The sequence below is a fragment of the Moschus berezovskii genome, chromosome 7, assembly GCF_049115385.1.
Source record: "Moschus berezovskii isolate FMDL1 chromosome 7, NW_MosBer_1.0, whole genome shotgun sequence".
In the NCBI taxonomy this organism is placed as follows: domain Eukaryota; kingdom Metazoa; phylum Chordata; class Mammalia; order Artiodactyla; family Moschidae; genus Moschus; species Moschus berezovskii.
In genome coordinates, this window is record NC_142466.1 from 91,126,889 (window position 1) to 91,198,977 (window position 72,089).

Here is a 72,089-nt window from a genome sequence, read left to right on the forward strand (position 1 = left end):
AAGAAATCAAAGATGACACAAATAGATGGAGAAATATACCATGTTCATGGATTGGAAGAATCAATATTGTGAAAATGAGTATATTATCCAAAGCAATCTATAGATTCAATGTAATCCCTATCAAACTACCAATGGTATTTTTCAGAGAACTAGAACAAATAATTTCACAATTTGTATGGAAATACAAAAAATCTCAAATAGCCAAAACAATCTTGAGAAAGAAGAATGGAACTGGGGGAATCAACCTGCCGGACTTCAGGCTCTACTACAAAGCCACAGTCATCAAGAAAGTATGGTAATGGCACAAAGACAGAAGAATAGATCAATGGAACAAAATAGAAAGCCCAGAGATAAGGCCACACACCTATGGACACCTTATCATTGACAAAGGAGGCAAGAATATACAATGGAGAAAAGACAATCTCTTTAACAAGTGGTGCTGGGAAAACAGGTCAACCACTTGTAAAAGAATGAAACTTGAACACTTTCTAACACAATACACAGAAATAAACTCAAAATGGATTAAAGATCTAAATGTAAGACCAGAAACTATAAAACTCCTAGAGGAAAACATAGGCAAAACACTCTCTGACATAAATCACAGCAGGATCCTCCAAGACCCACCTCCCAGAGTAATGGAAATAAAAGCAAAAATAAACAAATGGGACCTAATTAAACTTAAAGCCTTTTGCACAATGAAGAAATCTATAAGCCAGGTGAAAAGACAGCCTTCAGAATGGCAGAAAATAATAACAAATGAAACAACTGATAAAGAATTAATCTCCAAAATATACAAGCAGCTCCTGCAGCTCAATTCCAGAAAAATAAATGACCCAGTCAAAAAATGGGCCAAAGAACTAAACAGACATTTCTCCAAAGAAGACATAAAGATGGCTAACAAACACATGAAAAGATGCTCAACATCACTCATTATCAGAGAAATGCAAACCAAAACCACAATGAGGTATCATCTCACGCGAGTCAGAATGGCTGTTATCAAAATGTCTACAAACAGTAAATGCTGGAGAAAGCGTGGAGAAAAGGGAACCCTCTTACACTGTTGGTGGGAATGCAAACTAGTACAGCCACTATGGAGAGCAGTGTGGAGAATCCTTAAAATACTGGAAATAGAACTGCCATATGACCCTTTAATCCCACTGCTGAGTATACACACTGAGGAAATCAGAATTGAAAGAGACACGTGTACCCCAATGTTCATCGCAGCACTGTTTACAATAGCTAGGACATGGAACAACCTAGATATCCATCGGCAGACGAAAGGATAAGAAAGCTGTGGTACATATACTCAATGGAATATTACTCAGCTATTAAAAAGAATGCATTTGAGTCAGTTCTAATAAGGTGTATGAAACTGGAGCCTAATATACAGAGTGAAGTAAGTCAGAAAGAAAAACACCAATATGACATATTAACACATATATATGAAATTTAGAAAGATGGGAACAATGACCCTATATGTGAGATAGCAAAAGAGACACGGATATAAGAATAGACTTTTGGACTCTGTGGGAGAAGACAAGGGTGGGATGATTTGAGAGAATAGCATTGAAACATGTATATTATCATATGTGAAATAGATCACCAGTCCAGGTTCAATGCATGAGACAGGGTGCTCAGGGCTGGTGCACTGGGATGACCCTGAGGGATGGGATGGGGAGGAAGGTGGGAGGGGGGTTCAGGATGGCGAACACATGTACACCCACGGCTGATTCATGTCAATGTATGGCAAAAACCACTACAATATTGTAAAGTAATTAGCCTCCAATTAAAATAAATTAATAAATAAAAATAAATTTTTTAAAAAGAGAGAGTATAAAACTAATTTCCTGTGGTATTTTATAGAGACTATGTTTAAAGGAAATAGTAATTAGCTTAAGAAATCACCTATTAGGGAAGGATGACAGAACTCCTTACTTTTCTCTGGGGACCTCCAGAAAAGACAGAGTTCTTGCCAGTGTCTATTCTCTGATTCTCCCAGTGAGGCTAGGGGTTCTTGCCATCCTTTTATCTGTGGGAAGTGATGTACTCATCACATGGCAGCTGAGGAGAGGTCTGAAACCTAGATTGGCAGTCATCAAAGCCATGATAGACACTTCAAAATAAATGTCTAGAGGGGTGGTAATTTTAAAAAAAGATTCCATGCAACCAGAGCCCTGAAAAAGCCTTTGAAATCCTGCCTACCAACTGTTAAGATCACTGGCTTTCTCCCTTAAGAGAACTTCAGAAAATTAAGGAGGTATAAGCCACACTAAAATACTTTTGCAGCTTTATTTTCGGAAAAATCAATCTTGCTATAAACTATCATGTTCCATGGGATGATCCAATCAATGATTTAAAAACAACAGTAATAAAAACAGAGCAATAAGCTCTTCTAGAATGTTCAGAATCCAAGGAGTAATGGCATTCTGGCTTTGATGACTTCTGTTCTTGTTTACACAGCAAATGAGACTAGTATTAACAGTCTTTGGTAACATGCCCTTTCATATTTGACACTGATGTCATCTGGCTCAAATATAAATAAAAATCTTTAAGAAAAGTGAGTCTGTCTTCCCTAGAGGCTGTCATTTATTATTTAAACATTGAGATTCCCTTCATTGTCCTGCTGGATCTTTATGTCTTAATTACCCTGGCATATATACAACCCAACTAGTTGCCCTTTTATCAGCCCTTTGGATGGATCCACAGTTGACTCACTTAGAAATGGGATCACCAGGCCTCTCTGGGCCCTGATGTCATTCCCTTCTGGTGCATTTGAATGTCCTTTGCTAAATAGGACTTTGGTAAATGGAGACCAGAGACATCCCTCACCTGCTCACCACTGCCCACATATCTGGTCTCAAAAGCATCCTTGCAGAACACCATATACTGTAAAAATCAACCTAACATCTAAAGTGTGTACATCCTTCAGTGCCTTATATATGCTTTGTGTTTTTCCATTTGAAAAACAAATATTTTCTCAATATCTATTACATAAGGAGGTATTAGTAAATTGAGATTTGCTTGCTAATGACTTGAATCTCCAAGGCAGGACCTTGCAAACGGCAATGGGAAACAGATGTGCTGATATGAATGAAATGATGATGCTGAACTATTTTCATTACTATTATTAGTCTTATGGTGGGTAACGTTTAGGATACTTGCCAAATTATAGAACTGTTTCCTTGTCAGCTTTGTCCCAGTTTTATACCTTGTCACCTGAAGCAGAATTCCTTTTTTTTAAAGACATGTCAAAATTTATTTGACAAGTTTTATATTGATAGATGTTTTGGAGCAGAATTTCTAAAATGTGAAAAAGGTACATCCATGGAGGTGGATGAAGAAACAATTTGTTTGTTCAACCAAATGGCTAAATACACTGTGATCAAGGCTCGCGATCTAAAAATAGTCATTTTTAGAGCAGTCGCTTCAATTTACATCAAAGTAACATCTAAAGTTACATTAAGCCCTTGGCAGCATTGACATCTCTTTTGAGGGCCTGCACTACAACCCTCACCCTTCCCTACCCCCAAGCTATTAGATGCCAATATCTGACCGTGGACTGGCAAGAAGTTTGATGGCTGTGGGGCTGGGTATTGCAGCTCTCGGATTTGCAGGTTGTTACGTATTTCAGATCTGGAAACCTCTAGGACAAGTAATCACAGAAACTGCAAAGAAGATATCAACTCCTAGCTTTTCATCTTACTATAAAGGAGGATTTGAACAGAAAATGAGTAGGTGAGAAGTAAGTCTTATTTTGGGTTGCAAGCCTATCTGCCAGCAAGGCCAAGATTAGAGCAGTTCACAGGAGAAGCATGACTTTGAATCACCCAGATAAAGGTGGATCTCCTTACTTAGCAACCAAAATTAATGAAGCAAAGACTTACTAGAAGCAACCACCAAACACTGATTGATGCTCAAGGACCACTCTGAAGGAGAAAAAGGGGGACTTCATAAAAAATGTCTTTCAAGTTAATCTAAACCATGGCCTTCATAATTTTCATATATATATATGACCACAATCATTTCTTCCACTATTAAAATATATAATAATAAAAGATGAACAATCTTTTTTTGATGAACAATCAAAAAAATTACATTAAGCATGAACACACCTGTTGCAGGAATTAAGAGAACACATAAAAAATGGCAATCCGTTGTCAACATGATGCAGTGAAGTTTGCATGCCCTAAATCTTGGATCAGGTCCTGGGTGCAAATGTTCTAGCCTGGGAGATCTTTGGCAAGTCACTAAATGTCTCTAAATCTCAGTGCCCTCATCTGTTAACCTCACAGGGCTGCTATGAAGAGTAAATGTGACAATGAATTTGGAGACCACTTTGTCAGTGCTATTCCAATGTTCTTATTTTAAACTTTATTGCTTTTAGAGCTATATGTGCTGGGTGCTGAGACACTTAAAAAATCCTTCACCACATATGGTGGGCTTCAGAGAGCCCTGATTCATGTGATGCTAATTTGTAAATGGCAGCCACACCCAGCTTTGGGGTTGTGTGGCAGACTGGCAAGAACTGTCTTCCCCATGAGCTGTAGCTACTGTTGCTGCTTTCCCTCTTCTTTCTTCCATTTCTCCCTAGAATTCCACCACCATCCCCCACCAGTAGCTGTGACAGTAACTTTGGGCACAAGGTAAATCAAATATACTTTTCTAGCTGGCTTATATAGTTAAGTGCCAAACATAATTAAGTTTCCATGTCAGAAAATCTTGCAATTTACAAAGGACTGACAAATACATTTTTGAAGACTGGTATATTTGGAAATTGAGGACTGCTCTGGTAATTTTTTTTTTTTAATGTGTAGACCTGGCATGATTTTTCTCTAAATTAGACAAGGGACATTTGCAGGTAAAGGCAATACTCTGCTGTTGGTGCTGCTGCTAAGTCGCATCAGTCGTGTCTGACTCTGTGCGACCCCATAGATGGCAGCCCACCAGGCTCCCCCGTCCCTGGGATTCTCCAGGCAAGAATACTGGAGTGGGTTGCCATTTCCTTCTCCAATGCATGAAAGTGAAAAGTGAAAGTGAAGTCGCTCAGTCGTGTCCGACTCTTAGCAACCCCATGGACTGTAGCCTACCAGGCTCCTCCATCCATGGGATTCTCCAGGCAAGAGTACTGGAGTGGGGTGCCATTGCCTTCTCCAAAGGCAATACTCTAGCTAATGTTTAATGTTTAGGAGCAAGTAGTGAAGTCATGAGCTCTGATTTTTCTTTAAATGTCTATAGCCAAAACTTAACCAAATTAGGAATGGAGCTTCCTTAATCTGATCAAAATTATCTACAAACCACTTACAGGTGAATATGGTGAAATATTGGGCTTCCCAGGTGGCTCAGACAGTAAAATATCTACCTGCAATGCGAGAGACCTGGGTTCAATCCCTGGAGAAGGGAATGGCTACCCACTCCAGTATTGTTGCCTGGAGAATCCCAGGGACAGAAGAGCCTGGTGGGCTACAGTCCATGGGATCACAAAGAGTCAGACACGACTGAGCAACTAACACTTTACTTTACCTATGGTGAAATACTGAGCATATTCTCCTAAGTTGAGAACAAGACAAGGATGTCCACCCACATCACATCTATTCACCTGGAGGTCCCAAACAGTAGGGAAAATCAAAAGTAAAGGCAAGCTACAAAGATGAGACACAGAGAGCTAGAGGTGTCTTTGTTTGTACATGGTGATTGTGTGCATAGAAAATTCAGTGTAATTCACATAATGAAACTTTCTAAGATGCTGAAAATATTATATATTATACACAACAAAAATCTATATTTTGACCTAGGTGGTGATTACATAGGTATATACTCATGTAAAACTACTCAGCTGTACACTTAAGATTTATGAATTTTAATTTACATAAATTGTACCTCAAAATAAACTATAAAGCTTTAAAATAATTTGCATCTATATATAACCATTAATGATTTTAAAACATGCCTGCAAATTATGACATCTGTCCCTTCAAAATGTACAGCTTAATTCCCATCCCCTTGAATGCAGGCTGGACATAATGACTCATTTCTAATGAATAGAAGTGATGTTATATGATTGTTGAGACTGGGCCATAGATAGGATATAACCTCCACCTCTCTCATCACATTTGCTCTGTGGGAAGCGAGCCATCATGTCATGGAGATATTCAATCAGCTTTTTGGAGAAGCCCATATGGTAGAGAACTGAGGCTCGGTACCAACAACCAGTACCTTCTGCCAGCTACATGAATTGGCCAATATGAGTTGGTTTTCCAGCTCATCAAGCTATCAGATCCTGAAAGCCCTCACCTAATACAACCTTGTGAGAGACAGAGAGTCAAAACCATCCTAAGTTCTTTTACCTCAAATAAACTGTAAGAGATAATAAATATTTATTATTAAGTCAGTAAGTTTTGGAATAATTACATAGTAATAGATAATATATGTGTACAGGGCCAGTGATTATGTTACAGTAGGATACTTCATGATTGTAAATGATTGAAATGTCTGAGATTCTTTATATCTTATATTGTAAATATATTCTAGACTGTAAAACCAGTTTTAAGTGCTATATATAAGGTATTACTTAATATAAATATGACTTTTCATACTGTTGATGAGGTTCTTGAGGCAAGGATACTGGAGTGGTTGCCATTCCATCTCCAGTGGATCACATATTGTCTTTTAGTTGAAAGTTGAGACCACTGAAGTAAGAGATGAAGGAACCCTGGAAAGATTTCTTTTTTAAATAAAAGAGCTTTGGAATACCTAAGATGGAGATAGATAATAAAAGTTTGTGGGATGTGCGCATACATTGCTGAGTGAGTAAAGCTAAATTATTTACATTCTGCTCCAGTTAGATCTCATTTATTTATTTTTGGCTATGCTGGCTCTTCATTGCTGTGTGTGGGCTTCCTGTACTTGCAGCAAGCAGAGTCTACACTTAGCTCTCTCCCATTGTGGAACACAGGCTCTAGGGTGTGGGGCTTCAGTAGTTGTAGCACGTGTGCTCAGTAGTTGTGGCTCCCGGGCTCTAGAACACAGAGTCAGTAATTGTGGCACACAGGCTTACTTGCCACAAGGCATGTGAGATCTTCCCCAGTCAGGGATTGAACCTGCGTCTCCTGCATTGGCAGGTGGATTTTTTACCACTCAGCACTAGGGAAGACCTCCAGTTAGATTTTTGACAGTTGATACTAAAAAACTGAGCTGTGGCCAAGGGGAGAGGAGGTAAGGGCCATAGGGAGCTGCGGGGAACATGTGTCAGAGGTGACAAAAGGCAGATTTATAGATATGAAGAAAGGAAAACCTAACTGGGAGATGGGAAATGCCAGACTGAGGGACATTTTTGGTCACTGGAAACTTTGGCTCAGTGGGGCCAAGTATGAACATGGATGGTGATGGCAAGGGGACAAATGTCCAAAGGTTTTGGTCCGTGACCTCATGACAGGCGCCTCTCTCCCTTTCAACACCTCCTCAGCCAAAAGCCAACAGGGTTATCTAAGCACGCTCTGATCCTGTAGTGGGAGAATTATGCATCTTGTTCTCACTTTGATCCAAGAGATTAGTGTGTTTTTCACCATGTTCTCTATGAAGAGGGTGGGAACAGGCAAGATTTAGAGGAAAACCAGCGGACCCAGCCTATCCAAGGCTGTGCTTGGAGGCAGACGGCATTAAGTGAAACTTTGCAGAATGCCAGGACAGGAAACAGATTCAAGCCTGGCCACAGTGGAACCAGAGCCTGGGGATAACTCATGGACCCAGAATTTTTAGGGTTTTGTGTGTTAACAAGCAGTCTTGATCATCATGTGATACCTCTAGACTTTTGATCAGCCAGTGAATCAAACACACTTATTGAATAACCACAAAGTGTGCAATTAAAGTGGTAAGTTAATTGTTTGAGCACATTGTTGTTCAGTCACTAAGTCATGACTGACTGTGACCCCATGGACTGTAGCATGTCAGGCTTCTCTGTCCTTCACTATCTCTCAGAGTTTGCCCAAACTCATGTCCACTGAGTCAGGGATGCCATCCAATCATCTCATCCTCTGTCACTCCTTTCTCCTCTTGCCCTCAATCTTTCTGAGCATCACGGTCTTTTCCACTGAATCGATTCCTCATTAAAGGGCCTGATGAGCACAGGCCACATTTCTTTCTATTTTCTATGAATTCACCCATGGTGCAGAGTGGCCAGAGGAATTTATTTATACCATTTCTAGGATGTTGTTGGCATTGACCTTGCCTTTGAAAAAAATGTGGTAGTTATTGACATATTGCGCAAAGTAGAGTTAATAAAGCAAGGGTTTAGGCATCAAAACCACATGCGAAATCTGACCTGGCTACCGGCTGAGGGATGTTGGACTAGTTTCTTGACCTCTGAATGTTTTCCCCTCATCTTTAAACTGAGGATGCTGTTGTTGATGTTGTTCCCTAAGAGTTCCTGATGTTATGAACAACCCATAAAGAGGGAAGGTCATGTGCATGTCATCTGTCCTTTCTATAATTCAGGGCTGTCATCCCTGGTCTCATGAAATCTCAAATCTATCCCAGTCTGGCCCATTGCAGGGCTTCTTGAAGTCGAGAATGACAAGTTCTCCATGAACTTGATGGGTGCAAACACCTCAGGTTCCAGGGAAAGCCATCTCCAGACCCCACTATCAACCCCAATGAATGGTGGGGACTTCTCTGCAGATGTGGTGGGGCAGCATCATGATGGGTATCTTTCAGGCTTTGGCAAAATAAGCTATAGTTTACATTAGTTTTTGTAAATTACAAACTCCTTCAGAGGTCTGAGTATAGATTCAATAAGTGTGAAACCTTGATGAATAGAATCAAAGGAAAACCTACTGTTTAAAGACTATCATATGATATTGCTTATATATGGACTCTTAAAAGAAATAGTATAAATGAACTTATTTACAATATGCACACTATTATATACAAAATAGATAACTAATAAGGACCTTCAATATAGCACAGGGAACTCTACTAAATACTCTATAATGACTTATATGGGAAAAAAATCTAAAAGAGTGGATATATGTATATGTATAACTGATTCACTGTGCTGTACAACAGAAATGAATACAACATTGTAAGCCAACTCTACTCCAACAAAAATTTGAAAAAATAAGGATCTCATAGAAAAATGGATACAATTATAAAACAGAAAAATAAATATAAATATTCAATTAATATAAAAAAATAAAGACTATCAGGTATTTTCCTCTTTTATGAGAGCTAAAGTCTGAATTAATAAGTCTTCTCTTTGAGAAAAGGGGAAAAAAACACCCTTCATCAATGATTTTAGTTTTTCAAAAGTCAAGATCCTTCTCTGGAATGGAGTTCAAGGCAAAGTAGAACTACAGAGTTTTCTATAATGTCAAAGATGGTCTTCACTGAAGGTAGAATTGCATTTCTTTGTTTATTCATTTAACTAGGATACACTGAGCTTCCATTGTGTACCTAGCATTCCTTTAGACAATGAGAACTGCCTTTAAGGAGTTCACAGTTTAGTGAGAGAGAACAGACATCAATGGAACAAGCATAAAACTCACGCTGGGTGCTGGGCAGTCAAGGGGATGTATGACTTGTGATGGACCTGGTCTTGGAAGGCTTCCCTGAATAAACACAGGATGAGTCAAACTTTACAGTCAAAAGGGAGAAAGTGCTCACGTCAGCAGCACAGAGACTAAAATTGGAACAATACAATTAGCATGGCCTCTGTTCAAGGATGATATACAAATTTGTGAAGTGTTCTATATGTTTGCATAACAATGTGAAAGTGTTTAATGCTAATAAAGTGTATACTTAAATTGGTTAAAATGGTAAATTTTGTGTTATGTGTATTTTGCCACAATATAAAAAGGGGTATGATGTTATGGCAACCCACTCCAGTACTCTTGCCTGGAAAATTCCATGGATGGAGGAGCCTGGTGGGCTACAGTCCATGGGGTCGCAAAGAGTCGGACACGACCGAGCAACTTCACTTTCACTTCACATGGTGTTGGGATGGTTCCATTGCAGACATAGAGAACAGCAGGTACCAATGTCTTGTGGGAAGAGAGAGCATGGATGAGAGGAAAGCCAGCAGGGCTGGTTTGTCAAGATTTGAGAGATGTTTTATGGCCTGAGATGAGGCCAGGGTCACAGGCAGAGGAAAGGCCATAGAAAATCTGGATATTGATATTTGTCCTGAGATCAGTGGGAGATTTTTGTTGAGCCTTCATCAGGACAGCAACAGAAATATGTTTTTAAAAATTACCATGGATTAGAATGGAAAGTGGGTAGAGGGGCAGTGGATGTGGCTGACCAACTGGGAAATGTAAGGGTTCTTCAGAAGAGAGATGGAAATTGCTTGAACTAGGATGTTGAGGCTGAGTTGGAGAGAAGTGGATATTAATAAATGTGAGAAAAGTCAGAGGGCCAGTGACTGAACTTGTTGAAAGGTTGCTTTGTGGGGTAAGGGGAGAAACCAATCAAGAAAGATCTCCATGTTTCTGGATGGATGGTGGTGCCAGTGCCTCGGGCAGGAACCTCAGATAGAAGGAGTTTGGAGGGGTGATCATAATTCTTGTTTTGGACTTATTGAGTGTATGAGTCTCAGGAAGTTTGTGACTGCCAGTGCAGGGGATCCTACACATGGGGCATTGGTGCAGGGTCAACTGAGGCTCACATTGATTTTTGGGAGAGTTTCTAGTGATACTACCTGGTTCACAGCATGACTTGTTCTCTGAGGCATGTTTGTCATGGGACATGTGAGAACCCATGACCACTCTCAAGAGAGAAAACAGATATAACACCCAGTCTGCTCCACTTGGCAGCTGACAAAAATAACTTTTTCTTCTTCTGAAAGGCCGCTTTGTGAGATAGTCTTGACTAAACCATACATGGTGTGGGTGGTAGATAAAACAGGATTCAGTTCAGTTCAGTCGCTCAGTCGTGTCCGACTCTTTGCGACCCCATGAACCACAGCCCGCCAGGCCTCCCTGTCCATCACCAACTCACGGAGTTCACTCAAACTCACCTCCGTCGAGTCAGTGATGCCATCCAGCCATCTCATTCTCTGTTGTCCCCTTCTCCTCCTGCCCCCAATCCCTCCCAGCATCAGAGTCTTTTCCAGTGAGTCAACTCGATTAGGTGTATATAACTAGGAAAGCATCCATGTCTTCAACTCTAGTCTTTTAGACCCATGGATTACCAGTCTTCAGAGTGCTTCTGAAGCATCAAGTATAAAAGGCAAATACTGTGTGCTAATTCACTGAAGCTAAATGCCATGTTCAGTTACAGTCCTTGAGTCTCTGGAACCGCTGCCTTTTCATTTAATGATTTTGGAAAATCAAAAAACATACACATTTGAGATCCACCCAAGGCAGAGGTAGCATCATATTTTTGAGCTTCTCTGCTCATTGCTTTAAGCTTCTCTGTAATGCCTACCACCATCCCAGTCCCATCTGAGGTAACCTCATTCTTTATTCATACCCCACCAGTGAAAGGCATGTAAAGGCTTCAAGTGAACAATAAAATGTCAAGAAAACACCATTTTAAAAGGTTCTAGCTTGTATAAAGACCAAATTCTGGGGTAAGTTCAAAAATTTATGGCCCTGGAATTGGCTAGTCATAGACTGAGCGGCTTCACTTTCACTTTTCACTTTCATGCCTTGGAGAAGGGAATGGCACCCCACTCCAGTGTTCTTGCCTGGTGAATCCCAGGGACACGGGAGCCTCGTGGGCTGCTGTCTATGGGGTCGCACAGAGTCGGACACGACTGAAGTGACTTAGCAGCAGCAGCAGCAGCAGTCAATTTAAGAGTGGATACAAGTATGAGGTAAACCTGCAGGTTTGATGGTAAATATATATTGAGGGAAACTTGTTAATCTGCAAAGGTCAATCTAGATGACCTTTGAAGTATCCTCAAGAAAATTCAGTACAAATGTGAATGAGGCTACATGTAAACAAATATTACAAGTACATCTAAGGAAAGCATTCCGTCATGAAAATAGAAGGGTAATAGTATACCTGGAGTGAAAGAAAAAGGGTCAAAAAAGGAGAATGTAGAGCAGTTTGTCACTGTTCTGATTCTGTAGTCACCAAGCACCATTCTCTTGTTAATTTGGCCCTGAATGTTAGCTTTGGTCTGCAAGTGGAAGAAGGCACCAAAAAGTTGGTACAATGATTTGAATCACCTAATAAAAACATTCAAATTGCATATTCAAAATATTCTAGTTGCAAAATGCTGTATTGTTATTCAAATTTATATCACCTATTTGATAAATTAGGTTGGTTCTAGTCTGTTTCATAGCCTCCAAACTGCTTTGGTCCCCCTCAGGAACACATAATCTGTGGGGTAGTCAGATGCTTTAGACTTGCCAGTAAACAGTGTGTGTGTTGGGGGTGGGGTGGGTGTGCACAGTCATGTTGGATTCTTTGTGACCACATGGACTGTAACCCACCAGGCCCATCTGTCTGTGGGATTTCCCAGGCAAGAATACTGGAGTGGGCTGCCATTCCCTGCTCAAGGGGATCTTTCTGACCAGGGATCAAACCCATGTCTCCTGCATCTCCTGAATTGGTGGGTGAATTCTTTACCACTGAGCCATCTGGAAAGCCCCCACCAGTAAACAGTATTTTGGTTTCAACAGAACATTTTGGATTTGATCGTTTGGTCTATTTAAAGTTCCACTGCATATCAGGACTGGTTTAAATATTCTCTTATGTATGGCTTTTAGACAACAGCTCAGTCTTTGGGATGTCACCATCTTGTTTTTCCCCTTGGTGTCCCAGAGTACGAAGCTTGTTCCTTATAATAAAGAGTTTGCCTGATCTTTGTCCCTGGCAAGGAGACTAAATCCTAGGAATTTCCTGAGTAATAAGAGTATCTTTGTTATTCATGAGCCTCTGGGATCACACCAGAGTTTCTTCTAACAAGATAACTCAGAATGGAGATTTGTCACCAGAAAGATGAACCATGTAATTAGAGGATTGAGGTTTTGAGCCAGTATGATCTCCTGGGAGGAGAGAGAAGCTGGAGATTAGGTTCAGTCACGTGGCCAATGATTCCACCAATCGTGGCTACACAATAAAATCCCAGTAAAATCTCTGGACATTGAAGCTTGGTTAAGCTTCCTGGCTTGGGAACACATTAATGTCTGAGGAAGGTGATGCACCCTGATTCCATGGGGAAGGGCATGGAAACTTTGTGTTCATAACAGTTTCAGATGTCACCCTATGTATCTCTTCTTTCGTCTCATCTGATTTGAATTCTTTTTAATAAAAATTTATTTATAAGGATAGTGCTTTCTTAAATTCTGTGAGTCATTCAAGTGAATTGTGGAAACTAAGTGGAGTCATGGGGGACTCCTGGACTTGTAACCATTTGGTCAGAAGAATAAGTGGCCTAGGAATCCCTGAACTTGCGGCTGGCATCTCAAAGGGGGATGGTCTTGTGAAGTCTGATGCTAACTCTAGTAGACTGCATCAGAATTGAATTGCATTGCCAAGCACAAAGGTTGAACTCATGGCAGCAGAAGAGCTATATCTGCTCTGTCCTGGTATCCTTGGGATTCCTGCTGGGGCACATTCCCCAGGTAAGTTTGCAGACCTGTGATTAGCTTCCATATCTGCCAACACCAAAATCTATACTCTTAACCTCTTGACTCTACTAATAACAACTTTGTATCTGAGTCTTGGTCACAATCCCAGCGAGCAACACCTGAAAGCTAGACGTGTAGGTTTCTGTTCCCTGTTATTCACTCTCCCAACCACTATTCCATCCAAGAGAGTTGCCCATTAATAGTTGACTGCTAATTATTAAATATTTATTTAAAAATACTATGAATTTAATCCCAGGAAGAGTCTTGGAAGAAAAGTATCATCAGGTCACACTTGGTAAAAAGTTCAGTTCAGTTCAGTCACTCAGTCATGTCTGACTCTTTGCTACCCCATGAACCGCAGCACACCAGGCATCCCTGTTCATCACCAACTCCCAGAGTTTACCCAAACTCATGTCCATTGAGTCTGTGATGCCATCCAACCATCTCATCCTCTGTTGTCCCCTTCTCCTCCTGCCCTCAATCTTTCCCAGCATCAGGGTCTTTTCAAATGAGTTAGTTCTTCGCATCAGGTGGCCAAAGTATTGGAGTTTCAGTTTCAACATCAGTCCTTCCGGTGAACACCCAGGACTGATCTCCTTTAGAATGGACTGGTTGGATCTCCTTGCAGTCCAAGGGACTCTCAAGAGTCTTCTCCAACACCACAGTTCAAAAGCATCAGTTCTTCTGCGCTCAGTTTTCTTTAAAAAGTTAGCCCTAGTTAAACATTCTTATTTTTTTAACCAAGTTTTAACACCCAAATTTTATCACTTGGCATTGTCTTCACACTCATAAGACCTGACAGGGAAAAGATAAAGCATGATAATTCAAGTGGTATCTTCTGGGACTCCTTCATGTCAACTCATCATCACAGGGCCCCTGCCCTGTGCTGTATTTGGGGGCACTCAGTTTACTGTGTGTGCTTTAGTTGGCAGGTAGACAAAACAAGAATGATGTCAGATTTGTGTTGCTTCACCCTATGTTCAATATGTGTCAGACTAGGACAGCAGAAAATAGAGAACTAGAAAAAGAATACCTAGTAAATACCAACTAAGGAAAACTGGGATAGCAATATTAATATTAGAATAAGTCTACGAGCTGACTCCAAAGAGATCCAACCAGTCCATTCTAAAGGAGATCAATCCTGGGTGTTCATTGGAAGGACTGATGCTAAAGCTGAAACTCCAATACTTTGGCCACCTCATGCGACGAGTTGACTCACTGGAGAAGAGTCTGATGCTGGGAGGGATTGGGGGTGGGAGGAGACGGGGACGACAGAGAATGAGATTGCTGGATGGCATCACCGACTCGATGGACATGTGTTTGAGTGAGCTCCGGGAGTTGGTGATGGACAGGGAGCCCTGGCGTGCTGTGGTTCAGGGGGTCACAAAGAGTAGGACACGACTGAGCGACTGAACTGAACTGAAAGTCTGTGATATCTTTGTTGCACATTTCCAACCACTGAGCAGCCACATTATTAGAGGATGAATCCTTGCATTCTATTTTTCAACTAGTCTTATAAGAAAGCTTAAGGTTCTTCTTGGTTGTGATCTGGACATGCTCTTAGTGCAAGGTCGATAAGAAAAGTTCAACTTTGACCTGACCTTGAGGCATCACCATTGATTCTGAAGTCTTGCAGCAAGACTAATTCCTCTGAGACCTGGCTCTGTTTTCAGTTATGTTTATGACCAAATCTTCAGAGTCAGACTTGTGTTTTAAATTAACTTCTGGGAGGAGGAGGGGCACTTATTGGTTGACCAGGAAACAGAGATAGATCAACGTGAAGTTTCCTCCACTGACTAGTACAGGGATCCAGGCAGTGCTGTGGGGCTTCACTCAGCTGGACCCTCCTGGAGACACGAGGTGCTGGTAAGGAAATGGATACTGCAGAAAAGTGCTAAGTATTTGGTCTTAAAAAGTTCAGCCTACTCTGCCTCCCTCTCTTACTTAAGCTAGAGAAAGAGGTGAAAAAGAGTAATTACAGAGGGACAAATAGTAAAGGGAACAAAGAAGGAAGAGAAAGAATCAGTGTTTAAAATGCTGATCTTTGGAGGACGTTTGATCAGTCTCCAGGACTGGGCTTTCCCTGCTCTCGCAGCTCACTCACCTTCCTGTGCTGTGGGAGCTTCTGAGGAAAAGCTCTGTGAGGGAACTTTCCTCAGTATACTGTGAACTTTTATCTTAACCATGGGTATAAGCTGCTATTTTAATTTTTAATACAGTTGACATTTGAATAATGTGGGGGATATGGTCCAGACTCCCTGCAGTTGAAAATCCAACTTTACAGTTGGCCCTCTGTAGCTGTGGTTATGCATGTAGGGATTCAACCAACTGCAGGTCATGTAATGCTACAGTACACATTTACTGAAAAAATCCAAGTATAAGTGGGTCTGACAGTTCAAACCTGTGTTGTTCAAGAATCAGCTGTACACTGAAATAAATGTATCCCTGCCAACACCTATTTAGTGCTCTGGAGTGACCGGGACTTTTCATAGACACGGATCAGATCAGAAAAATAGGGATCTCCTATCCTTGTTTTACACTGGGGAAGGGTCCCAAACCTCCACTGTTCCAACATCACAGACACTGTTCTCACATATCTATGTACCATCTGTCTTGTTATTTGTTTAATATTTTTTTAAAATGTGCTCACTTTCTTTTACTTAAATCAATATATATAAACGTTTATAAATCTCAGCCAGTATTTTCTTTTTTTTACCAATATATACAAATACTCATGGGCTTCTCATGTGGCTCAGTGGTAAAAAAATCTAACACAGAAAATGCAGGAGATGTACCAGCATCATTTATTTTTTAAAAAAGAAAAAAGTTATCCTTCCTTTCAGATGGCTCAGTAATAAAGGACCCTCCTGCCAATGCAGGAAATGTGGGTTCAATCCCTGGGTTGGGAAGATCCCCTTGAGTAGGAAATGACAACTGACTCCAGCATTCTTGACTAGAAAATTCCATGGACAGAGGAACCTGGTGGGTTACAGTCCATGGGGTCACAAAGAGCCAGACATGACTGAATGACTGAACTGAGTGACTGACCATGTACACATGCACATAAATACTTATACACATCTATTAAGCATTTTTAAAAAGCCTTTTACCATCATTTTTCTATCACATAGTAGGAGATACTGGTTGTGAGAAAAGACTGAAAAGACTCATTACCAGTTGGAATCAGGTAAAGGAGTCCTCTTTCATGCAGGGCTTCTCAGGAATGGTACCACCTCCCTGAGGATGGATGGACTTTTAAGGAGCCAACCTGTATTTATTGCACTGGAGTGACAACCTGGGCATCAAGGAAGTATCTGAAGACAAGAGACTGTTCCTTGTGGGAGGAACTATAACATATTTTGGTATCAAGCCAAATAAACAATGTTTAAAATATTGGCCTCATTTCTAATGTACCCTCTCTTGTCACGTCAATGTACCCTGTTCTGTCATGTTCTTCCTCTGGGGAAGGCTTTGCTCCTCACCTGCACTTCAACTGTGCTTCAGTGCTCATGGTGTCTTGTGGGGAGGTGGCCCAGTGTTACAAACAATCCTTTGACTTATCCAAAGGTCACTGGGTTCATCTTATCCGAATGTGTAGGACAGTAAATCTTTTTAAGCAGTGTCCACTCCCCACTCCATTCCCATCCACCATGTCTCCGGTAGCAAAGCCTTTAAGTTCCATGTTGTCTACTGGCTGGACGTGTATTTCAGTTAGTCTGCACCAAAAAACAGTCAGTCTGAGGGCTTTAGCACTGATCTGGATGTTGACAGCTCTTCACAATTTTACGACTTAATTGCTTTGTGAAAAGAGATAACTTCTGCTTTCTTCTGTCACTGATACTGGATTGTTTGTCCAAAGACAAAAAGACTTTTTTATAGCTACTTATCAATCATAAATGAAGCTGTGGTTTACGTTCAGTAAAGCCTTTTTGAGTGGTGTTCCTCTCTGCTGCTGCTGCTGCTAAGTCACTTCAGTCGTGTCCGACTCTGTGTGACCCCATAGACGGCAGCCCACCAGGCTCCCCTGTCCCTGGGATTCTCCAGGCAAGAACACTGGAGTGGGTTGCCATTTCCTTCTCCAATGTGTGAAAGTGAAAAGTGAAAGTGAAGTCGCTCAGTCGTGTCCGACCCTTAGCGACCCCACGGACTGCAGCCTACCAGGCTCCTCCAGCAATGGGATTTTCTAGGCAAGAGTACTCTCTAATCTGGTGCAATTCAAGATTTTACCGTTTTCAGTTTATGTTTCACATAACACATCACACGACACAGCGTAATTAAAGGAAATGTGCTAATTAATTTTGAAATAAAAAGCTGGATGTTTAAAGGCATTTGTTTTAAGTCAAAGCATAAGGCAAATTAGTCATGTTTTGGTCTCTATAGTTCATCACTTGAGATCACATTCTTACTTGTACTTTCACTCACCTTGAATGAAGTGGAGATCTCATAAAGGGTACATTTTCCAAATCAAATTATTTGGATAAACATAGTTTTAATAAAGACAATCCCTAGCATCTGTAGAGTGCACTTTCCACACCACTGCCAGGATTGTTTTATTAGTCACTAAGACAAGTTCTTAGCAAGTTACTACCCTGCTCAAAAACCTTTGATGAGTCTCCATTGCCACTGGAGACTCATCAACTTTGGAGACTCATCAGCTCCTTAGCCAGCATTTTAAGGGCCTCCTCATTTAACCCCAGTGCATCTCTCCAGCTAAAATCTCAGCTCATTCCTCAGGAATGTTGCTCCCCATCCTTGAAGGCCTGATCTTGACCTCTCTGTGAGACCTCCATGCCTCTTTCAAACTGGATGCTTATGCCTTTCTTATGGCCTTACCGTGCTGACTCAGTTTCCATCCCTCTTTCCTGAAATAAAGTTGACAAATTACATATATTTAAGATACACAACAAAATGATTTGATACATATGTATTTTGTGAAATGATTATCACAGCCAAGCTAATTAACATTTCCATCATCTCACTTAGTTACCTTATTTTATACGTGCATGTATGCTGAGAACACTCAAAGTCTACACTTTTAGCAAATTTCAGATACACAATACACTATTATTAACCACAGTGGTTGCCAGGCGCTGGAGCCTGGAGGAAATGGAAAGATGGCACAAAGCTTCAGTTGTTCAGGATGACTAAGTATTAGAGATCTAGTGTACACCTTGGTGACTGATTCAGTTTTGTTTGTCTTTCTCCATTCAATCCTGTGCCCTTGGGAGAAGCCATTCCCAAGTCTGGCTAAGCATCAGAATCTCCTGGGTAGCTCAAATGAAAATGCAATAATTCCTGAGTGCCATGCTAGACCAACAAAATTAGAATCTCTAAGGGTGGAGTCCAGGGATCCATTAAACTTTAACAAAAGTTTTCTAGATGATTCTGACTGAGGCAGAAGGTAGATGCATCCCTCAGTATGAGCAATTGGAGTTCATTCCCTGTGGACAGGAACTCCAAAATATCAATTGCAGGACAAATCTAGAGAGGAAGCTGTGCCTGCCAAGATAAGAAGTCAGGGAGATCTTCTGACTAGAAAACTACTTGGAAATAAAAAGGGGAGTGATGCCAAGCTACCTATAGTCCTCTTCCCTGGAATCCATCCTGGCTGAGAGATGTGAGTGCACACATAGAAAGATCCTGAGATATATCAAATGCAGACTCAGAACCAGTCTGCAGAATGACTGGCCAAAGGAAACCTGGAAGAAATGACTCATGTAAATGACAAACTATCACAAGGGCATGACTCTCTCTTTGAGGCTACCTATGTGTCTACCTACATGTACTGTACTCTTTTTTTCTCTTCCTGATGAGGAACAGAGTACATCATGAGAAACCCTGGGCTGGATGAAGCACAGCTGAAATCAAGTTTGCCAGGAGAAATATCAATAACCTCAGTTATGCAGATGACACCACCCTTATGGCAGAAAGTGAAGAAGAACTAAAAGCCTCTTGATGAAAGTGAAAGAGGAGGGTGAAAAAGTTGGCTTAAAGCTCAACATTCAGAAAACTAAGATCATGGCATCTGGTCCCATCACTTCATGGCAAATAGATGGGGAAACAGTGGAAACAGTGGCTGATTTTATTTTTCTGGGCTCCCAAATCACTGCAGATGGTGATTGCAGCCGTGAAATTAAAAGACGCTTACTCCTTGGAAGGAAAGTTATGACCAACCTAGACAGCATATTTAAAAGCAGAGACATTACTTTGCCAACAAAGGTCCATCTAGTCAGTTCAGTTCAGTCACTCAGTCGTGTCTCACTCTTTGCAACCCCACGAACCGCAGCACGCCAGGCCTCCCTGTCCATCATCAACTCCTGGAGTCCACCCAAACCCATGTCCATCGAGTCAATGATGCCATCCAACCATCTCATCCTCTGTTGTTCCCTTCTCTTCCCGCCCTCAATTTTTCCCAGCATCAGGGTCTTTTCCAATGAGTCAAGGCTATGGTTTTTCCAGTAGTCATGTATGGATGTGAGAGCTGGACTATAAAGAAAGCTGAACACAGAAGAATTGATGTTTTTGAACTGTGGTGTTGGAGAAGACTCTTGAGAGTCCCTTGGACTGCAAGGAGATCCAACCAGTCCATCCTAAAGGAGATCAGTCCTGGGTGTTCATTGGAAGGACTGATGCTGAAGCTGAAACTCCAATACTTTGGCCACCTCATGGGAAGAGCTGACTCGTTTGCAAAGACCCTGATGCTGGGAAAGATTGAGGGCAGAAGGAGAAGGGGACGACAGAAGATGAGATGGTTGGATGGCATCACCAACTCAATGGACATGGGTTTGGGTGGACTCCAGGAGCTGGTGATGGACTGGGAGCCCTGGCGTGCTGCAGTTCATGGGGTTGCAGAGTTGGACACGACTGAGCGACTGAACTGAACTGATGAGGAAATTAAACCAATAAACAAATGGAAAGAAATCCTCAACCACTAATGGTCAAAGAAGCAACATGATGTCACTCAACACTCCTCAGATTAAAAAAAAATTGAAAACAGCTATGATACATATTGGGAGAAGGCAATGGCACCCCACTCCAGTACTCTTGCCTGGAAAATCCCATGGACAGTGGAGCCTTGTGGGCTGCAGTCCATGGGGTCGCAAATAGTTGGACATGACTGAGAGACTTCACTTTCACTTTTCACTTTCATGCATTGGAGAAGGAAATGGCAATCCACTCCAGTATTCTTGCCTGGAGAATCCAAGGGACGGGGGAGCCTGGTGGGCTACCGTCTATGGGGTCGCACAGAGTCGGAGACAACTGAAGTGACAGCAGCAGCAGCAGCATGATACATATTACCGGCAGCAATTTAGAAAGAGGGTACTCTTATAGACTGGTGGTTCACAGGGGAGTTTCACCAGCCTTTTGGGGAAGTGTTCTAGTAACATTTTTAAAGTAGAAACTGCAGTAATGTTTGCTTTAATTTCCCATTCCTCAAAATCAACTTACTTTCCAGTTCAAAACCACTAGAATAAAGGACCTGTATTTACTGCTGCATTGTTCAAATGGCAAAAACCTGGATGTAGCATGACTGTCGGAGAAGGCAATGGCAAGCCACTCCAGTACTCTTGCCTAGAAAATCCCATGGATGGAGGAGCCTGGTAGGCTGCAGTCCATGGGGTCACTAAGGGTCGGACATGACTGAGAGACTTCACTTTCATTTTTCACTTTCACACATTGGAGAAGGAAATGGCAACCCACTCCAGTGTTCTTGCCTGGAGAATCCCAGGGATGGGGGATTCTGGTGGGCTTCTGTCTATGGGGTCACACAGAGTCAGACACGACTGAAGTGACTTAGCAGCAGCAGCAGCAGCAGCATGACTGTTCCACCTCTAAAGAAACTGTTGATTTTATTATGGTGCATCTGCACCATAATATGATCCCATTAAAAATATGTATTGGACCTCAAAGCATTTGTATCAGGAACAGTTGAGTAAGGAAATCAAGATGCAGAAAAATCTGGTATCATCTTATTTTGTAACACTGGAAAAGACTCTGATGCTGGGATAGGTTGGGGGCGGGAGGAGAAGGGGACGACCGAGAATGAGATGGCTGGATGGCATCACCGACTCTGTGGACATGAGTTTGAGTGTACTCCGGGAGTTGGTGATGGACAGGGAGGCCTGGCGTGCTGTGATTCATGGGGTCGCGGAGAGTCGGACACGACTGAGCGACTGAACTGAACTGAACTGAATTATATTCAAACAAAGTCCTGTAGATGTAGAGTGTGTGTGAGTGTGTGTTTGTTGTGTATGTGAGTGTGTGTGTACATGACTATGTGAATACAGGAAAAACTACAGGAAGACTCATATTGGGTAATTAATATGGGAAAAGGTGTACAAGGGCTGCTAATGGTAGAGAGTACAGAAAAAAGGGAACAAGCCAAAACAGTAAAAACAAGATTAATAAAAGATTAATAAAAACTGTAATAAAATCATATCAGCATGTATATTTATGCACTTCTATAAAATTATATACACACATATATGTATACACAAAATTTGAAAAAATTAAAAATGCAAATCTATTCATTTCACTACCTGTCAAGGGCTTTCTAATTCCCTGTGGATCAATACAGAATCTTTAGCTTGGGCTCCAGAGGTCCCTGGCTCACATCTCCACCCTCCTATAAAATAGTTGCCCTTTTCATTCTGTGTCATAAACACATATTTCCTGGTTCATCACTTCCCAGGACCCTCAGTCCTCCTCTACCCTGCAGTCCTACTGCTCCTCTTTAGTTCTTCTTTCATGCTGTTTCTTTTCTTCTGCATGACTCTTACTCATTTTTATAGTTCTCAGCTTAAACATCAGTGTCTCAAGGGGCTTTCTCTGACCCTCCGATGTGGTTAGGTATTTTGATATTTATTCCCATGGTTCTCTGTCCTTACTAAATTTCCATTTTATTATCAGCCTCTTTCCCCAAATTTTGCTCACATTTTCCCAGCTGTAATTTACTAATTATTAGTTGTATCTGGCCTTCCCTGATAGCTCAGTTGGTAAAGAATCCATCTGCAAGGCTGGAGATCCTGGATTGGGAAGATCTGTTGGGGAAGGGATAGGCTACCCATTCCAGTATTCTTGGGCTTCCCTTGTGGCTCAGCTGGTAAAGAATCCGCCTGTAATGTGGAAGACCTGGGTTCGATCCCTGGGTTGGGAAGATCCCCTTGAGAAGAGAAAGGCAACTCACTCCAGTATTCTGGCCCAGAGAATTCCATGAACTGTATAGTCCATGGGGCCGCAAAGAGTCAGACACAGCTGAGTGACTTTCATTTCACTTAGTTGTATCCGAATTGGATAAGAGCCTATAGAAAGGATTTGAGCATTGTACTGTATATCTCATAACTGAGGGATTGTGGAATCAGCTCTGTAGCCCTCTTGCCACCCCATGACCCCCTTAGCCATAAGGATCTCTTTTAGTTTTACAGTGGAAGTTCATGCCGCCACATAGCATCTGAGAGCCCTGTGATACTCTCCCCAACGCTGTGCTTGTCATTCTCTGGGTCCCTCTGGCCATTTGGGCTCTTTGGCTGGCTGGGGCTTCTCACTCTGCTCCTGTCCACAGTGAGGAATCCCTGGGAAGAGGAGTGGAGGAGCCCTAGTTCCTGTGACTGAAAGAATCCCTCCTGATCTGTGATCATGATCATGTCTGGGCCCAAGAGGAGGCTTCAGTGAAAGTGACTTTAGATTCCAAAATGTGTCTAAAGGCAGCTGGGAGCTGACACTTGCTAGAGCATCAGAGAACTAACCATGACAGGCATGAGGGAGTTAACACAGGGCACACACCATTGAGGACACAACAACCAAGTTTATTAACATTATCTTCCTTTCACTGCATGCTTCTAATTAAAAGTTTATAAAAATTTGTATAAGGAGAAAATAATGTAGTTCAGTTCATTTTCAAACCATAATGTTAAAAATTATTCTTTTTGTAAGAATAATTTCTTTCTTTCTTTAGCTTTCTTTCTGTTAGCAGTAGCACTTCTGTCTTCATTTTTTAAAAAGGGGGTGGGGACAGGAAATAAGATTGTATGACTCTGTTTTTCCAGAATACTTAGGGAAGCCAGGTTCCCAAATAGTAATTGCCCCTGGTAAGCCTGAACAAAATATTCAGATTTCAAAATGAGAAGAATATGTGGAAATAAATTACATTACGTGGATCTTTGAAACTTGGAAGTGCTAATTCCAAGAGATTTTTATATTAGATACCCCGAGCTTCGTATCCCATTGGCGGTCAGCCTGTCCTCTGTGACAGGGAGGATTGAGATGGATAAAGAGTCCCATTAGCACTAGGGGAGGTTTCACATGTAAATCCCTTCACAAATGGGAGAGCAAATAAAGAGCGGCCTGCTTAGTAAGTCAACATAACCTGGGTGTTAGTTTTTTCTCCTAGAAAAGTGCCCTTGGTGGTTTGTTATCTTTGAAGTGGATGAGGCAGGAAGCTCTCAGCCCACAGTGTTTGCCTGCTTTTCCTTCCCATCAGGATTGTCCAACATCCTCAGCCTTTTCTCCAGTCTCTGCTTCCATTCTTCTCTGAGCCTGAGGAGAAGAAACAATATTCATGGTTATTGCATTTGTTTCCACATCTGCTGGTCCAGTGAAGTTTATTTTCTTCTGAAGAATACTTTTAAGAGCAACAAATGGCTTTTACAAATTAATGAAAAAAATAATTAATAAGAGTAATGAACAGTCTACGAATGCGTAGTTTTCTCCAAAATTTACTCCTTCCGAAATCCATATGTGGATTCAGTGTAATATGAATCAAAATCCCAGCAGGACTTTTCTGTAGCTATCAACAAGCTGATCCTAAATTTTATATGGAAAGGCAAAAGAAGTTGATTAGCAAAACAATTTTAAAGTAGAAGAAAGCTGGAGGATATAGACTATGTGACTTTGAGGCTTAATATAAAGCTACCATCATCAAGACAGTGTAGCATCAGTGAAAGAACAAACAGATCATAGAACAGAATAGAGAGTATAGATATAAATACACACAAACACAGACACTTGATTTTTGATCAGGGACAAAGACAACTCAATGGAGGAAGGATGTGTGAGTGCTCAGTCACTCAGTCATGTCCACCTCTTTGTGACCCCATGGACTGTAGCCCACCAGGCTCTTCAGTCCATGGGATTTTCCCAGCAAGAATACTGGAGTGGGTTGTCATTTCCTCCTCCAAGGGATCTTCCCAACCCAGAGATCAAACTCACATCTCCTGCATTAGTAGGCAGGTTCTTTACCACTGAGCCACCTGGCATGAAGGATAGCTTTTAAATAAATGGTACTGGAACATTATACATCCATATTAAAAAAAAAAAACATGGCCCTTGACCCACACTCCACGTTTTATACAAAATTAACTAAAAATGGATCATAGACTTGAAGGTAAGTAAGACTAAGGCTTCAACAGAAAAGCCAAAAAATAATATCTTCACGATCTTGGGATCAGGAAAAAATTCTTATATACAACACAAAAAAGCATGATTCATAAAAGAAGAGAAAATTTGGGACTTTATCAAAATTAAAACATTTACTCTGTGAAAGATACTGTGAAGAGAATAAAAGACAAGCCATTAACAATATTTGCACATAACATCTCTGATAAGAGACTTGTTTCTAGAAAGTATAATATTTCAAACTCAATAATAAGAAAATAATATAATGGATATAATATTGGAACAGCCATTTTTCTAAAGAAGAGTGGCAAATAAACGCATAAGACATGCTCAACATAATTAGGATGAGTGGCAAATAAACAGATAAAAGATGCTCAATATAATTAGGAAAATTCAAATTAAAACCACGAGGAGGTATCACTCACTTGACAGAATGATCAAAACAAAAACAAAGCCAACTCTGTCACTCTCCACCTCCCCTGGCAAAACTAAAATTCAACCTTCACCCACCAAACCAAAAAAACCTTTACAACAAAACTCAAACCAAGCATTAGTCAAGTTGTTGAGTAACCAGAATTTTCTTACATTGTTATTAAAATGTGAAATGGTGCAGTCAGTTTGTAAAACAGTTTCTTACACATTTAACCGTATGTTAACCATAAGACCCAGTAATCTCAATCCTGAGAGTTTACTCAAGAGAAATAGAAATTCATGTTCACACAGAAATCTGTATATGAATGTTTATAGCACTCTATTTATAGTCACCAAAACCTGGAAATAACCTAAATTTACTTCAGTGGGGGAGTGGATCACAAAGTTATGATACATTCCTACCATAGAAAAGTACTCATCAATGAGAAGAAATGGATACACACAACTGATACACACAAGAAGAAGAAATCCCAAGTACATTGTGCTAAATGAAAAGAACCGGACGTAAAAGACTACATACTGTAAAATCCATTTATGACATTCTGCAAAAGGCAAAACTATAGCGATGTAGAACAGATCAGTGGTTGCTATGGATTGGAAATTAGTACAGAGGTGACCCAGAGCAGAAACATAAGGGGATTTTTTCAGAGTGATGGAATTATTCTATATGTTGACTGTGGTGATTACATGATTCTGAGCATTTGCCAGACTCATAGATCTGTACATAGAAAGAAGAGAAATGCAGGCTTATAAGTCAATTAAGAAAAAGAGAGTCTATAATCTACCAGGCACAAAAAAATCCAGCTAGTTCCTATGCATATGAAAAGATCTCAACCAAACTTGTAATTAATTAAATTCAGTTTAAAACAGTGAGATGCCATTTTCACCTGTTAAATTAAAAGTGATTAAGAGTTTGACAACACACATTATGAGTGACAGTAAAATTTGGCATTCCCAGACTTGAGTGAAAGTTTAGACTAAAACAACCTCTTTGCAAGACAAGAGGGCAATAGTTATCAATATTTTAAACATTCTTTCTTTGACATAACATCTTCATTTCTATGAACTTATCCCATAATAGTATCCATGTATGAAAAATGTATGTATAAGTATTCTTATTGCAACATTGATTGCAAAGTCCCCAAATGAAAAACAACCTAAACGTCCTTCAAGGTGATTGGTTAAATTGATTGTCGTGTCATTACAGTAGAAAACACTAAAGAAGAACTGAAAATGTTAATATAGAAAAACTTCCAAGATAGAGTAAGTTAAAAAAGGAAGTTGCAGAATAGTGAAGATTGTATAGGTCCCATTTTGTATAGAAATATAGCACACATATTTATTTGCTTATTAAAACTAAAGTTTTGGGAGACATATATGAGAAATTGTTGATGGCTATTTTCTCTGGAGAGCATGTCAAGGAGCCTAACTGAGAAGGACACTGGTTTTCCAAGGTATACACTTGGTTAGTTTCTTAAGTTGGATAAATGCTTTTATTCATTTACTAGTGCAGCCATAAAAAAATAACACAGACTTGTTGGCTTAAACATCAGACATTTATTGTCTCACAGTTTTAGAGGATGGGAGCTCGAGACGGAGGTGTCAGCAGGTTTGATTTCTCCCAAGGCCTCTTCCCTTTGCATGCATGTGGCCATCTTAATCCACCCTCACGTGTCCTTTTCTCTGTGTTTGTGCATTCTTGGTGTCCCTTTGTGTATCAAACGTCCTCTTCTTATCAGGACAACAGTTAGATTGGACTGGGACCCACCATAAAAGGTCTCATTTTAACTCTCATCTTTTGTAAAGGCCCTATCTCCAAATACAGTCACGTTCTGAGACAGGACTGGGGGTTAGGACTTCCATATACAAATTTGCAGGGTGGGAGGCACAACTCATAACAATGTTAAATCAGTGCATGATTATTATGGATAAATTAGAATATATAATAAAGAATAAAGAAAACTTGGATTCAGCTTTACTTTTCAGTCTTGTAAATAACCCTAAAATGAATACGATAATATGTAATATTCTTTCTATATACTAGTCTACTTTCATTCAAGAGATTCCCAGAGGTGAATAACAAGAGGGTACAATTTTTTTTAAATTTTATTTTTATTTTCGACTGCACTAGGTCTTCACTGCTGTGCTCAGGCTTTCTCTAGTTGTGTCTAGCAGGGGCTACTGTTTAGCACCAGTGCACAGGCTTCTCATTGCAGTGGTCTCTCTTGTTGCAGAGCATGGACTCTGAGGCGTGCAGGCTTCCATAGCTGCAGGGTGTGGGCTCAGTAGTTGTGGCATACAGGCTTTAGTTGCCCTTAGGCATGTGAAATCTTTCCAGACCAGGGATTGAACCCATGGTCCCCTGCATTGGCAGGGAGATTCTTAACCATTGGACCACCAGGGCAGTCTGAGGGTATAAATATTTTGAAAGCTCTAGGTATCTATTACCAAACTGTTTCCAGGAAACTTCTTACTTAAAAGTCTGCTCAATTATGGGCTCAAGAGAGAATGGAAAGAATTTGGAATGTTGGCCTGTTGTTTGGTGGTAGTTGTTGCTTAAGCACATTAGCAACCAAGGATTGAAAGTTGAAATATTGAGAGAATTAGGGACATGGGGGAATACTGTAAAGACTTTGGTTATCATCCTCATTCTGCTTCAGCTTTAAATAGAATAAATGACACAAAGATATAATTTTCCAGTTTGAAAGGGGAGATAAAACTTGTAACTTATGCTTTTCCATTAGTGGGCATGTACATTACACATGGACTTCCCTGGTAACTCAGTTGGTAAAGAATCCACCTGCAATGCAGGAGACCCCAGTTCGATTCCTGGATCAGGAAGATCCCCTGGAGAGGGTTGCGATTTCCTTATCAAAGGAATCTTCCCAACCCAGGGATTGAAACTGTGTCTCTGGCGTCTTCTGCATTGGCAGGCAGATTCTTTACCACTGTGTCACCTGCGAAGCCCCAGTATCATGTAGGTTCATCATTATTTAAAGGGGCTTTAACTTTTCCTTAGTGTGGCGAGCATGAAAATGTGTTGCTCAGAGATCCAGCTGGCCAACTGCCTGTTTTTGTGAATAAACTTTTATCAGAATATAGCCCTGCCCGTGTGTTGACATACTGTCTGTGACTACTTTCACACAGTCACAGAATTGAACAGTTGCAACACAAGAGCATATGATCCACAAATTTGAAAATATTAAGCATTTATTGTTTGTCTGATTTCATCAAATCATAGCTGAATTGCTATCACAGGTGGACTACAGACACAAAGGTTAGTAAAAGCCAATAGAAAGATGTTATGAGAATCAGTTGGCTACATGAAATGTGTAATAAAAAACATTGTACATTTTCTTATGATTTGTAAAGATTTGTGTTGCTGCTGCTGCTAAGTCACTTCAGTCGTGTCTGATTCTGTGTGACCCCATAGACGGCAGCCCACCAGGCTTCCCCGTCCCTGGGATTCTCCAGGCAAGAACACTGGAGTGGGTTGCCATTTCCTTCTCCAATGCAGGAAAGTGAAAAGTGAGAGTGAAGTCGCTCAGTCGTGTCCGACTCTTAGCGGCCCCATGGACTGCAGCCTACCAGGCTCCTGCATCCATGGGATTTTCCAGGCAAGAGTACTGGAGTGGGTTGCCATTACACATCTTTATATCAGTAAAATTTATAATAAACTTATGTATATATATGTGTATATGTATCAGTTCAGTTCAGTCGCTCAGTAGTGTCCAACTCTTTGCCAACCCATGGACTGCAGCATGCCAGCCTTCCCTGTCTATCATCAACTCCTGGAGCTTGCTCAAACTCATGTCCATTGAGTCAGTGATGCCATCCAACCATCTCATCCTCTGTTGTCCCCTTCTCCTCCTGCCTTCAATCATTCCCAGCATCAGGGTCTTTTCAAATAACTCAGTTCTTCGCATCAGGTGGCCAAAGTATTGGAGTTTCAGCTTCAGCATCAGTCCTCCCAATGAATATTCAGGACTGATTTCCTTTAGGATGGACTGGTTGGTTCTTCTTGCTGTCCAAGGGACTCTCAAGAGTCTTTTCCAACACCACGGTTCAAAAGCATCAATTCTTCGGCGCTCACCTTTCTTTATAGTCTAACTCTCACATCCATACATGACTACTGGAAAAACCAAAGCTTTGACTAGATGGACCTTTGTTGGCAAAGTGATGTCTCTGCTTTTTAATATGCTATCTAGGTTGGTCATAACTTTTCTTCCAAGGAGCAAGTGTCTTTTAATTTCACAGCTGCAGTCACCATCTGCAGTAATTTTGGAGCCCAGAAAAATAAAGCCAGCCACTGTTTCCACTGTTTCCCCATCTATTTGCCATGAAGTGATGGGACCAGATGCCATGATCTTAGTTTTCTGAATGTTGAGTGTATGTATATATATATGTATGTATACATATGTATGAATGTATGTACATATATGAATATGTATATATGTATGTACACTCCACAGAGAAGTAGTTGTTAAATATTTACCAGCACACCACAACTTGCTTCCCATTTTTTTCTCACAGGAGCTTCCCCCAATAAATCTCGTACTCATCTAACTTCATCTTGCCCTCTGCTTCTTGAAGGACCCATATGAACACATCTGGAATGATTAATTTATTATAGGAACAGAATTTAGGAATCTGGGGTTCATGACACATTTATTCACTTTTTATAGTAGCTGTATCACTACATATTACCAGATGGATGATAGATGCCACCTAAATCCCCACTGAATCCTGTTTTATGAGTATTTATACTGTTAACTGCCCCTTTCTGGTCGCTATCTTTCATTACTGTGTTGCTTCTCTATCTTTGTGCTCTCAGTAATTTGGTGAATGGAAGTGTGTATATGGACCTTTTAGTCTGTAGCAAGAAAGATCAATATGAAAAAGATAATACTCAAAAATTGGTATACAGAGTCAGATACAGTAGAAGAGTAATAAAACAGACATTAAAGCTTGAAGAGAACTTTTTTCCCTTAAGCCTAGAAATATTGACCTCACTTTTCAAATGGAGGCCAAATAATACCTACTATTTAGTGTTCTAGATTCATCTGATTTGTGGAGGAGTTGTAATTATTATCTAGGAATACAAAGTCTGCTTGATTAGTATGGGTTTTGACTAGAAAGCAGGATTTGGTGAACGGGGTGGTAAATCTTAAACCAGAATCCTAAGAATCAGAGATCAGTTGGGCACATAATTAGTGTTTTTCTATCACGTGCTTGCTAGGCCGAAATAAATGTGTCAGTTTGCGTCCTCCAAGAAGCATAATTGAAGGAATTACCTATGGAAAATAAAGCAGAGGCTGGGGGGTGGGGTAGGGAAGGAAGAAATGATTGAGCAGGAAGAACCCCAAACCACAGCATAGTTGACATAACTGATAAGCAGGAATCAAAACAGGGGTAGGTGAATGGTCTTGGGGTGAGGACTAATAAACCCTTCTCGTCACACAAGTCAACCAGATTTAATGTATATTGACATTGTGAGTTCTGCTAAATTCTGAAGAAGAATTTTGAAGGTCATACTTATTGCATTAAAACATTATTTTTTTCAAATTAGTTTCAGCCTTGTTATTTAGACTTAGATGTTCATGTAAGTTATCATCTAAATTGAGATACTTTGGAAAATAAAAGGGAGCATAATACATGATGATAAAAAAATGATATACATACATCTGGGCTGTCCCAACACACCAGGAGAATTGTTCATTATTCCCACAGTATGCTTGACTTCTCTCAGATTGCCTCAACAGTTATTTCAAACCCGTTTTCTACTTCTCCAGGGGACTGACACCTGCTGTGTTGCTCCTTCCTAGCCAGACTCAGAGAGAGTAAGAGGATTTCTAGTTCTGAGACCACCCACTTTACCTTGTGATCTCATCTCCAGGACCTCTTCAACTCACATGTGTTCCCAGGGTAAATGGATTCTCCACAGCTCTGGTGGCATTCCTCTCCATCAGTGAACCCATAGGCATGTGCTAATAAGCATGTCCATGGTAAAGCACCTGTTTCCACTCTACCCAGATTTGGCACAAGGTTTTGCTGGTTAGCTCAGATGGGGAACAGAAGGCATTATTGGCTCTGGCATTGCTGAAAATTTTTGGGTTTTTTTGAGATTTTTGTCTTCTACCGTTCATTTAGAACATTTCTTGATTGCACAGTGACTTGAATTTGCCATTTTTTAAATGGAGGGTAAAAATTTTTTTGTGTTAATGTTATGTGTGTGTTTGTCACTTATATATATGTATTTTGGAAAGTCATAACCCAGGGGGCTGAAATAGGAACCCAAGTGTTTACACCATTCATTGGTCTAGTCAAGTGTATGCTGGAAGATAATTATTCAAGGACAAAGTTTCAAATTGTATGGTTACATTAGCAATATATAAACAAATATTTTGACATTTGGTTTTGATTTCTCTGGGTACTGAGAGGCTATTCCCCTTAGGAGCTGAAGAAGGGTTTTAAGAAGTTAATGTTGGTGCAACACAATACATGTGAATTATATGTGTTTTTAGCTCAGCATATTCAGAAACATGGAGGCACATGCCTCGTTGTCCCTTAGAACACAGATGCCATTACACTTGTGAATGAGCATCTTAGCAAACAGACAGCTTGGCTGGGCTATTCCCATTTCTGTGATGGAGAACCCAGACAGTCCCTGAAAAGTTGAGCTGATCTGTCTGCTCCAAGGCATTACACACGTGAGGGCAAGTGCTGGCCGTTTTAGTCAGAGCAATGTTGACACATGTGACACATGTCTTCTCACATAAATAAACGTTCCCCTCTCAGCAGACTCTTCTAGCTAAAACAAGTTCAACTGCCAGTGAAGGGAAGACCACATTATCTTCCCCACCCCAGATCTTAATATGTAGGATCTCAAAGGTGGGATCTTTCATACTTATACACATCTGTTGATCTAACTCTAAACTCAGTGTAACCTTGTGTCCTGGGGATTGCAACAGAGGCAGGGTGAGGAAGAGATTTTTTTCAGTTCATTAAGATATAAATAACAGAAACTCAATTTTGTTTACACCAAAAAAACTTGTTCATATCTATATCATTGGTTCTCAATCAGGGGTGCCTTCATTCTCCAGGGGACATTTGGCAATGTTGGGAGATAATTTTGGTTGTCACAATGGGGAAGGGGAATCCTACCAGCATCTAATGTTTTGAGGGATACTGCTAAACTTCTTACAAAGCACAAGACAGCCACTCCACTAACAAAGAATTATGAGGCCCTAAATGTCAGTAGTGCTAAAAGGATGAGAAATCCTGATACAGATGGTGGCATGAGTAGATGAATAAGTCATGTCTGTAATTTTCTATATTTTATGATATTTTGACGTCTTAGAAAGCTTAATGGCCACAGAAAGGCTGCCCTTCCCAGGGCTAGCCCTTTCTTTTGTGTCAACAAATCCTGAGTCTGTGGCCCCTACCACCTCCTTATCATTCTCTCATACATAAAGCCATATTTCTTCTGCCCTATACCATCCCAGGGCCAGGACAAGCACCAGACAACTAGAGACCACCCATAAATCCCAAAACGCCTGGGCATCACTCAAGCTAGTCAGTCCTAAGCTGTTTACTCTGCCTTGACTTGTCTTTTCCTTGGAAATGCCAATAAAGGTTCTGGCTTAGACTTTCCCCTTGTTTTCATTTTCTGTCACCTGGCCAAAACCTGGTGTTTCCCCTATGGCACTGCATGGTATGCAGCGATACTCTCTCTGAAAGCTGTGAATATAATAAACACCTTCCTTCAAAGCCTTGTTCTCCTTTTGATTTGTGGCTGCACTGACCTAACAATATCACTTCCAACATTTGCATAATTAGGACAGTGAGTAATGAAAATAATTCAGCTTCTCATCTTCACATCTGGTATATTTCTGGGGAAATCTCCCTTGAAAAACAGTGAAGAAACAATTCACATACTTTCTCAGGGCACTCCTTCCCTGACGATCTTCCTCCAGTTCCCGGTAACAGGTCTGTTTGCTAATTTCCTTCTCCCAGAAGCTTTTGAGCTCATGACAGGTTTCACAGCAGAAGACTTCTCGACGAATGTATTGATTGTTCATCCTCTAAAAAGAAAAACAAACCCAAGTACTTCAAATAAAGCCACTCTAATTTTGGAATGATAAAAGATGTTTGAATCTATACACTGCTGTTTACAGATTTTGTGACCCCATGGATTATAGCCCTCCAGTCTCCTCTGCCCATGGAATTATTTAGGCAAGAATACTGGAGCGGGTAGCCATTCCCTTCTCCGGGGATCTTCCCAACCCAGGGACAGAACTCAGGTCTCCTACATGGCAGGCAGATTCTTTACCATCTGGTCCACCAGGGAAGCCCTGGTTGCCTAAATATGTGGGGGTTTTCAGTACAATAATGCATACATATAGAATTTAGAAAGATAGTAATGATAACCCTGTATGCGAGACAGCAAAAGAGACACAGGTGTATAGAAGGGACTCTGTGGGAGAGGGAGAGGGTGGGATGATTTGGGAGAATGGCATTGAAACATATATATTATCATATGTGAAATGAATTACCAGTCCAGGTTCGATGCATGATATAGGATGCTTGGGGCTGGTGCACTGGGATGACCCAGAGGGATGGGATGGGGAGGGAGGTGGGAGGGGGGTTCAAAATGGGGAACACATGTACACCCAGGGCGGATTCATGTCAATGTATGGCAAAACCAATACAATATTGTAAAGTAATTAGCCTCCAATTAAAATAAATAAAAAAATAAATAATATACTAAAAAAAATAATAATAATAAAATAATTTAAAAATAAATAAATAAATTCTCCTTAAATCAGTTTTAGTATCTTAATAATTTTGTCATTAAATAAAGTAAAAAATTTGATACTAGTTCATCTCATGTTTGTGAGAGTCATGATTTTAACTTAAAAAATTATCCTTTGTTATTTCCCAACTCTGTGTGTGTGTGTGTGTGTGTGTGTAGAATGAGATGGTGTGAGCAAAGCTCTAGATGCAATGCATGGCAAATAGCAGGCGCCCAACAAATGTTATGCTCTTTTCATCCTTCCTCACAGAATAAAAATAACATCTACCATTTACAGATATCAAAGGAACATTTCATGCAAAGATGGTCACAATAAAGCACAGAATGGTAAGGACCATTCTAGGCTTTAGGAAGCATTACCATGAACAAAGCTAGTAAAAGTGACAGAATTCCAGCTGAGCTATTTAAAATCCTAAAAGGTGATGCTGTTAAAGTGCTGCACTCAATATGCCACAAATTTGGAAAACTCAGCAGTGGCCATCAGACTGGAAAAAGTCAGTTTTTATTCCAATCCCAAAGAAGGACAATACTAAATAATGTTCAAATTACCACACAATTACACTCATTTCACATACAATATCAAGGTAGTGCTCAAAATTTTCCAAGCTAGATTTCAACAGTACATGAACTGAGAACTTTCAATTCAAGCTGGATTTAGAAAAGACAAGGGAACCCAGAGATCAAATTGCCAACATCTGTTGGATCATAGAAAAAGCAACAGAATTTCAGAAAAACACCTACTTCTGCTTCATTGACTATGCTAAAGCCTTTGACAGTGTGGATCACAATAAACTGTGAAAAATTTTTAAGGAGATAGGAATACCAGACCACCTTATCTGCCTCCTGTGAAACCTGTATGCAAGTCAAGAAGCAACAGTTAGAACCGGACATGGAACAACAGATTGGTTCAAAATTGGGAAAGGAGTACGTCAGTGCATGTATTGTCACCCTGCTTATTTAACTTAAATGCAGAGTTCAGTTCAGTTCAGTTGCTCAGTCATGTCCGACTCTTTGCGACCCCATGAATCACAGCACGCCAGGCCTCCCTGTCCATCACCAACTCCCGGAGTTCACTCAAACTCATATCCATCGAGTCGGTGATACCATCCAGCCATCTCATTCTATCGTCCCCTTCTCCTCCCGCCCCTAGTCCTTCCCAGCATCAGAGTCTTTTCCAGTGAAGCAACTCGTCGCATGAGGTGGTCAAAGTATTGCAGAGTACCTCATGTGAAATACTGGGTTGGATGAAGCACAAGCTGAAATCAAGATTGCTGGGAGAAATATTAATAACCTCAGATATGCAGATAATACCACCCTTATGGCAGAAATTGAAGAGGAACTAAAGAGCCTCTTGAGGAAGGTGAAAGAGGAGAGTGAAAAAGCTGGTTTAAAGCTCAAAATTCAAAAAATTAAGATCATGGCATCCGGTCCCATCACTTCATGGCAAAGAGATGGGAAAACAATGGAAACAGTGACAGACTTTATTTTCTTGGGCTCTAACATCACTTCTGATGGTGAGTGCTGCCATGAAATTAAAAGACGCTTGCTCTTTGGAAGAAAAACTATGACCAACCTAGACAGCAGAGACATTAATTAAAAATATTAAAAAGCAGATATTAAAGATATTAAAAAGCAGAGACATTACTTTGCCAACAAAGGTCCATATAGTCAAAGTTATGGTTTTTCCAGTAGTCAAGTATGGATGTGAGAGTAGAACCATAAAGAAGCCTGAGTACCAAAGAATTGATGCTTTTGAACTGTGGTGTTGGAGAAGACTCTTGAGAGACCCTTGGACTGCAAGGAGATCAAACCAGTCAGTCCTAAAGGAAATCAACCCTGAATATTCATTGGAAGGACTAATGCTGAAGCTGAATCTTCAATACTTTGGCCAACTGATGCAAAGAGCCAACTCGTTTAGAAAAGACCCTGATGCTGGGAAAGATTGAAGGTGGGAGGACAAGGGGACAACAGAGGACGAGATGGAGGATGGCATCATTGACTCAATGGACATGAGTTTGAGCAAGATCTGGAAGATGGTGAAAGGCAGGGAAGCCTGGCATGCTGCAGTCCATGGGGTTGCAAAGAGTTGGACAGGACTGAGCGACTGAACAACTACCATTTATTGAGCATATAGTATATAATAGGCATTTCTTACAAACTGTCCCATTTGATCCTCACAGCAGTTCAGACAGAGGGATCTATAAATGTCTTAAACTCTCTCAGTTTCTTCATCTGAACCATGAGTTCAGAATCAATTCCGAATTCATGGTTCAGATGAAGAAACTGAGAGACAGAATTTGCCTATAGCCTCATAACTGAACAGGAAAGAGCAGAAATTTCTGTCTTGGTCTGCCCATCTTAAAAGTGCATGCCCTCTATTTCTATTAAGCCTCATCACAAGAAATGGTGACTATTCTGGGTTTGAGCATATCCAGAGCAAGTTTGTGTAGCATGTGTGTATATGTCTCATGAAAGTAGACATGTTTAATACTAAAAAACATTTACTTTTTACCTAAACATTGCTCCGGAGAAGGCAATGGCAAACCACTCAAGTACTATTGCCTAGAAAATCCCATGGATGGAGGAGCTCGGTAGGCTGCAGTCCGTGGGGTCGCTAAGCACGACTAAGCAACTTCACTTTCACTTTTCACTTTCACACATTGGAGAAGGAAATGGCAACCCACTCCAGTGTTCTTGCCCGGAGAATCCCAGGGACGGGGGAGCCTGGTGGGCTTCCATCTATGGGGTCACACAGAGTCGGACACGACTGAAGTGACTTAGCAGCAGCAGCAGCAGCAAACATGTTCATTTTTCAGATCTTAGTGGCTTTTGGGGGCAAGTAGATGCAAAGACTGTAAAACAAATCCTTTTCCACTTATTGGTGAGTGCTTACTCAGAGAAAAGCTTTGTCTTCAGCTGGAGATTAGAAAGGACTTTGACCTTCACTCCCTCACGACAGAGTGCCAGTGATCCCATGCAAGCTGCATTGCCTAGGTGGGCAGCCCAGAGGATTGAGAGTGAGAGAGAAGTTTCGAAAAGGTTTCCGGGAATAAGAAATCCATTTATTATTTTGCATTTATGATATAGAATAGTTATCATTCTATAATATAGACTTCTATAATTATACTATTTTATATTAGAGTATGCAATTTATTAATATAACATAATATTTATAATACAGAATAATTCAGAATATTTTATTTATATTTATAATAATAGACTGACACCTGTACCAGTCAGAGGCTCCCCTAGTGGCTCAGAGGGTACAGAAACTGCCTGCAATGCAGCAGACCCGGATTTGATCCCTGGGTCAGGAAGATCCCCTGGAGAAGATAATGGCAACCCACTCTAGTATTCTTGCCTGGAGAATTCCATGGACAGAAGAGCTTGGAGGGCTACAGTCCATGGGGTCGCACAGAGTCAGACACGACTGAGTGACTAACACTCTCACCTTCTGTACCAGAGAGGTGCCAAGACCTTCCCACTTACAGGGATGTATAAATGTCTTAAAATAGAAATAAACTTGATTTTTCTGGACTGAAGGCAGCTCTAAGTATTCCATAAAGTTTTTTTCCAAATCCACTCCTATTTTTTCTCCTAGACCCATCTTCCTTCTGTAGCCACAAATGACTTAGACAAAACTGTGCCAGGAGCATGAGGGAAGGTGCTGTACCCTAGAGTCTCTCCAGATTCTCTCTGACCGTGAGTCTTAAGAGTAGAGAAGGGCCCATCCTGCAGCCTGATGGGAGCATGTTCTGTTTTATAAGGGTGTATTTCCCATTTGCTTTCTGTCCTTGGCTATATGATTCAATGTACATACTTCTGATAAATTCCTGGTCACTTGACATTAAAAGAGTTGTTAATAAAAGTATATATCAGATTTTAACAAGTATATATCATATCAAATTTTTATTCATAGAATTAGAGTATAGAATGTGTACAATTAGGTTTCCTATGAATTTAGTTCAAGCTATCTAAGGCCTCACTCTCTTGATGTGATCTCTGCCTCTATAAACACTAGATAAGAAAGTACCACTTGCTTTCACCTGGGAGGAAAGTGTTAATGCAGACTTGCAACTAAAGTAGACAAAAGGTAATGCAAGATTTATTCACACATTCTTTTATTACAAAATGTCCCTAAAAATTTCAAGTTTATATTAGGTATCTGGTATTCAGAAAAAGGATAGTTTTTCCACTAACTTCTTTTCTTGATATTTAGAATATTTTTTCCTAAAGAAATTTTCATTTTTAAAAAAGAGGCCTATGCAGGAACGTAGACTGCTCACGTCATCATGTTGTTTCACATTCATTCCATTCAGAAAAAAAGGTGCCATTTGGATAAGGAAGGAGGATTTATTTCAAAAAACATTTCAGTTGTGTAATTAAGAGTTACGTTAGGTTAAGAGAAACAGCTGAAAGCAGGGTGATATCTACACATTCAAGGAATAAATTAAATCAGGGTGAGCCTTTGGGAATTCAAGTACCAGGCTCTGAAGGATCTGATGCATTCTAGCACTGCTTCCTGTTCCCTTTGTGTCAGAAAGCACTTCTGAGGCTGTGACATTTGGGAACACTTGAACAAGGGTCATGAGTTTGAGTGAACTCTGGGAGTTGGTGATGGACAGGGAGGCCTGGCGTGCTGTGATTCATGAGGTCGCAAAGAGTCGGACACGACTGAGTGACTGAACTGAACTGAACTGAACTGAACAAGGGTCAAATCATATATTCTCAGGGGTCAAGTCAAGCCCCCTTTACTCCTAGGGGAGTGAAGCCACTAGACCTGAGCAACAGGGAGCAGGGAAGACATGGTCATTTTCAGAGCACATGTTCTGCTTCAAGACATCACATTAAAGACGGAGGTGAACACTGTGCTTGCTGAAGAAAAGAGGGTTTTCAACTGCGTGCTGTCTGATGGCTCCCTAGTTGCTTCTCTTAAGGGATGTGTTCTCTGTCTAAGACTTTAGCTTTACATCTTTCTTCCTTTTCTTAAAAACCCTCCACAGCCTCTCTCTGCAGGGCATCCTGTCCTATTTCACTTTGTCTCCCTTCTTCCTGCCAGTCTCTCTGAGCAGCCACTTTCCTGCCTCCAAACCTAAATGTGCAAACACCATCCTCCTTGGCCAGAGTGGCTCTCGCTGTCATCCCAGCAGCAACAGGGTTGAAACTTCTCACCAACCCTCACCTCACTTACTAGATAACATACAGGTACAGTGTATGGCCTACCAAACACAAATGTGGTTGTGGCCCCATTCACCATACCTAGAGGATGGCCAAGGAGCTAAGAAGGAGGACAGAGAACTGTTGTTACTGCTGTGACTTTGGGCAATAACTGCTTCTGCTGCTCTGAGCTGCAGTTTCATTATCCATAAACTAGAGGTTAATTGTGGTAATATAGAGGAAATCACCTAATACACTGCCATTCATTCCCCAAACATTCATCTACCAACACAACACATGCCTGCCCTCAGGGAGCTCACAGTCTATTGCCCTACCCCTGGTTAAAGATCAAAAAATGTTAATGAATTTGAACCGTCACCTAAATAAGCTCTTATCATCTTCCCTTTAGGGATTCCCAGGTGGCTCTGTGGTAAAGAATCCTCCTGCCAATGCAGGAGACTCAAGTTCAATCCCTGGGTCAGGAAAAACCCCTGGAGTAGGAAATGGCAACCCACTCCAGTATTCTTGCCTGGGAAACTCCATGGACAGGGGAGTTCTGGCGGGCTACAGTCCATGGGGTTGGCAAAGAGTTGGACATGGCTGAGTGACTGAGCACCTCTTTACTTTATAAATGGTATTAAATGTTTTACTCTTTCTTGGCTCAGATGTATTCAAGGTTTATTTATCTCTGTTGATGAGCTGTCAGAACCAGAAAGCGTTACACTTAAGGGATAAGATGCTTCCGTGTTTGTTCAAGGCCCAGAGTTGGACAATGTACAGAGAACACTTCAGCAAAAGTTCTTGGATGTGTTTCACCTTCACATTATGTAGGATACTCTATTTGGGGATCCTTGTGGTCAGATTTCATAATCCCATTCACTAAATAATGTCCAATATATTTAAGAAGTGATTGTCTTACTAAAGTCGACAGTTGCTACTCTGCCAAAGTCTGGACTCAATCTTCCCATGTTACTTCATAATCTGCTTGTTTTGCTAGAAACTGCTGGAAAATGTGAACTTCAGCATTTAGGATCATGATAGCATGTAAGAATTTACATTCAAGGAAATACATTTTGTTTTAGATGAGCTATGCCACCTGTACTCCTTTATTTTTACTTGTTTTACATCATATACCGTGTTATAAGCAGCATGGTAGTAGCTCTTCTCATTTTTAGCCTCAAAAAACAGAATTTAACTTTAGAAAAACATTTTTTTGGAAAATATCAAAATGAGGCAGGGGACAGAAAATGAAAGGTGTCTGGCTTTCCCTAGAAGTGCTAATGGGAAACCTAAGCACTGATAGTTACTTTCTCTGTGACCTCAAGTGTCTCATCAACTACGTCTGTAGTGCTACTCCTATAGGGGCTCTAATGAGACTGAAAAGGCATTACTTTCCTAAGTTGTTCTCTGAGTGGAGTCAGGAAGAAGGGAAAACCACTGTAATCTCCTATGGAACAGATCAGTGTTGCTTATATTGTCACAGGGATAAAAAATGCTAAGGAATGTCCCGACACACAAACTCGTCAGGTAGCTGAAAACTCCTGAGTCATTTTTAAAGATCTTTGAGACTAAGATCTTACCTTTTACTGAGAAAATTTTCAAACTCAATTGTTTCCATTATGTCCTTGTGAAATTAATTTTTAATAAACCCAAGTTTAGATCTTTACCCTCATCCCTTTTACATTTCAACTTGCTACTTTCATCCCATGGTGTATGCATATCAGAGAGGAATATACTCTTTAGATGAATCTATGTGTGTGCTCTTAAAGTCTTTTTTAATCCCCAGTCTTAGGGCTTTCCTGTGGCTCAGTGGAAAGAATCTACCTGCTAAAGCAGGAGATGTGGGTTTGATCCCTGGGTTGTGAAGATTCACTGGATAAGAAAATGGCAACTCATTTCAATATTCTTCCCCGGGAAATCCCAAGGACAGAGGAGCCTGGTGGGCTACAGTCTATGGGGTCACAAAACACTCAGACAGGACCTAGCACCAAAACAACAACAATCCTGAGATTCTCTAAGAATATAAGACAATTACTTTTTCTTGATACCTAGATAGCTATGTTTTCCCCCACCCTCAATGGCTCGAAAATCAGGAGGAGCAAATTTAAATAGTTATCATGGCCGTGTTGTGCTGTGCTCAGTTGTGTCTGACTCTGTGACCCCATGGACTGTAGCCCCCTAGGCTCCTCTGTCTATATGCTGCTGCTGCTGCTGCTAAGTCGCTTCAGTCGTGTCCGACTCTGTGCGACCCCATAGACGGCAGCCCACCAGGCTCCCCTGTCCCTGGGATTCTCCAGGCAAGAACACCGGAGTGGGTTGCCATTTCCTTCTCCAATGCAGGAAAGTGGAAAGTGAAAGTGAAGTCACTCAGTTGTGTCCAACTCCTAGCGACCCCATGGACTGCAGCCCACCAGGTTCCTCTGCCCATGGGATTTTCCAGGCAAGAGTACCGAAGTGGGTTGCCAGTGCCTTCTCCTCTGTCTATATGAGGGGTTGCTATTTCCTCCTCCAGGGGATCTTCCTGACCCAGGGATTGAACTCTCATCTCCTGTATTGCAGGCAGATTCTTTACCCACTGAGCTATCTGGAAATGTTCACATAAATGAGTTTTTTTTTTTTCATAAGACGCTCTGAGGAATAAGTGATTCCCAACCTTTAAAAATATATATCAGGTTTACTATATTTATCTTTTCATTTTCCAAGTATTGATAAAAACATGGATAAAGAGAAATAATTCTCCTCTTTAAGATAAACACTAGAGTAAAATGCATTGGTATTGGAAACTGAAAAGCAGGAGAGTTCCAGAAAAACATCTACTTCTATTTTATTGACTATGTCAAAGCCTTTGATTGTGTGGATCACAACAAACTCTGGAAAATTCTGAAAGAGATAGGAATACCAGACCCCCTGACCTGCCTCTTGAGAAATCTGTGTGCAGGTCAGGAAGAAACAGTTAGAACTGGACATGGAACAACAAACTTGTTCCAAATAAATTAAGGAGTACAACAAGGCTTTATATTGTCACCCTGCTTATTTAGAGTACATCATGAGAAACGCTGGGCTGGATGAAGCACAAGCTGGAATCAAGTTTGCTGGGGGAAATATCAAAAAGCTCAGTTATGCAGATGACACCACCCTTATGGTAGAAAGTGAAGAAGAACTAGAGCCTCTTGATAAAAGTGAAAGAGGAGAGTGAAAAAGTTGGCTTAAAACTCAACATTCAGAAAGCTAAGATCATGGCACCTGGTCCCATCACTTCATGGCAAATAGATGGGGAATCAGTGGAAACAGTGGCAGATTTTATTTTTGGGGCTCCAAAATCACTGCAAATGGTGACTGCAGCCATGAAATTATAAGACACTTGCTCCTTGGAAGAAAAGTTATGACCAACCTAGACAGCATATTAAAAAGCAGAGACATAACTTTACCAACAAAGGTCCGTCTAGTCAAAGCTATGTTTTCTCCAGTAGTCATGTATGGATGTGAGAGTTGGACTACAAAGAAAGCTGAGCGCCAAAGAAATGATGCTTTTAAACTGTGGTGTTGGAGAAGACTCTTGAGAGTCCCTTGGACTGCAAGGAGATCCAACCAGTCCATCCTAAAGGAAATCAGTCCTGAATATTCATTGGAAGGACTGATGCTGAAGCTGAAACTCCAATACTTTGGTCACCTGATGCTAAGAACTGAGTCATTTGAAAAGACCCTGATGCTGGGAAAGATTGAAGGTGGGAGGAAAAGGGGACGACAGAGGATGAGATGGTTGGATGGCATCACTGACTTGATGGAGGCCTGGCTTGCTGCTGTCCATGGGGTCGCAAAGAGTAGGACACAACTGAGCAAATGAACTGAACTAATGATATTTGGGTCTTAATAAAAGGCATAGGTGAAATAAAAGACTGCCTGGGACCGTACACGTGAATTCTGAGATAGCTAAAGATTTTAATAAAAGAAGACTAATAAGAAAATAACACTTGTATTGAATATGCCTGTAAAAATTTGGTCCTCTTGTTTCCTCTGGGACTTATCTGAATTAATTGGAATGACAGTAAGTCATGAAGAAAGAATACCAATAATTATTAGGCAAGTAATTAATTAAATAAAGACGTGACCTTGAGTCCATGTAACCCTGGGAAATTTCTACAACCATTCTAAAGCTTAAAGTTCTCATAACAAAAAAGATTGTTCTGAAAATTAAATGAGATTAGATCTAAAAAACTTAACATAATAACTGACTCATAGGAAAACATCCTCATCATTTTCATCTATATTAAGATTATCCATCTGCATCAAGTACAGTATCAAATATTGTCTCATTAACCCTCAAAATATTGTGGTAGGTTTTATTATTTCTGTATTTGTGGATGAGAAAGTAAGTCTGAGAAGTTTAGTGACTTACCCCCAGCCACAGAGTTAAAAAGGGGGGAAAGTCATGAATCTACCCTTGACCTGTGGATTTCATGGTTCCTGGTCTGTTCATTCATCAGATATTGACATCACACAGAAGTAGCAGCAGGTGATGAATCATGCTTTGCAGTTGCTAATGAGATCTGGAAAATTATCTCATTTAATTATATAAATAGCCCTGGGAAGTAGATCTTATTTCCTGTTATCAGGCAAAAAACAGGTTTAGAAGACTTAAGTTTTTGTTCAAATCACAGAACCAGTAAACACTGGTGCTGAACATTGAACATATGCTGATTCCTGCCGGGAGCCAGCGAGGGAAATCCTACCCATGGCAAAGGTCAACTGGGGAAGAGGCCTGACGGGCAAAGGCTGATCAGGACTCGAGGAACCCCCTGGACTTACCTGAGCATCTACCCCAAAGAAAACCGGAGTCTGACTGCTTTACTATCTTACGCCTCTTACCAAGTCCTCTAATACTTGCGGGGGCTTCCCCCCAACCACCTTTCTCTGAAAACATTAATTCAGAGCTGTAGTTTAAAAGTTCTCCTCGGCTTAATAGGAGTGTTCCAATCCAAGCCCCTCTGATAGCTTTCTAACTTGCATGACAAGTTTGTCCGGGCTTTTACAACTACGAATGTGACTGTTTATAGCCTCCCAGCCATGCAAGGACAGAAAGCCTAATATTCTAAAATACAGGAATCTGTTGAAGAAGTTAAAATCATTAGAATAGTACTAAAAAAGATTTCATTGTTGAATCAATGCTTGCTGCAAAGTTTCCTCTATCTATTGTATCCTTGGAAATATATTAATCACATATAGAGAATATAAGTAGTAGCCTTTGATTTAACCACATCAGATCTTAAGTTAATAAATTCCTTTCTTGCAGCTCACTACACCGGTGCCTTATAGGAATGTAACTTTGTTATGTGTCTAGCACCTAACTTTAGGAAAGTCACCTTAAAAGAATATAAGCCTTTTACTTGCTAACTAACCTATTGTTAGGAGAGAGGGCCATAAAACTGTTAGCAGGCCCCCTGGCCAGAAGATGATGTAAACCACCTAAAACTTTTATCACGAGACACACAAAAATAAGCCCTGATCCTGATAAGAATCAAGACTGCTGACCCCACTTGATTTTAGTGTGACTCTATACCTCCCTTTCTCTGTTTCTTATGCGCGTAACTTAGGGTATAAAAGCAGCACTGGAAAATAAAGTTTTGGGCCTTGCTCACTGAAGCTTGGTCTCCCCGTGTCGTTCTTTCTCTTTTTCCATCCTTTTCTCTATTCTCCTTTTTCTGGTTGAGATCCTTGGAGCGCTGGGCCCTCTGAGTTTACTTATCTGCCTGGGCTTCTAAGACCCACTCGAGGGGGTGCCCTGGTGGGGTGCCTCCAGTGATTCGAGAGGGCGCCTGCGGCCTACGTAAACAGAGCAAGCCCCGTGCTGGGGTTTTATTGGTTTCCAGCGTAAACCAAGGAATCATCAGCCCCTGTCTCTCTCTCTTTCTCTCTCTCTCTCTGACGCCGACGCCGTTCATCCCGAGGATACCCTGGGCCATATCGAGGCTGGTCCCCGATAGATTCCAAAAGTCCTGTCATCACCTTCCACAAATTGAACCACTTTCCTCACTCATTTAGGGAAAAGTTCACCTACCCTAGGAAAAATAAAGACTACTTAGTTTCTGTCATCAGAGAATATAATTATTCTCTGCAAGGGCATTGGTTGGACTCACACAGGTCCAACCTATGCTCTCAATCCTGAGAATCTCTATGTCTCTGTGGGCTTAAACTGGGAGGCTTGGTAACTAGATCAGAACAATTCTTGTAACATTTCACAATCTTGACTTTTTTTTTCCAAATAAGATGTTAAAAAAGTAAAAATTACTGTTCTCTTCTTTCAAGAGAAAAATTGCCATTGGGGTCACAGAGTCGGACACGACTGAGCGACTTTCCCTCACTCACCTTGCTTCTCTCACATTTACCACACTGCTTTGCCAACTTTGTGTGCAGAGCATTGACCTCTGGTAAATAAACTTTGGACACATGTTACTTATTAACATCCCTGCTACTGAGCATTTTGTAATGCCAAAAAGTAAGAAAAGTCTTTTAAAAAGTGAAGGGAATTGAAGAAAGATAGGAGACCAACTTGAAAGGGCTCCCAATATCCAAAACTGGGAACAATTTGAGCAACAAAATAAATAACATGATATTAGTTATAACCCAAAGGATGAATCTCATATCAATTAGTGAAATAAATGGGATAGAAGGGAAAATCATCCCTTTTTAGAAGAATTCCAATGAATAAATGTAGAAGGAATGAGGGGAATTGAAATATCACCATAAGAATACCACATAGCTGCCTCAGGTGGAATCCTTTGATGAATGATAAAATTAGTGGAGGAAACTTTAAGAAGAAACAGGGTATTTGTATAGCCTCAAAAAACCTCTCCAAAAATTTAGCAATTATTATGGTAATTTTAACTTATGACCATAAATTGTTGATTACTCACCCCCAACCCAAGAATGAAGCTGAATTCCTCTCCCCTTGAGTTTTGGATGACTTGGTGACTGAGGAGAAAATAGTATATTTACAGTAGAGAAATAAATAGCACCCTTAACGATATGAACAAGGTTCACATCCCTAATAGTAAGCAGTGTTGATAGCACATGTCTTCTTATATAAGACAGAGGGGCACATCATCTCTATGGTATACTTTCCTTAGCTCCAGAAAGTTCTGCCTGTCTAGTCACAAGAAAATTGCAGACAAATCAAATTCAGGAACACTCTACAAAATACCTGGCCACTACCCATTAAAAATGTTAAGGTCACAAAAGACAAGGAAAGAACTGGAAAACTGTCACAGGCTGGAGGAAATTAAGGATAAATATTTACACACACACACATATATACATATATCTCATCTAAATTACTTAAATACAATGTAGTATTTTGGATTGGATCCTGAAACAGGAGGAAAAAAACAGTGGAAAAATTGGAGGAATCAGAACAAAATCTGCAGTTAATTTTATTGTACCAATTTTTATTATATAGTTTTGGTAAATGTACCTGATTATGTAAGATGTTAATATTAGAGAAAACTGGGTGACAGATTTACAGCTTTGTCTAAATCTAAAATGGTTTCAAAACAAAACTCTAAAAAAGGGCTTTATATTAAACAGGGGCATTTTCCTGACACTATTGACAGTTGTGAATTATGGGTCATTCTCTCTCAGAGGAGCATTTTCAATGAGTTTAGAATTAACCCCTTCAAGAGCACAGCCTAACCTGAGTCATGGAAAGAACCCTGAACTACGAATTAGGAGATATCCACATTCCACTTGGGCAAGTTACTTGAACCAAGTCTGTTTTTTCATCTGTAAAATGGAACAATATATACTTTCACAAGATTAGTAAGTTTTCCATTAAAAAAGCTGCCGTGATAAGCATTCAGCACCTGACTACAGTAGTGCTTAATAAAATCCTGGGTTGTCTATTTATATTTGTAATACTGATTGTAAATGAGGGAAAAGACCCTGATGCTGGGAAAAATTGAAGGCAAAAGGAGAAAAGGGCAGCAGAGGAAGAGATGGTTAGATAGCATCACTAACTCAACAGAGGTGAATTTGAGCAAACTCTGGGAGATAGGGGAGGACAGAGGAGCCTGGCGTGCTGCAGTCCTGGGGGTTGCAAAGCGTTGGACGTAATTTAGTGACTAAACAACAACAGCAAATGCTGATTGCCTACAAATCAAAGGCTACAGACTCAGAAGCTTGCAGGTCCAGGTTTGTTTAGACAGCTCTAACAAATTCTAGAATACATGGCCCATTTAAAGGAGATACTGTCACTTAGCTCTAACTGACTTTTGCCAGCAGTGCTTGGTCCCAGCACTGCCAAAAGTTTTTCAAGTAAAGCTGAAAATTCTAAGTTTTAAAAATATGTAATATCCTTATTTTAAAACGTTGATAGTGAATTTAAGACATTTTAAGCATTGTGTAAATATCAGAAAATGTCTGTTGGCCAGATTTGGCTCTTTGGTCACCAGTTTTTGAGTCCTACCTGGTCTAATGGAAAAACCATGGAGCTCTCCACGGGCTATGTAGCTATGCCTTAGTGCATTAGTCACTTAGCTGTATCTGACTCTTTGCAACCCCATGGACTATAGACCCCAGGCACCTCTGTCCACGGAATTCTCAAGGCAGGAATACTGGAGTGGGTTGCTGTTCCCTTCTCCAGGGAGAAATATACACTCAGCACATGTAGAGTTAAAATTAAAAACTGCAAAGGGAAAGCAAACAGAATTTGGCCTCCTCCAGCTTTGTGATCATTGTTAACCACTGTAGGTTTACATTGGCCACATCTAGACTGCTGCTCCATTGATGTCTAGTCATCTAATTGGGGTTGAAAGGGAACTGGGGAGCTATCCTGCCCATCACAGAGAAACCCTGGGTCTGCATTTGCCCAACTCCACTGAAGCACAGAGAACCTCCGTGTCTGGCTGAATTGGGACCAAGAGCCAGGTCCCAACTCCATTCCCTTGTCCCATTAACTGTACTCTAAACACTGTGGGCTAAGTACCTTGCTTAATACAGCACCCTTCACTCAGTGCATCATAAACTTACCTATCCAATGGGTAAAATGCCTGTGATTTCCTCATGATGACATCACTCATCTGGTAAGCCAAAATTCTCCAACAAATTTGCTCCTCTAGCAAAGTTTATAATTCTTTGAAAAAGCTTTAAAGGTTAAGTGGTAAGATAGCTAAAATATAAAATCTGACTAAAATATTGTTCTCCCCCACCACCGCCAACCCCACCCCAGCAAATTCTAGCCCACTGACTATTTGACTGTCACTAATCAATGTTACTTTTTTCTGAACAGAAAATGAACTGTGCATCTTCTTTAAAAGCGTGGGCATTAGCCAGAGTCTGATTTCCCAATACAGTTGTGTCCAGAAACATTTTTTTTTTCTTTTAGAAAATGCAATATCTGGAACAAACCTCGTTAATCATCTTTATTGCTCTGTTGAGGGAGAATAAAAATCATGATGGTTGTTAACTCAGATGTTTGCACCATAGATGATGCAAAAACTGGATCATTGTGATTAGTAAAACATAATTCATTAGAAAATCAAGAGATGTAAGAGAGGCAGCTGTGTCTAAACAGAAAAAGTCAGGAAGACTGGAGTGTGAGTAGAAACAGTGAGCAGGGATGACGAGGAGAATAAACACATTTGGCACACTTAGTGGTGATGTTGACGGAGATAAGACACTTGAAACCAAAATATGGAGACTTAGGGAAGCATTTGCTCTACTTTTTCTCTCTGAGTATTGTAGGTCCATTTGAATTTTTTTCCCTTTGTTGTGACCATCCACATATTTGGGGATACATATGAAAAGTATTGCATGCTATAATTTACTCAATATTTCTTGTCAGAAAATCCCGCAAATAATTTGATCAACAAGTTTTTAAATTTTACACTATCACCAAAGATGCTCCTTGAAGAATATGAAAATATGGTAGTACACAGCAAACCATTTCAAATGGTACTAAAAGGATATAATACTCAAAGTCTTCTCTTTCTTTGCTGCTTCCAGATAATACTTTTCAAAGATATCCACTGTGAATGATGTCTTATGTATATTTCCGTTTTTATGAAACCACATGTGTGCATGTTTTTTCACAGGTAGAACTATACTATATACAGTGTCCTCCATTTTTCATTTTTCACTCTAAAAAATATTTCCTTTCCAGCCTGTATTGTTTTTATGGTCATGATTTTTAATGGATTTGCTATAATTTACTTCAGCATGCTTATGTGGATGGGCATTAACTTAATTCCTATTTGGATCTATTACAAAAAAAATTATAGAGTGAATTATACACTTTGTTCACAACTTTATACCGAGCATAAACTCCTAGAAGTATAATTACAGGCCAACGGCTATGTACTATTAAATGCTGAGAGTATAATTCCATATTGCTCTGCAGTGATTTGAGTGTTGGAATGTTTATAGACTTAGAAAAAGCCAGTATGTATTTCAATTCAATTGTATTCAAACATAAAAAGAACTCATAATTTAAACAAACATAAATTTAACAAGTTTAAATGCATTCTTGTGCTAATCAGAAAGATACATATTTTGAGATAATTTTTTTAAATGTTCAGAGTTCTCACAGGAGGTAGATAATCTAAATGGCCAATTATTGCTTTCTATTTCTCCTATTTTCTTTTGATGATATGTGGTCTCTAGTTATCCCAACTGTATTATGATTAACATATTCATTTCTTAAATACATATTTAAATGTTTTTTATTTGTGAGTTTCATTCACTTTGCTTACAGAATTTCCTTTTAGATTTTGGCAAGGACACTTAAGTCACCTCATCTGTGAATTGAGCTATCTGGTTTTAGACGTTCACCAAGCTTCCCTTTTAGCTCTAATAGTCAGGGAAATCCATTAGTATCAAGTTCAAGGGAATAATCTGTACTTTCAGCATTATAGGAGCTTTGTATTTCAGTTTATGTCTTCCAAATGAGGATATCTGTTTGCTTTGCACATATGTAAAGGGCAAATATCAATGATTAGACAAAAAGGCACTGTAGCAAAAGGGGACTATTCTTTGCCAAATGAGCAGTTCTGTTCTTCTGCATCTCCACAGCAAAGTACTTTTTACTAAAGTTTATATCTATTAAAATAATTAGTTTTATTTGCAGCAACTCAATACCAATTTGGAAAAGTCTCAGTTCCTTTGGAAACTGGTAAGTTTGCTAAATAACTTATACTGAAAGAGTACTAGAACTTCCTTTAAATAAATATCAGTTTAATCAAATAACATTTATTGAACTTTGATTTTGTTTGAGACTCAAGCACTTATGTCATCTAATGAGAGGCAAGGCAATGGTGAATTATATAAACTAAAACAAAAAAACTTCTACAGTTTAATTTCCCAAGTTCCAGGTAATTCAGTCAAGTGAAAAACCCAACTAAAGATTAATTCTCCTGACCTTCAGCTTTCTGAGAAGCCTCCATGCTTCTGGCATTCACAATCAATGTTTCATTGGGACTAAGTTATCCATTAATCAACATGAGATGTATTCTGTATTTTATTTAATCTTAAGAAAGCCTTACTCAGTGAGATAGAAAGCTAATTTCTGCTTTCTCACACTCTTTAACTTGAAATTCATGCATAACTGACATGTAGAAATCTGAGACAGAAAAACTCTGTTGGCCTAACTCTATTTCCAAACTGGTGCAGAAGGCAGTGAAAAAAAGGAGTACAAGTGGCCAAAAAAGAACACACGTATAAGAACTGGGATGTAACTCCCAGCTCCAGAGGTAAGCTGTTCCCACACCTGACAACATAGAGCTGAACACACTGTACCTTAAAGATGAATTTGCAGGTGAGCTGATATCCTGCTAGGTTACAACAGAGGGTAAGACTCCCAGTCCCACTCCTGGATCCTTAGCTCTGATTTGTGAAGGCCTCAAGTGCTGCCCTGAAATCTCATTGTTACAGTCCTTTATATATGAGGAGTTATACAGAAATCCCTCAGTTTTTCAAGGTCATCAGAACCAAATTAGTAGCAGAATCAGACAGTATCTTTCCAGGGACATTGTAGCCTTCCCTAGTGGTGAGAGATGGCTCTCAACAAATTCCATCTCTTGCTACCCCACCCACCCCAGGGCAGGGGAGCTTCTGTTTTGGCAGATCCCACAAGTGCCATGACTTGGCCTGAACCAAACAAGATGATTTAGAACATGAACTGGCTTATTGATGTGCCCTGTTTCTCTGAGACTTGTAAAAAGTCATCCTCTGCCACTCAATGTGCAAAGGGGACTGGAATGGTGGGACAAGTCATTACTGGGTGTAACATTACAGGAAGACTTAGAGAGGCATCTTGCTCTTTGGAGCCATTAATCCTTGAATGGAATCTGGTGATGACATATCACGGTCTGCTCAGTTCTCTACCAGTTGAAACAGGAACTGACCCTTGCTGAGTGTCTTCCAATAAAATGCATCCAAGTGAGATGACTTCTCATTTTAGAGTGGCTCTTATCCCATTTTGGAGGAGCACATTTTGTCCTTAGGGAAAAACATTCAGAATACTCACTCATCTGATAACAAAAATAGCTCTGGTTTTCAGCAAATCCTTCTACTATGCTATTAATTGCATGCCCATTCATTCAGTGGGTTATAATTGTTCAACTTACATTACATGTGACAACCTTATCTAATATCGATATTTAAATTTTATCTTATTAAAGTGTAATATTTAATATTGAGTCTATGAAAGTACTTTCAGTTCAGACACTTATTCGTGTCTGACTCTTTGGGACCCCATGAACTGCAGCATGCCAGGCTTCCCTGTCCATTACCAACTCCCAGAGTTTGTTCAAACTCATATCCATCAAGTCAGTGATGCCCTCCAACCGTCTCATCCTCTGTCATTCCCTTCTCCTCCTGCCTTCAATCTTTCCCAGCATCAGGCTCTTTTCCAATGAGTCAGTTCTTCTCATTACATGGCCAAAGTACTGCAGCTTCAGCTTCAGCATCAGTTCTTCCAGTGAATATTCAGGACTGATTTCCAGGATTGACTGGCTTGATCTCCTTGCTGTCCAAGGACTCTCAAGAGTCTTCTCCAACACCATAGTTCAAAAATATCAATGAAAATACTTTAATAAGCCCATTTACTTTAAACTGAATGCCTACTTTAATAGTGGAATCAAATTTTACAGGAGAAAAATTTTTTCATAGGGAAAGAGAGGAATTAATTCTGAAACCATATTGTAGGTTACCACCAATACAAAGACAACAGTTTAAAGTAAGAAAAACTCAGCAAAAATGTTTCCAATGAGCACATTGAAACCACAGGAAAAAATACAGTGAAGCTGAATAACTAGCAGATGACAGATTACTTGATGACAGTTTCTTTCTCTCCCTCTTGTTGAAATAAAATTCATATTTTATGGCAAGAGACGGAAGTTTTATACATAAGATTTTTCTTTGACTGTTTGGGCTTCCTCCCTCCCCTTTAATGCCTGTTGTGCATTTGTATTAACCAGACCTCCTTAGGAGATAACATTCCTTGTTGAGCTCATCCAGGGTCACAACTACTTAGGAGGTAATCTTTTGTCTTCATCTTGTAAGGGGCTATGATGACCCATGACCTACCACTTGCTTTTTACATGTAGATCTGGATTGTGTAAACTGTTAACAGTGCATCATTTGACATATACCTGAAGGAGCTGCTGCGATGATATTTGGAAAATCAGATTAGGGATGCATGATGTTTCTGAAAACAGAACACTATGCCTGGGTAGAGCATGCTTGAAAACAAGATGTTCTACCAAGGAGCCTGTACATAAAGCTCTCTGTTATGTGTTTCTCCTGAAAACAGGGAAATACGCCCTTCTTCATAGCTGGATGAGGGAGGGCTTCTGGGCAGGTTCCTTAGATAGATGATGCAGCAGCATACTAGCTCCCCGTGTAATCAATCTGCTTGCTTGAAATGCAAAATTGTATCCATGTATGGTAATAGAGAGATTGCTGTCGCTCCCTCCCTGCCTTACTGAAAGGAAAATATAAAATAAACTGCAACCTGTGTTGCGCAGATCTTTTACTCCTCCGGCTGGAGTTTTGTGTGTCTGTCTTTTGTGTTGTCTGTTTTGTCCATTTCATTCGCAGCATATAACCCTGTATCTCAAACTTACTTAACTGTGCTTTGACCTCTAATGAGTAGGAACAGTCCTCGGAGCTTTCTGAAAGACTGTCTCCTGGGTTGTAATCTTCAGGATGGTTTGAATAAAATTTTCCACTTTTTTTCTTAGGCCTATTGATTTTTTTTTTTTCAAACAGTCATAGTGTAGCCAGTAGGATATCAGAGATACCCACCAGAGGACACCTAGGGTTTCCCCAAACTAGTGTTTAGAGCAAAGCAGGGGCCCACTGAGCCCCACTGACTTTTCAGTACTCCTCAGGAGTTCTCGTGAGTTATCCTGGCATCCAACTTTCATTGTTTCAGCAGTGATCCTGAAAGTTTTATTCAAGCTGTTTTTACTTAAAAATACTTGGAATCTTAAGGGACATTTCCTAGACAGGGTCCTAGGAGGATGTGAGCAGAAGGCTGAGGAAAACAGGTGGCTGGGTTTTTGTTAAATTTGGCTTTGAAAAAAACCCAACTGGTTGAAACCTAAATGTTCATTGATAGGTGAATGGATAAAGAAGAAGTTATATATATATATATATATATATAGTGGAATACAATTCAGCCATAATAAAGAATGAAATAATGTCATTTGCAACAACATAGATGGAGCTAGCAATGACCAGACTAAGTAAGTCAAAAAGAGAAAGACAAATGCCATTATGGTATCACTTATATGTAGAATCTAAAATATGATACAAATGAACATATCTATGAAAAAGAAACAGAAACAGACTCCCAAACATAGAAAACAGACTCATGGTTGCCAAGCAGGTTAAACGAGGAACAGACTGGGAGTCTTTAGTTAGCAGATACAAACTACTACATACAGAATGGATAAACAATAAGGTCCTACTGTATAGCACAGGGTCTATACTCAATATCCTGAGATAAACAAGAATGGAAAAGAATATATACATAACATATATATTCTTCCATTATCCATGTTTATGTATATATGTATCAGAATCACTTTTGTTATACAGCAGAAATTGACACAACATTGCAAACCAACTATATTTCAATAAAATAAACAAAAAATCAAGTTAAGATCTGAACAAAACTCTTGTTAGTGAAATGAGAGGTTAAATTATTCAGCTCCAAAGAACAAGGGAGACCCACTACAACCAGTAAGTAAACACTGCATTACAGAGGCTAATAACCTAGTGCTCCAAGCACTCACAGGGGTTTTTAACTGTTGAAAGGAGAAATTGAGATAAGCAAAAGAGTCAACTGACTCAAGGGTAACTCCTTCAGTAGTTAGACTCAGAAGTAGCACATATTCAGTCTACCACACTCTCCTCAGAAAGTTGTTCAGATCATATCTTATATGTGAATTAGGCTTCCGAATTAATAATGGGAAAATATGTCTTAAAGGCCAAACAGCTCCCATCCAGGCAACCACCTACAAGAATGTGAGCTGGGTTTATGTATGCTGCAAGGACTTAATTGGAAATTAAAGGAAATTCTCCTATGAAATGGCCAAGATGGGGTTTCTTTTGATTGAATTCCAAAACTGATTTTTCACAAACAATTGAATCCAGCATTTTCCTGGATCTCTGCCTGTAGGGTCTACTGGAAACAACAGAGGTAAGAGTTTTCTCTTCCTAAAAGTAGATTAGCAGGGAAAACTATTTTTAAAGCTAGTTCTTTGGATCCTTTGACTTGGAAAAGCTTCTAAATTGTTAAAATTTTAGAGAGCTCTCATCTTAAACTGTCTATTTTGATTGGCATTCAGAATCCACAAAACCCTTCAAAATTCCAAAATAACCTCACTGAAAGGTTTGTTCTAAAGGCTAACTAAAGGTTAATGATGGAAAAGGTCCCTAAAACTTTACTGCTCCCCTCTAAGTTTTATTTGAGTAGTGGTTCTAGTGATCCTCTGAGTTGGCTTTTCACAGTGAAGACACTATTAAATGGTTCCCTTTAGAAATGCAACCACCTGAGGCTGTGGATGAGCCTCTTCAGATAAAAAATGAACTAAGGGCCATAGTCAAAGAAATTCTTAAGCCTAGGGAGGATCCTCAAAAGTGTGTATAAGCAAATTGCCTAGATTAGAGACCACCAATCTTACTATTATTCTGAGTCTGGTAGGAATATCAGACTGGATATAGCTATTATTTGGTGCCTGATAGGAATTTTTTTGAAGGGGCCTTCTCCACTAAGTTAAATGAGGGAAAGTAAAACATTCTGACACAGGTGAATGAGTGTGTCAGTCTTTTGATACCATTTTGGTGGACACCCAATTTTTTGAAAAGTTACAAAATGACTGTCCTTATTTTAAAATCTAGTTTTCATAGGTGGAGAAGAAAATGGCAACCCACCCCAATATTCTTGCCTGGGAAATCCCATGGACAGAGGAGCCTGGTGGGCTACAATCCAGGATGTCACAAAAGAGTCAGACACAACTTAGTGACTAAACAACAAAAACACAGTCTTTACAGAACTGAGAAGAATGTGTCTTCAGTTCAGATCAGTTACACAGACGTGTCTGACTCTTTGCAACCCCATGGACTGCAGCACACCAAGCCTCCCTATCCATTGTCAATTTCCAGAGTTTACTCAAACTCATGTCCATTGAGTTGGTGATGCCATCCAACCATCTCATCCTCTGTCATCCCCTTCTCTTCCTACCTTCAATCTTTCCCAGCATCAGGATCTTTTCAAATGAGTCATCTCTTCACATCAGGTGGCCAAAGTATTGGAGTTTCACCTTCGACATCAGAACTTCCAATGAATATTCAGGACTGATTTCCTTTAGGATGGACTGGTTGGATCTCCTTGCAGTCCAAGGAATTCTCAAGGCTCTTCTCCAACACCACAGTTCAAAAAAAATCAATTCTTTGGCGCTCAGCTTTCAACTCTCAAATCCATACATGACTAGTGGAAAAATCATAGCCTTGACTGGACAAACTTTTGTTTGCAAAGCAATGTCTCTGATTTTTAATATGCTGTCTAGGCTGGTCATAACTTTTTTCCAAGGAGTAGGAGATGACAAGAGTGAACATCAACATTCTAGGAATCAGAGAACTAAGGTGGACTGGAAAAGGTGAATTTAACTCAGATGACCATTATATCTACTACTCTGGGCAGGAATCCCTTAGAAGAAATGGAGTAGCCATCATGGTCAACAAAAGAGTCCAAAATGCATCACTTGGGTGCAATCTCAAAAACGACAGAATGATCTCCGTTCATTTCCAAGGCAAACCATTCAATACCATGCTAATCCAAGTCTAAGCCCAGACCAGTAATGCTGAAGAAGTGGAAGTTGAACAGTTCCATGAAGACCTACAAGACCTTCTAGAACTCACACTCAAAAAAGATGTCCATTTCATTACAGTGGACTGGAATGCAAATGTAGGAAGTCAAGAAACACCTGAAGTAACAGGCAAATTTGGCCTTGGAGTACAGAATGAAGCAGGGCAAAGGCTAATAGAGTTCTCCCAAGAGAACACACTGGTCATAGCAAACACCCACTTCCAATAACACAAGAGAAGACTCTACACATGGACATCACCAGATGGACAACACTGAAACCAGATTGATAATATCCTTTGCAGCCAAAGATGGAGAAGCTGTATACAGTCAGCAAAAACAAGACTGGGAGCTGACTGTGGCTCAGATCATGAACTCCTTATTGCCAAATTCAGACTGAAATTGAAGAAAGTAGGGAAAACCACTAGACCATTCAGATATGACCTCAATCAAATCCTTTATGACTATACAGTGGAAGTGAGAAATAGATTTAAGGGACTAGATCTGATAGACAGAGTGCCAGATGAACTCTGGACAGAGGTTCATGACATTGTACAGGAGACAGAGATCAAGACCATCCCCAAGAAAAAAATGCAAAAAAGCAAAATGGCTGTCTGAGGAGGCCTTAAAAATATCTGTGAAAGGAAGAAAGAGAAAAGCAAAGGAGAAAAGGAAAGATATACCCATTTGAATGCAGAGTTCCAAAGAATAGCAAGGTGAGATAAGAAAGCCTTCCTCAGTGATCAGTGCAAAGAAATAGAGGAAAACAATAGACTGGGAAAGACTAGAGATCTCTTCAAGAAAATTAGAGATACCAAGGGAACATTTCATGCAAAGATGGGCTCAATAAAGGACAGAAATGGTAAGAGCCTAACAGAAGCAGAAGAAATTAAGAAGACGTGGCAAGAATACACAGAAGAACAGTACAAAAAAGATCTTCATGACCCAGATAATCACGATGGTGTGATCACTCACCTAGAGCCAGACATCCTGGAATGTGAAGTCAAGTGGGCCTTAGGAAACATCACTATGAACCAAGCTAGTGGAGGTGATGGAATTCCAGTTGAGCTATTTCAAATGCTAAAGGACGATGCTGTGAAAGTGCTGCACTTAATATGTCAGCAAATTTGGAAAACTCAGCAGTGGCCAAGGACTGGAAAAGGGTCAGTTTTTCTTCCAGTCCCAAAGAAAGGCAATGCCAAAGAATGCTCAAACTACCGCACAATTGCACTCATCTCATACACTAGCAAAGTCATGCTTAAAATTCTCCAAGCCAGGCTTCAGCAATATGTGAACCATGAACTTCCACATGTTCAAGCTGGTTTTAGAAAAGGCAGAGGAACCAGAGATCAAACTGCCAACATCCACTGGATCATCGAAAAAGCAAGAGAGTTCCAGAAGAACATCTATTTCTGCTTTATTGACTATGCCAAAGCCTTTGACTGTGTGGATCACAATAAACTGTGGAAAATTCTGAAAGAGATGGGAATACCAGATTACCTGACCTGCCTCTTGAGAAACCGGTATGCAGGTCAGGAAGCAACAGTTAGAACTGGACATGGAACAACAGTCTGGTTCCAAGTAGGAAAAGGAGTACATCAAGGTTGTATATTCTCACCCTGCTTATTTAAATTTACATGCATCATGAGAAACACTGGGCTGGCAGAAGCACAAGCTGGAATCAAGATTGCCAGGAGAAATATCAATAATCTCAGATATGCAGATGACACCACCTTTATGGCAGAAAGTGAAAAAGAACTAAAGAGCCTCTTGATGATAGTGAAAGAGGAGAGTGAAAAAGTTGGCTTAAAGCTCAACATTCAGAAAACTAAGATCATGGCATCCTCTTCCATCACTTCATGGAAAATGGATGGGGAAACAGTGGAAACAGTGGCTGACTTTATTTTGGGGGACTCCAAAATCACTGCAGATGGTGACTGCAGCCATGAAATTAAAAGACGCTTGCTCCTTGGAAGGAAAGTTATGACCAACCTAGACAGCATATTGAAAAGCAGAGACGTTACTTTGCAAACAAAAGTCCATCTAGCCAAGGCTATGGTTTTTCCAGTAGTCATGTATGGATGTGAGAGTTGGACTATAAAGAAAGCTGAGCACTGAAGAATTGATGCTTTTGAACTGTGGTGTTGAAGAAGACTCTTGAGAGTCCCTTTGACTGCAAGGAGATCCAACCAGTCCATTCTAAAGGAGATCAGTCCTGGGTGTTCATTGGAAGGACTGATGTCGAAACTGATGCGACACCTGATGCGAAGAGCTGACTCATTTAAAAGGACCCTGATGCTGGGAAAGATTGAGGGCAGGAGGAGAAGGGGACGACAGAAGATGAGATGGTTGGAGGGCATCACTGACTCAATGGATGTGGGTTTGAGTGGATTCCAGCAGTTGGTGAAGGACAGGGAGGCCTGGCAAGCTGTGGTTCATGGTTTCATAAAGAGTCGGACATGACTGAGCGACTGAACTGAACTGAGTGCAACACTTTTACAGCATCGTCTTTTAGGATTTGAAACAGCTCAACTGGAATTCAATCACCTCCACTAGCTTTGTTCATGGTGATGCTTCCTAAGGCCCCCTTGACTTTGCATTCCAGTATGTCTGGCTCTAGGTGAGTGATCACACCATCGTGATTAACTGGGTCATGAAGATCTTTTTTGTGTAGTTTTTCTGTGTATTCTTGCCACCTCTTCTTAATTTCTTCTGCTTCTCTTGGGTCCAAACCATTTCTCTCCTTTATTGCACCCATCTTTACATGTAATGTTCCCTTGGTATCTCTAATTTTCTTGAAGAAATCTCTAGTCTTTCCCATTCTATTGTTTTCCTCTATTTCTTTGCATTGATTGCTGAGGAAGGCTTTCTTATCTCTCCTTGCTATTCTTTGGAACTCTGCATTCAAATGGGTATATCTTTCCTTCTCTCCTTTGCTTTTCTCTTCTTCTCTTTTCACAGCTATTTTTAAGGCCTCCTCAGACAGCCATTTTGCTTTTTTGCATTTCTTTTTCTTGGGGATGGTCTTGATCCCTGTCTCCTGTACAAGGTCATGAACACTTCATCCATCATTCATCAAACACTCTAACAGATCTAATCCTTTGAATCTATTTCTCACTTCTACTGTATAATCGTAAGGGATTTGATTTAGGTCATACCTGAATGGTCTGGTGGTTTTCCCTACTTTCTTCAATTTCAGTCTGAATTTGGCAATAAGGGGTTCATGATCTGAGCCACAGTCAGCTCCTGGTCTTGTTTTTGCTGACTGTATAGAGTTTCTCCATCTTTGGCTGCAAAGAATATAATCAATCTGATTTCGGTATTGACCATCTGGTGATGTCCATGTGTAGAGTCTTCTCTTGTGTTGTTGGAAGAGGGTGTTTGCTATGACCAGTGTGTTCTCTTGGCAAAACTCTATTAACCTTTGCCCTGCTTCATTCTGTACTCCAAGGCCAAATTCACCTGTTACTCCAGTTATTTCTTGACTTCCTACGTTTGCATTCCAGTCCCCTATAACAAAAAAGGACATTTAGAGTATTAGTTCTAGAAGGTCTTGTAGGTCTTCATAGAACTATTCAATTTCAGCTTCTTTAGCACTACTAGTCGGGGCATAGACTTAGATTACCATGATATTGAATGGTTTGCCTTGGAAATGAACAGAAATCATTTTGTCATTTTTGAGATTGCATCCAATTACTGCATTTCGGACTCTTTTGTTGACTATGATGGCTACTCCATTTCTTCTAAGGGATTCTTTCCACAGTACTAGATATAATGGTGTCTTCAGAAGCAATCAAAAGCCCATCAATCCTTTTACCACTCCCAAAACTCCTCTATTTATCTTAAGAGGCGGTAAGTGTTAAAAATTTTTTTCTTGCCCTAAGAGAACTAAGACTTCCCAGGAGGGACTTGTCTTTCTCCTCCTGTGCATTTGATATGCAAATATTCTAACTCATCTTCTCCAAAAGACAAGTTTCTTCTCCAGAAACTCTTATGTTTAAAATATAAATTTCAGAAAGGTAAAACAAAGAAGGATAGATAATTAGGAACTTGACTTGTCAAGGACAGAAAGAAATCTTAAGTGTCTTCTCCACAAGTATTAGTAAAAAGGATGTAGCCATCTGGACAGATAACCTTGATTTGTTTCATCTGCCAAAAACCCAATTTGAATCCATCCCCTTTTGTAACTAATGAACCCATCAGTTTATATTATTGTAACTAATTCATGGATGTAATTTTGTGATGGTAACTATGGGGTGTCTGTGTTTTTATATACATGTTTGTATATATGTATATAAGTATGGTGTTCTCAAAGTTAATTTGTAAAAGAACTCTATTTGGTTTATAGGAAATTAAGCACTTACATAAATATTCAGAAATATAAAAGAAACTGGTCAGCATGAGTTTTGAATTCACATAATCTGGGAAATATTTAGTACTGTGTTAAAATCTGGTATTAAAGATACTGTTTTGTTGGCTTAATTATTAAGACACGTCTTTAGAATTATCAACATTGTCAACTACAAATTGGCACTTGCCATCTACCTTTACAGGAATTAAAATATGTGATGTTGCAACTGGGATTTTCAACACTCCCTGAAAGGAGTTCAGGGTAGAGAGCAGAAGTGAGGCACTCTGGGAAAAATCTGTCAGGACAGGTCTTCAGATATTTAGATATATTCAGGAGCTGATTTTACGAACACAATTCTTGTATCTCCTCATGTCTAGAAATGCACTGAAATCGTTCATGGTGATGATTGTTTCTCATGACTAGCAGAATGAGAATAGGCTGTGGGGTCAGATTGCCTGGGTTCACATTCTATTCATCATTTTTAGAACAAGAACTTTTGAAATTATTTAATTTCTTTGTCATTCTGTTTTCTAATCTGTAAAATGTAATTTAAATAGCATATATCTCACTGGGTTTTATGGAAATTAAATAAGATAATCCATGATACTTTGTAAGTACTCAATAAATGCTAGAATAAAAAAAAAAAAAATCTGGAAAAATATGTGCTTGATCGCATGTATTTCCCCATCACCAGAATCACATATATGCTGACCTTCCCCTTGGCCTCTTTGGAGCAGTTTCTCAGAGCTATTTGAGGTGTTATCTTTCAGGCTGCAGCCCTTGTTTTGCCCCAAGTAAAACTGACCTCACAGCTCTCACATTGTGCATTTTTTCTAAGTCAACATTAAATATAATACTTTTATTATACCCAGGTTTATTAGAAATCAAATAAGATATTATTCCTGTTAAAAAGTTTGTCAGCAAGAAAAATAACTTAGTATGATGAAATTATTAAGTAAAAGAAGAAAGGTAAATGAGATAAAATGTGTTAGATAAACTCTTCAAGAATGATTACATTTTGGGAGTAACCTTTTAAAAATAGTCTCTCCAGATTTTGGTAAGTTGAGTTTTGTTGAAGTAACATGATGGGACTCCATTAAAAATCCAGGTCATTTCCAAGTAAGATATTGGAACAATAATTATTGAACATTGACTTCCTTTTACAGAGAAACTAAAGATCTTTATGAATATTAATAAATATGTTTGGTGCCACATTAAGAAAATTTCAATTTATTTTTATTTTATTTTTATTTAATAAATGGTACAAAGCACAATGCCAAAAACATTAACAGTTAAAATTTCACCAAATGAAAAAAATACTATAGAATACACAGTTGCAAAAAGCTACATTAAGTTATTTTACAACTGCCTCAAGTTGCAAAAAGAAAAAAAACCTAATACCATATCTAAGTTATCCCTCTCTCAAAATAATGCCATTTATATTATAAACCACGAGCTCCCCATCAAAAGACGGGAACTGCTTTTGTTAATTCATTTATATATATATATATATATATATATATGACTGTATCACTTTGCTATACACCTGAAACAAACACAACACTGTAAATAAAATATAGTACAATATAAAATAAAAATAAGTAACAGATCTTGGGGCTTTACACCGAGTTAGAGTTCCTATCAGAGGGATAACAGCACCACAGCCGCACTGAATCCTCATGAAGGAGGCACACGAATGATTGGGTTATAAAAGTTGCAGGAATGAGAGCTGCTCACCTCCCAGAAACTACAGCTCACAGAAAACCAACAAAGGCACAAGATACAGACCATTCACTTATGAATGTGTAAAACTCAAGAAAGTCCACATCACTCCTACAACATGTCAAAAGTGCCTCAGAATTCACACAATACCAACTTTCTCATGGTTCTGGTTAAATTACATATACCAATTTATAACAAATGGCAAAATCTGTAACTCTGTTCAAAGTTTTAAAAGATTACTTAAGAATAGTTTCTTGTATTTCTACGCCACCTTTATAGTTCTGGTTTCTCATTTCTTAATTAGTAAATTCAGCATGCAGGTTCTATCCCAGGCTAATTTATACACTTCCGGAAGGAACGACCTCTTAAATCCACAGAGTGTTGAGGTGTTGAGTATTGAGAAAATTTCCATTTAAAGAGCATATATTTTCTAGAAACTGTAAGTTGTATTTATGTTTGCTAAATCTATTTAATGCTAGACAGTTCATAATTGAAAAGTAAAAGACATTGAAGCAGTAAAAGACAGTTCATACTTCCTTACTTAGTTTTTGAAAGAAACCAGGTTTTAAGCTGAAGAATTAAAATATATGTTAAAAAAAAAACTACTAAAATGGTATGGGAAGCATTTCAGTATGTAAGGAAAGTAGGAGGTATGTTTTTAGTAACAGAAGATGTGAGAAATGGAAATGAGTTCTATTTAATTGGCTTATAGGAAATTAAGGGAAAAGAAACTCTGAAGGAAAAATTTTGTGCATAAGAAATGTTGGTTAATATTATGTTGACTAGACGGACCTTTGTTGGCAAAGTAATGTCTCTGCTTTTTAATATGCTATCTAGAGAATCCCAGGGATGGTGGAGCCTAGTGGGCTGCCGTCTATGGGGTCGCACAGAGTCAGACATGACTGAAGTGACTTAGCAGTAGCAGCAGCAGGTTAGTCATAACTTTCCTTCCAAGGAGTATGTGTCTTTTAATTTCATGGCTGAAATCAGCATCCGCAGTGATTTTGGAGCCCAAAAAAATAAAGTCTGACACTGCTTCCACTGTTTCCCCATCTATTTCCCATGAAGTGATGGGACCAGATGCCATGATCTGTTTTCTCAGTGTTGAGTTTCAAGCCAACTTTTTTCCTCTCCTCTTTCACCTTCATCAAGAGGCTTTTTAGTTCTTCTTCACTTTCTGCCATAAGGGTGGTGTCATCTGCATATCTGAGGTTATTGATATTTCTCCCAGCAATCTTGATTCCAGCTTGTGCTTCTGCCAGCCCAGCGTTCCTTATGATGTACTCTGCATATAAGTTAAATAAGCAGGGTGACAAGATACAACCTTGACGTACTCCTTATCCTATTTGGAACCAGTCTGTTGTTTCATGTCCAGTTCTAACTGTTGCTTCCTGACCTGCATACAGGTTTCTCAAGAGGCAGGTCAGGTGGTCTGGTATTCCCATCTCTTTCAGAATTTTCCACAGTTTATTGTGATCCACAGAGTCAAATGCTTTGGCATAGTCAATGAAGCAGAAATAGATGTTCTTCTGGAACTCTCTTGCTTTTCCATGACCCAGTGGATGTTGGCCATTTGATCTCTGGTTCCTCCGCCTTTTCTAAAACCAACTTGAACATCTGGAAGTTCACGGTTCACATATTGCTGAAGCCTGGCTTGGAGAATTTTGAGCATGACTTTACTAGCATGTGAGATGAGTGCAATTGTGCTGTAGTTTGAGCAATCTTTGGCATTGCCTTTCTTTGGGATTGGAATGAAAACTGACCTTTTCCAGTCCGTGCAGCACTTTCACAGCATCATCTTTCAGGATTTGAAATAGCTCAACTGGAATTCCATCACCTCCACTAGCTTTGTTCGTAGTGAAGCTTTCTAAGGCCCACTTGACTTCACATTCCAAGATGTCGGACTCTAGGCGAGTGACCACACATTCATGATTATCCTGGTCATGAAGATCTTTTTTGTACAGTTCTTCTGTGTATTCTTGCCACCTCTTCTTGATATCTTCTGCTTCTGTTAGGTCCATACTATTTCTGTCCTTTATCGAGCCCATCTTTGCAAGAAATGGTCCCTTTGTATCTCTAATTTTCTTGAAGATGTCTCTAGTCTTTCATATTCTATTGTTTTCCTCTATTTCTTTGCATTGATCGCTGAGGAAGGCTTTCTTATCTCTCCTTGCTTTTCTTTGGAACTCTGCATTCAGATGCTTATATCTTTCCTTTTCTCCTTAGATTTTCGCTTATTTTCTTTTCACAGCTATTTGTAAGTGGTCATGTATGGATGTGAGGGTTGGACTGTGACGAAGACTGAGAGCCAAAGAATTGATGCTTTTGAACTATGGTGTTGGAGAAGACTCTTGAGAGTCCCTTGGACTGCAAGGAGATCCAACCAGTCCATTCTAAAGGAGATCAGTCCTGGGTGTTCATTGGAAGGATTGATGCTAAAGCTGCAACTCCAATACTTTGGCTACCTCATGCGAAGAGTTGACTCACTGGAAAAGACTCTGATACTGGGAGGGATTGGGGGCAAGAGGAGAAGGGGACAATAGAGAATGAGATGGCTGGATGGCATCACCGACTCGAAGGACATGAGTTTGAGTGAACTCCGGGAGTTGGTGATGGACAGGGAGGCCTGGTGTTCTGTGATTCATGGGGTCGCAAAGAATCAGACATGACTGAGCGACTGAACTGAACTGAACTGAATATTATATTGACTGATTAAGTAAATTTTAATATTAAAGGTAAAGTGATACAAAATCTGACTCTGGTTTTCTGTTAAAAGGATAAATATTTCTTAAAATACTGATCTGCTTTTGATAGTAGATAGCAAAGTTTCTCTGCCTGTAACTGGCAATCTATTATGACTTTCTGTATTTTCTTTCAAAATCTTCTATTGTCACTTTCGTTAAGTGAGTAAGCATTGTTCCATAGTAACCTATTTGACCAAGTGTTTTGAAACCTTTGACATTTTTTTTTCTAAGAAGTTTTTCTGTTTGTTTTAAAATATTTATTTATTTATTTGGTTGCTCTGAGTCTTACTTGCGGCTCTTGGGATATTTGATGTTTTTTCAGTACACAGGACATTTAGTTGCTATGTGTGAACTCTTAACTGTGGCATGTGGGATCTAGTTCCCTGACCAGGGATCAAACCCATGTCCCCCTACATTGGGAGCAGGGAGTCTTAGCCAACTGGACCACCAGGGTATTTCCAAACCTTTTGATGTTTTTGACAAACTTCCCAATACCGAATTCTAATAATATTTTAACCTCTAACCTTGGGATGTTTAACTCTTTTTCTCAGAGAGAGAAATATTAAGCTAATTAGGTTTATTTGGTATGTTAAATTACATGGGAAACATTGTCAAATGAATAGTGATAAGCAGGTTACATTTATGGGTAAATGTTACTAATATAGATTTCTAGAAATAATGTGGAAATCAAAAAAATCTGGTATGTCCTAGTAGAATCTTGCTGTTGCTGATATTCAGTTGCTAAACCATGTCCAACTCTTTGCAACCCCATGGACTAGAGCACACCAGGCTTCCCTGTTCTTCACTATCTCCTGGAGTTTTCTCAAACTCATGTCCATTGAGTCAGCGATGTTATCTAACAATCTTATCCTCGCCGCCCCCTTCTCCTCTTGCCCTCAATCTTTCTGGACCTCATTGTTTTCCAAGGAGTCAGCTTTTCCCATCAGGTGGCCAAAGTATTGGAGCTTCAGCTTCAGCATCAGTCCTTCCAATGAATATTCAGAACTGATTTCCTTTAGGACTGACTGGTTTGATCTTCTTGCTGTACAAGGGACTCTTCTCCAGCATCACAATTCAAAAGCATCAATTCTTGGGCATTCAGACTTCTTTATGGTCCAACTCTCACATCCATATGACTTACATAGCTTTGACTATACTGAACTTTGTCAGCAAAGTGATGTCTCTGCTTTTCAATACGCTGTCTAAGTTGGTTATAACTTTTCTTCCAAGGGGCAAGTGTCTTTTAATTTCATTACAGTCACCATCTGCAGTGATTTTGGAGCCCAAAAAATAAAGTCTCTTACTGTTTCCATTGTTTGCCCATCTATTTGCCATGAAGTGATGGGACCAGATGCTATGATCTTAGTTTTTTGAATACTGAACTTTAAACCAGCTTTTTCACTCTCTTCTTTCACCCTCATCAAGAAGTTCTTCAGTTCCTCTTTGCTTTCTGCCATTAGAGTGGTTTCATCTGCATATGTGAAGTTGTTAATATTTCTCCCAGAAATCTTGATTCCACAATCTTGATTCCACCTGTACTTCATCCAGTCTGGCATTTCGCATAATGCACTCTGCATGTAAGTTAAATAAGCAGAGTGACAATAAAGTCTTTAAATACTCCTTTTCCAATTTTGAATCAATCCATTGTTCCATGTCCAGTTCTAACTGTTACTTTTTGACCTGCATACAGGCTTCTCAGGAGGTAGGTAAGGCAGTCAGGTTTTCCCATTTCTTTAAGAATTTTCCACAGTTTGTTGTGATCCACACAATCAAATGCTTTAACATAGTCAATGAAGCAGAAGCAGATGTTTTCTTGGAATTCCCTTTCTTTTTCTATGATCCAAAAGTGTTGGCAGTTTGGTCTCTTGTTTCCTCTGCCTTTTCTAAATACAGCTTGTACATATGGAACTTCTTGGTTCACGTACTGCTGAAGTCTGGCTTGAAGAATTTTGAGCATTATCTTGCTAGCATGTGAAATGAGCTCAACTGTACAGTAGTTTGACCATTCTTTGGCATTGCCCTTGTTTGGGATTGGAATGAAAACTGACCTTTTCCAGTTCTGTGTCCACTGTTGAGTTTTCCAAATTTGCTGGCATATTGAGTGCAACACTTTAACAGCATCATCTTTTAGGATTTAAATAGCTCAGCTGGAATTCTATCATCTCCACTAGCTTTGTTTTTAGCACTGCTTCTTAAGGCCCATTTGACTTCACACTCCAGGATGTCTAGCTCCAGGTGAGTGACCACACCATCAAGGTTATCTGGATCATTAAGACCTTTTTTGTATAGTTCTTCTGTGTATTCTTGCCACCTCTTCTTAATCTCTTCTGCTTCTGTTGGGTCCATACCATTTCTGTCCTTTATTGTGCCCATTTTTGCATGAAATATTCCCTTGATATCTCCAATTTTCTTGAAGAGATCTCTAGTCTTTCCCATTCTGTTGTTTTCCTCTATCCCTTTGTTCACTTAAGACCTTTTTATCTCTCCTTGCTATTCTTTGGAACTCTGCATTCAGATGTGTATATCTTTCCCTTACTCCTCTGCCTTTTGCTTCTCTTCTTTTCTCAGCTTATTTGTAAGGCCTCTTCAGACAACCATTTTGCTATGCTGCATTTCTTCTTCTTGGGGATAGTTTTGGTCACCACCTCCTGTACAATGTTACAAAGCTCTGTCCACAGTTCTTCAGGCACTCTATCAAATCTAATATTTGAATCTATGTGTCACTTCCACTGTATAATTATAAGGGATTTTGTTTTGGTCGTACTTGAATGACTTAGTGGTTTTCCCTACTTTCTTCAATTTAAGTCTGAATTTTTCAATAAGGAGCTGATGATCTGAGCCACAGTCAGCTCCCGGTCTTGATTTTGCTAACTGTGTGTAACTTCTTCATCTTCGGCTGTAAAGAATACAATCAATCAGTATTGACCATCTGGTTCAGTACTGACCATCTGGTGACGTCCATATTTAGAGTTGCTCTTGTGTTTGCTGTAACCAGTGTGTCCTCTTGGCAAAACTCTGTTAGCCTTTGTCTTGCTTCATTTTGCACTTCAATGTACAAAATGAAGCTTATTTTGTACATTGTACAATGTAGCTCAGCTGCATTCAGAGACCCAGATCACTTCTGATGCGCTGTCTGTGTAAGCACAAGTAATGGCTGTGCCTGCATTGTACAGATGATGCTCCAGGTCTTAGGCACCCTTTCCTCTCACAGTTGAGCTTTTTCCTGAGCTTCAGCAGCTCTTCCTCTGGTATGGAGCTGTGTTGTTAAGGGAGTGGCACTAGCATAGTTGTTTTCCTCAGGCTGGGGTATTTGCCAGAGTGGTCAGGGGAAACTGGCCAGTAACCAGTACAGTTCTAGTCACCTCTCTCTGTCCTGTTTCAGGAGTAAACAAGCAGGCACCTGCTTCCCTCAGCTGAGTCCAGGCTTCCCACAGCCCTCCTATTAGTCGCTCCAACCAACCAAGCAGACTGGTTTTCCTGATGTTGGATCCCAGAACAGGAGAACCCAAAATGTGACTTGAACCACTCACTCCCCAGTGAGGATCTCTGCCCATGTTGTCTTCCTCCTCTCCCTCCTACCAAAGGCACAGGTCCCAATCTTACCACTTCTAGTCCCTTCCTACCCAATTGCATGTAATTTTTCTCACTGAATTTGTTATAAAGGAATCTTTCTGCTAGTCTTCAGTTAGTATTAAGTGAGAACAGTTCCATATTAAGTGGAACAGATATATTGTGATGTGCTCATGAGGGAAGCTGAGTTCCATGTCCTCCTATCCATCATCTTTATCTCCTCCTCTTTCTTCATTTTTTTCTTTCTATCCCTAACACTTAATATCCAACTGTCGTATCTTCAGGTTGGCTGATTCTTTAAACTTCTTCCTGCTTAAATCTGCTAGTATATTCCTCTTGGGAATTTTTCAATTCATTTCTTGTACTTTTCAGCCTCAGAATTTTAGTTCTTTTTTAAAAATAATTTCTATTTTTTGTTGGTATTCTCATTTTCATATAGTTTTCTTGATTTCTGTTAATTCTTTTTCCTTGTTTTCCTTTAGTCTTTCGAATACATGTAAAGCAATTGCTTTAAAATATTTCTTCTGTAAATATGATGTTTGAGCTTCCTCAGAGATGATTTCTGTCAATTGTTCTGTTCCTTTGAAGGGCCATGTTTTTCTGTTAATTTGGATGCCCGTGATTCTTTTGTTGAAAGTTGGGCTTTGCAGCAACTATGGAAATCGAATTCACCCATTCCCCAAAGTTTTTTAATTGTTGAAGGTTGTAGTAGTCTGTTTGTTTTGAGAATTTTCAAAAGTATTTTTTAAAGGCTGTTACTTTTTGTTTCTTATTACCAAAGTTTCTCTTACATTAGCTCATGTTCAGCTAAAGTCTGGACAGATTTACTTGAATGGCAGGGCCCCTCTGAATTTCATGTATTAGCTCTATCCTGGAGCAATCCTTCAACACTTATCTATGCTAGCTCTGAGCCTAGGTTAGCTCTCAGCTCAAAGTGAAAGCTTGAAGTTTTCTCATGTTTTTTCTGAGCATGTATCTTACCTGGGCTTGTGCAGAATTTCTAAATTCTCAAGTATAAACCACTGATTTTGAATGTCCTAATTTCCCAAACTGTCTCACCCTAACTCCCCCTTTCTCATATGGTCTTTTGTATGTTTTCATCTGGAACCTCTCGTTCAAGTCGCTATGGGTCTGTATAAGCAGTGCCTATCATTTTTGTACCTGAGTTCTGAGTTAGGCAAAAAAGAGATGAGCATCTTGTATCAGCCACTCAGATATCCCCTAGATAGGTTAGAATACATGTACACAATAATATGCAACAAATTCAGCTTCCTGTGGTTGACAGGGAATAACTGGGAAATGTGATGCTACCTGTGTAGAAACAGGAATTGCCACTGTGTTGGAAGGTATTGGCACAAGGGTGAGTAAAAATGCCACATAATTTTCCTTACATTTTGAAGATGATTTTTCTTAATTGGGCATTTTCTTTGTTATTATAAATCTTTCACTGTTTTCCAGAGCTCTGACAAAGTTCTTCCAGTTTCTGCTTTAAAAAACAAAAAGTTTCTATGAGACAATGAGAGCTTAGAGCTTTTGAGTCTGCAATTTTGCTGCCATCCCCTTTGAAAATAAAATTTTAAACAAAACAGTATATTGCATGAGGAATCAGGGCAAGAAGGTAGGAAGTGTGGAATCTGAATTTTATTCATGATAGAGTGGCTTGATAAATTATTTTAGGGTGTTGAGAAAAAAACAGAGTAAAATTAAATTCTTAGTTTAAAATGGGAGAAAATGAAGTTTTGTTTAACAGGGATTGATTTTCTTTCAGCCTTCTCACAAGTGTTATTAGGTCACTGAATTATTAAAATAGGTCAAATGTGCTCCTCCAAGAAGAGAGATGGATGAGACCCTCATCATCACTAAAGAAGCTGCTGACAGTACTGTCTTGTTAGCATTAATCTCACAGTAATCTAAAATTAAATAAATTGCCCTGGTACAGACAGGCCAGTTACATATGCTGTAAATGGTAGGTAGACATAAACTTGAGGTTGACATACACTTTGGAAAAATAAAATCTAATTTATGTAAAGAGGAGTTCATGAAGAAATTCTTTAATTAACATTCAGTTTGATAAGAGCTCCTGACCCAGGGATCAAACCTGAGTCTCCTGCATTATGGATAGATTCTTTACCATCTGGGCCATCAGGGAAACCAAGATTTGTTATGATACTTAGAAAGATAATTTATTTATTACTTTTGAAAATTTAAACAAATGGGCTAACCCAGGTCTAAAGCAGTGATTTTTAATGCTGACTGAACTTTAGAATCATCTGAGGAAACTCAAAATTATGGCTGACCAGAGTGATCAGAGGCCTTCCTGATGGCTGAGATGGTAAAGAATCTGCCTGCAATATAGGTGACCTGGGTTCAATCCTTGAGTTGGTAAGATCCCTTGGAGGGGGGCATGGTAACCTATTCCAGTATTCTTGCCTAAGATTTCCATGGACAGAGGAGAATAGTGGGCTGCAATTCATGGGGACTCAAAGAGTCAGAGATGACTGAGCAACTAATGCTTTCAGAGTGAACCACAGACTAAGTCAGAATCTCTGGAGATTTTTCAAATATATTTATTGAGGTAATGTTTACATAACATAAAGTTAACCTATTTAAAGTCTACAGCATAATGATTTTTAGAAGTAAATTTATAAAGATGCATAATTACGGGGGCTCAGACAGTAAAGTGTCTGCCCACAATGCGGGAGACCTGGGTTCGATCCCTGGGTTGGGAAGATCCCCTGGAAAAGGAAATGACAACCCACTCCAGTACTCTTGCCTAGAAAATTCCATGGATGGAGGAGCCTGGTGGGCTACAGTCCATGGGGTCGCGAAGAGTCAGACATGACTGAACGGCTTCACTTTCAACTTTCATAATTATTCAGTTCAGTTCAGTTCAGTTCAGTCGCTCAGTCTTGTCCGACTCTCCGCGACCCCATGAATCACAGCACGCCAGGCCTCCCTGTCCATCACC

General features: G+C 39.8%; 1 protein-coding gene and 1 pseudogene across 1 annotated transcript; one reads left to right on the forward strand and one right to left on the reverse strand.

The window, feature by feature from the left end:
- The first annotated feature begins 9,649 nt into the window (after window positions 1-9,649).
- LOC129557700 (U6 spliceosomal RNA) lies at window positions 9,650-9,750 on the forward strand (annotated as a pseudogene).
- A 13,835-nt stretch (window positions 9,751-23,585) lies between these two features.
- On the reverse strand, window positions 23,586-51,264 carry FAM240B (family with sequence similarity 240 member B). Its single transcript, XM_055427936.2, has 3 exons — window positions 51,157-51,264; window positions 33,339-33,484; window positions 23,586-24,110 (listed from the first exon to the last, which is right to left on the reverse strand). Exons 2-3 carry the CDS (start codon window positions 33,479-33,481, stop codon window positions 24,017-24,019), a joined length of 237 nt encoding a protein of 78 aa, XP_055283911.1. The 5' UTR covers window positions 33,482-33,484; window positions 51,157-51,264; the 3' UTR covers window positions 23,586-24,016.
- Window positions 51,265-72,089: the final 20,825 nt, after the last annotated feature.

Bases quoted from the DNA above. Each gene is read 5' to 3' on its own strand.
- FAM240B (XM_055427936.2), bottom strand. From the start codon at position 33,481: ATGAACAATCAATACATTCGTCGAGAAGTCTTCTGCTGTGAAACCTGT. The intron at 24,111-33,338 runs GTATGTGAATTG...TCTTCTCCTCAG, and splicing joins GGAAGGAGTGCCCTGAGAAA to GCTCAGAGAAGAATGGAAGC.